The 72,089-nt window shown below is 35.4% G+C and overlaps 3 protein-coding genes across 3 annotated transcripts; all 3 read left to right on the top strand.

Annotated features, from left to right (window-relative positions):
* Window positions 1–21,043: 21,043 nt before the first annotated feature.
* On the top strand, window positions 21,044–32,398 carry LOC140857985 (putative glucan endo-1,3-beta-glucosidase GVI). The gene is made up of 2 exons (XM_073257387.1): window positions 21,044–21,140; window positions 31,959–32,398. The coding sequence occupies exons 1-2, from the start codon at window positions 21,044–21,046 to the stop codon at window positions 32,396–32,398; spliced, it is 537 nt and encodes a 178-aa protein (XP_073113488.1).
* Window positions 32,399–35,068: 2,670 nt separating this feature from the next.
* LOC105045342 (putative glucan endo-1,3-beta-glucosidase GVI) lies at window positions 35,069–35,584 on the top strand. The gene has a single exon (XM_010923586.1). It carries the CDS (start codon window positions 35,069–35,071, stop codon window positions 35,582–35,584), a length of 516 nt encoding a protein of 171 aa, XP_010921888.1.
* A 24,431-nt stretch (window positions 35,585–60,015) lies between these two features.
* Window positions 60,016–60,444, top strand: LOC105045340 (glucan endo-1,3-beta-glucosidase-like). The gene has a single exon (XM_019850569.2). It carries the CDS (start codon window positions 60,016–60,018, stop codon window positions 60,442–60,444), a length of 429 nt encoding a protein of 142 aa, XP_019706128.2.
* The last annotated feature ends 11,645 nt before the right edge of the window (window positions 60,445–72,089 follow it).

Here is a 72,089-nt window from a genome sequence, read left to right as displayed (position 1 = left end):
ATCATATATAAATAATTAATTTTAAGCTTTTATTTTGTTGCAGCTGATATTGTCATTAGGCAGACTCGTGGAGCCACCAGAAATGAGATGCTTGAGTGGAGGAGGCCACATCTCGAGGAGAGGATCAGGGTTGTCATCCCATTAGAATATATCATGCTAGTTCAGTGCCACATTAAAGACCCCTACCTATGCAAGGTTGGCATCATTGTCTGAGAGTACGCTCCCCTAACAATATTCAATTGACGGAGGGTTTCGAGGTTGCAAAAGCAGATCCTCCTCGATCAGTTTTTTGGTAACTAAATATAAATTATGTTGTATTTTTTAAATATAGATCATTCTATTTATTTTATATTTAATCTGATATGTACTTAACTTTTATTTTTTTAAATCTAGATGTTATATATTATTTCTGCAGCATGACTTTGATATCGAGGAGATTGATACCCCGCACGTGCGGGAGGCTATCCTTAGGCATATAGTAAGATTGCTTAAGGGATTCAGATATGAGCTCTATAGCCATTGGAAGGAGGTCTTCGGTGCATGTGGGTCAGGAGGGGCATGTGAGGCATCTCATAGGAATGTTTCACGACCCGATTGGGATCTCCTCTGCGACAAGTATAAGGACCCTACATACTGGGTATAACTATTATATATAATAAAAATATGAATTATCGAATTGATGTGGTATAATAAAAATAATATGTTCACTAATATCTTGAATACATTTCTTATTAGGCCTTTTATGATAGGAATGCACAGAACTGATTTAGGGTCATGGTGATGCATTGTGGCGGATCGAAGTCATTTGCACAGCATCAGTATGAGCTGGTAAGTACACATACATATATCTCTAATGATTTTTTAGAATATGTGTGTCTATGTACTTGTATTCATAAATTTTAGAGGGGCATCAAGACTAGACAACTGTCCAGATAGATTGACATCTACTAGAAGATCCATTGTCGGAGGACAGAGGAGTGGCTTCCTAGGACTAGGGAGTGGCATTAAGTATTAATTGATTAAGTTCTATGTTTCAATTTTATTATGAAGTTTAAATTTTTTATTATATTTATTTTTTTCTTTAATTAGGACTGGATGATGGAGATATGATCCTAGCCCACCGCTGAGGGTTCCACCCTACCCACAAATGACGATATCTATGATGAGGTGCTTGGTAGGAGACCTAGTTATATCACGGGGTTAGGATAGGTAGTTGCGGCTCCCAACTCCTCTAGAGCATCATATGTTTCTTATGATGCTCATCTCTGTGAGGCAGAGAGGAGACATTAGGAAGAAATGCATCGATCGGAGGAGGACCACTGTAGATCCTAAGAGGACAGCAGCCCTACAGCATGACAATGTTGAGCTTAGGTCCCAGCTTGCAGTATTTGGGGCAAAGCTCGATGAGTTAGTTCGTCGCATGCCTCCCCCATCGGCTCCCGACATCCCTACTGATGCTTATAATAATGACTCCATCGATGATGATGATGATGGGTTTCCTCCTGTGATCGATATTATTTTATATTATTTTTAATCTATATATTTTCATCATTTAGTAAATAATTAGTTTGCTAACTTAATTTTTTAATCTATTGTAGGTCCGTGATATGGCTTGGCATACACAGTTTTATTTTATATGGATGTATATATTTTTATATGACATTTTATATGCTTGTATATATTTATTTTGCTACATGTGTGGTTGTAAAAATGAACATAATATTTTGATATATATATATATATATATATATATATATATATATATATATATATATATATATATATATATATATATATATATATATATATATATATATTGTGTTGTTGTTAAAGTAAAATGAATTTGATTCTGGCACATGTGTGAATGAAGAAGGTAGTGTACATATTGTGTATATATTATGTATGTTTGTTTATCTACAGATTTACAGAAAAAAATTATAAAACTTACCATCAAAGTAATTATTTTTTTTGTTAAAAGGATAATTTGTGATGCAAAATAAGCATAGATAAAATCATTTAGTGACTCTAATTAGCATCGATAAATAAAATGTAGCATCGCTAAAGGACATGCCGAGGTGATGCGTGTGCCACCATTAGTGATGTTAAAGGTTTTTTCCTATGCTTGTTTTCCATCACTAAATAATTAGTGATGCAAAATAAGCATAGGCAAAATCCTTTAGCGATGCTAATTAGCATCGACAAATCATATATAGCATCACCAAAGGACGTGCTGAAATGTCGGGCATTTCATCATTAGCGATGTTAAAGGATTTTACCTATGCTTATTTTGCATCACTAAAACAAATTAGTGATGCAAAATAAGCATAGGCAAAACTTATTTTTGGTGATACAAATTAGCGTCGCTAATTATTTATTCCGATGAAACTTTAGCATCAGAAAAAATTAATTTTTGCAACATTCATTTTAGTATGGATAAACATTTATGCCGCTAAATTTTTTTACCGAAGCTTTTTAAGCGTAGGTAAATTGACTTTTTTCGATACTAATTTTGCATTGCTAAAAAGTTTTTTTGACACTTATTTTAAGCATAAGTAAATAATCAACGATGCTAAAAAAAGCATCAGTAAAAGTTAATATTTGTCGATGGAAAATTTTTCCATCAACAAAAAGAATCAACGACCCTCCTTTTGCCGATGCATATTTGCTGACGTATTTTATGTTGGTAGTTTTATTTAGCTATACTTTTTTTGCATAGCTAATTATCTTATTTCTTGTAGTGAGTTATTGAATATATTCGATTGATTTTGATGATTTATCTCTGTTTATAATGATCATACTCATGACTTGAATGCTTGAATGTTTTGATAAATATATTTTGTTAATTCTATAGGTCATTTTTAATTTTCATGAGCATAAGTGTTATTTCAAATTCAGTAAGTTATCTTAGTTGTCTATATCATACCTTGATAAATTTCAATTAAATAAAATAAGCTTGATTGTATATGAAACTATTTGTATGCAAATCATGTGAATTAAAATTTTAACATCCTCGTAAGATATCTAATCATTAAAATTTCTTAAAATTGCATGAACTAAGAACTTTGAGAATGAGTCACCAATTCATAAAAGATTGTGTGCTTAATGTCTTGCATTTTGATTTTTGTGATGCTTGTCATCATTGTGGACATCCTATTGTAAGCATTCTTTGAAATCAATGAATATAAAATTCTTATCTTCAGCACCAACTTGTTTTTGTCTTCAATTAGTTTGGTCATTTGTTGCTTTTACTTATATACATATCATGTTCATTTTGAAATGTGCTTTGTTGATAACTTATAAAGAAATTTCAAAATAACTTAATTTATGGCACCAACTATAAAAGATAGGGGGAGAAAACAAAAATTATGACCCTAAAAGGTAGATTAAAGGATGACATGACTTATAAAACTAAGGGGAAGAAAGATACAAAGCTTATTTTTTTAAAATTGATTGAATATGCATAACTTGAAAGAAAAAGGGGGAGAATTAAGACAATTTATTGATAAATTTTTGTCCCTTGCATGTCTTGATCTAGCCATATGAATTTGTTTGAGCATTCTTGTTATTATGTTCATTTAATTAATTTTGGAGAAATGATTTTTGAACTTAATAAGAAAAATCACTTTGCTTGTTATGATTATGTCATATGGATTTATTTGAGCATTCATATGGTTTTGATTATGTGTTTCATCTTAAGCAACTATTTATACTTCGCATGTCACTCCTTTAATAATAAATTGGTATTAAGAAATTATTTTTGATCTTAGAAGTAAATTTATTGATGTACGTTCATATTTTGTTCTGATTGATTGTTTTCGAAAGGCTGAATTTGAAAAGTATTCTTCTTGAACCTTTTAAAATTAATATCCAACAACTTATTATTGTCTTAAACTCTATTGTTTCATCTTTAGCAAGAGAAATAAATATTTATCTCAAATATATTTTGCATTGATATATTCTTGACATGATATCATTTGAGATAAATTCAAAGTTTTTATATCTCTTTCTGAACTCAAATGGATTGATAACTCTTAAAGAAAGAAAGAAAGAAATGATTTCTACAAATTTAAATGTGTTGGATCTTTAAAGCTAAAAATAATCTTGTAACTAAATTTGAGAATTCATTTAATGCAAAAAGAGAGAGATGCATTCTAAATCTACACTATTCAGGGGAGGAAAAGTACTTTTGAATCTATATTATTCAAAAATAAGGAAAGAAATTCAATCTGAATTTGTTGCAAAAAGGAGGTAAAGAATTTATGAAATGTTGAATTCAAGTTAAAATTTGAAGCTTAAGTATAATTTTGTTCAAATACAAAAAAAAAAGGAAGAGACATGAATTTGATAAATTTTGACCAAACAAAAATTAAATTCAAGTTAATCTAGCAAAGAGAGAATTATTTTTGAGCATATTTTAAATCAAGAGGCATGTTTTAGAAAGGAGATATGCCATAAAATTTGGATTTAATACATCTCTCAATTTGATACCCTCTTTGAACTCTACTTAATTGATTTTGATGATTATTTTTTAAATCCTTCCCTTGTGCTTTTTGTTGCTGTCAAAAAGGGAGAGTTGTGATGAAATATATGCTTAAAATGATTAAGACATTCTTAAATTGATTAATATGCTCATGTACTTACTTGAAATCATATAAATCCAGCATTTTGACATCAAATGTGTACTTCGAATGAAGCATTCATGAAGTCTATACTCATATATGTTTATTCTATTACTTCATGTTTATATTAGCAAATTAATTAAAATATATTATATTTATGTTTATGTATATACTCAAAATTTTACCATCATAAAAAAGGGAGAGATTGTTGATCCCATGATTGATTTTGATGATTGCCAAACTTTGCATAATTATGATTCTAATCATATATTTCAAGATTGGATGTAGGATTTTTTAAGCATTCAAAATGAAGAATTTATCTTAAAGATAAATCCTCTCAAGATACCATGCTAAAGCACTTAAAAGAAAAAATTTATATAAGTTTGGATGGCTTGGTATGAAGAAAGTAAGATTGGAAGAAGAAAAAATAAAATTGAAGGAAGCAAATATATTTAGATAAGATCGGGGTCAAAAAATTTAAGTTTGAAAGGTCAAAAATTGAAGAAAAATAATATTAGAAGATTTTGAGTAGACTTTAGAAGGTTTTGAGTTGACTCCGGCATGTTGGCATACTTAGCACACGAGCTGAGTCGATCTAGTGGAAGTCTGAGTCAACCCAATCTCAGAAGATAGCAAAAGATAGAAGGATGAATTTTCTGACAATAGTAATTGAGTTGATCTAGAGAAAAGTTGAGTCAACCCAGTGATGGTAGGGAATAGTAACTGACCCGACTCAGAGAAAAGTTGAGTCAACCTAGTGACTGTAACGACTAATTTTTCAGAACTGCAGCTTTTTACCCTCCAATTACTCAATAGCTAGTTTTTATCCCTAACAGCTATTTTAAAGACTCCAATGGTCAAAACTCATTCTCCAACCTCTTTCAAGATTATAAATAGCTAGAAAATCATTTGGGAAGGAAGATAAAGTAGATTTAAAGAGAGAATCATTTACTTTTGTGAGGAACATTGAATATCCAAAAAAAAAAAGAGAGAAATTTAAGCACAAGTTTCAGTAGGCTTTTAAGAGTATTCATCTTCATCATTTCTACATCCTCTCAAACTTCAAAGAAGAGAAGATCAAGCTTCAAAAGATCAATCATTCAGTTCCTTCTCCACATTTCAAAAGAGTAACCTTTTAGTTTTTCTTTTGTGTTGAAATTTTCATCTTGCATTTTGATTTCTTTACAAATTTCTTTGGAGGAAAGAAATTTGGGGATTAAGCTCATCCAAGCCTAAAATTGGATATTATAGATTTTGATTGATGAGTCTGAAAAATTAATTGGATTGATAGTGAGTCCGAAAAACTATCGATGTAAGATTTTGGTTGGTGATTTTAAAAAACTAACTAGGTTTGTTTGTGAGTCTAAAAAAATAAACACACTATAATCAAGAGGATTATAGTGGAATTTTCAAGGAGATCTTGGTGTTGGATGTATGCCCTAGAAACCATCTTGGCTGACACATATCATATTTTTAGGACATAATTTTATACTTAATAGGTATTTATATTATCATTAATATTTTATGTGTCCATGAATCATCCAAAGGATTAACAAGATGATGACACATATTCTCAAAGAGTTGAGAATTTGAGACATGTGTCATTGATGGTTAATTCCTAAATTGCTCCTGATCATAGGATCATCATGGAGATGATGATTGATCCGAATAGATCAGTGCACGGATCACTTTTTTCAGACAGATGAGTCTCGACTCTGCGGTGTAGTGACACTGGAGTGAGAGTGCAGGTGGTTGTTAGAGTGAGCATGACCAATATGAGAAGTCACATGGATGTCTGCTCACTCATTAGTGACTTTTTCGATGCTACAGTTATATGATTGGTCCTTTAACTTGTGATGCTACAGCTGCTAGCAATGAAGCTGCTGGAGTTTGACTATACATAAACATGAGTCTCAATGAGCCCTTATAGTGAATATTGACAACAGTTAGTCTACTGTAGGAGTAGGGTGTATACCTAGATGGGTTCTATGGACTCTAATAGAAGGAAGTAGTCCCATGAGATTTATGAAGCAAGTCTTTAAGTCTATGGCCATAGTAGTATGATTAATAGACAAGAGTTTTCATGAGAATCACATATGGACTCGAGCTGATTGAATCTATCATATGACGATAGAGGGACTATATCAGACGTTAACTGTACCTAAAGGTTCATCATTTTTTATTTTGCTGGATTGCCACTATATACTGCTAGGTGTCATTGGTGGATTGTGAGACCCACGAGTATCATCTTGATGATCGATGATCCTTAGTGGGCAGAGTTGGAACGGTTCCAACTCATTGAAAAGAGTTTCAATGATATTGTTATAGGGATCATAGTATATCTTACTATCAAATAGAATAGAACCTATGAGGTCACGTATAAAGAGACTTTTGACTGATCAGATGGTTGAATTATGATTATGAATCGTGACAGGATTTGATTATTAATTTGATTGATGATTGATCTAATGTAAAAGTTGCATTGACTTGCTAAAGAGTTAGTGAGTTATAGGAGAATGAATTAGTAATTGGATTGCTAATTGGCTCAATTTAATTGAGCTATGGTGCTTGCATCAAGTCTAACTAAACTTGATTTAATTTGACTTGATACGGGTTTGATTTTATCAAACCTAATTGGATTATGAGATAACCAAATTGTATGGGAGAATGATTTCTATTTGAATTAGAATTTAGATTTGACTCAATTTCTAATTAGACTAAGATACAAATAAGAATGTTTGAATTTTTATTTGAACTAAAAATTTTTACTTTCATGGGTGCATCAAATTTTAATTGGATTAGGATTAAATTGAGTTTGACTCAAGCACCAAGAGAAAGTCCAAAAGAACTAGGACTCCTTCTCTAATTAGCTGACACCTAATCTAAATAGTTTGAGCTCCAAATTAGATTTAGATTTTTATCTATTTAGATCTAATCAATTGCTACTATGATTAAGATTGGTTAGGATTTAAATTGGTTTAAATCAGCCACCTAAAGCGGAGTCCCATGTGCATTAAACTTCTTCCTTTCCATGCACCAACAAGGTCCCATGTTAAACCAGATTTATGGATGCCACATCCCTTTATTTTTGCATGATTTTTCCACATGTAAGAAGCTTTCAAAAACTCCTCCTTTCGTGTGATATCTGGGCGCAAACAAAAGAAGGGTGGGTGGCATGAATCATAGTAGAGTCCTAAGAGGTTTGGACTCCTATTTCCTATCCAAAAATCTTATCCCTTCACCTATTTAAACCATGGACCATATGAGGCATTATATAGCTGATAGAGATCAGATTTTAGATGCCCAAACCAGAGGAGATGTGCATGGAGAAAAGCAAGGGCGTGCATGGGTTATGGCGTGAGGTTTGTGGGTCCATATCCCTTCTTTCTTACAACAACCAAAGGTTGCTTGTTAGGAACTCTCCTCTCTCTTTTTTGTCCATGTTTAGACATGAGTTTCTCTTCTTCTCTTTGTCCAAAAGTTAGATAAAATTTTTACATCTCTAGTATAAAGATTTGGTGCATGGGATTTAGGAAGAAAAGAGAAGAAAGGATTCTTCTTATGATCTCTAGCATAGAGATCAACATCCTCCTATGTTCTTCTTCTTCTTTAAGATTGTCATGAGAGAAAAGAAGATTTTCAACCATCAAGATGCGATCTCTGTAAGAGAGCTAGCACCTCAGTGAGATCAAAAAGCTTCTGATCAGATCAGAGTCTCATATAGATACCCATAGAGGTCGGATGCTTGTGCAGCTATAAGGGATCTTCAGAAGATATCCATGATCATCAGTTTGTGGTGAAGATTGATCCATGCCAAAGTATGTTCTCTATTTATTTTTTTCTATTTAATTTTTGTATCTGAATCCTATCTTATATATGATGATCCTGTTTATGATTTTATGATTTTATGATTTGATCTTATGCATGCTTAGATTAAATTAAATTTAATCTAAAATTTTAAATTCTGCTGCATACTTATTTTGAAAAACTTTTTTGCATACATGAAATCATGAAACTTCAATAGTGGTATCAGAGCCACATCATATGTATGAGATTAGGATTTAGATCTAAAATCTATAGAGAAAAATTTTATATCTAAAAATTTTTTATATCGTCCTGACATAAGGTTGCCTTGGCATAACTTATTATGCCGAATGGTTGTCCTAAAATGATGTTAAAATTTTTATTTAAATAAAATTTTGGATTTGATTTTTATAGCATATATATGATATATATTTTGTTGATTAGATCTGAAAAAAGTTTTGAGATCTATTTTGATTCATATATATGATATATGAAAGTATATTTAGGGCTGAAATTTATTTCTATGACCTAAACTTTTTTTATGCATATGATATATGTATGTATGCATGTATGATCTGAAATTATTTTGAGATCAAAACTTATTTTTCATGCAAAGAATTTAGATTTAAAAATTTAATTTTAAGATCTGATATTAGTGTTTGTGCATGAGGGATTGGTCACGGGTAGATCAAATTAGGTCATGTAATTGGATTACATCTAGGGTTTCTGATTTGATCATATTGGGTCTAAATCGATTTAGCAATTTGATCAAATCGAGTTAAGTGTTGATTAGGGTGACGTCAATAGAGCTTAAGATCATACAATTATTATTGATCGAATCGATTGACACCCATACGTAGAATCAATTAACCTAAGAACCTAATTTGGCTCTATGGCTCAAATCTGATTCACCTAAGCTAATCTATTTAAACCAATTAACCAATTGGTATCTAAGGCAAGTAATTGAAAGGTAGTTATTTAGTTGATTTCATTCGCTGATCTGGCCAATTTATTAGGATCTAAGGAAAGCAACAGGGGGACCCCCATCAATCTCCACTTATCTGATCAATTTGGAAGATTAAGTCTCAAATAGAATTGCTTAGTGGTTTGATTTAGCCCATGCCAATTACATCAGTCGTGTGATGACTAATTAGATGAGATCTAAATCCAAATTTCTCCATAAATATTAAGTCCAATGGTCTTCCACCATTATAGATGTGCGAGCATGCTACCAACGTTGATTGTTCTCGACTGGTCACAGTGGTTCAGTTACATTGGGAACATGCAACTACTCTATTAACAAAAAGTTGCTTCAGGGTAAAGATGGAGTTGGGCCCAATAACTATTAGGTGAAGGATCCAATGATGGCTTTGCACCTGCTTACGAATGGTGGATCTGACTTAACTAAGGAGTGCAGGCAATAACTGTTAAGTGAGCCCACATGACTTAGAGATCAAGTAGCTGCAATATGCTTAGAAAAGTATCTGGACAAAGAGTTGTCTACGCATCAGTATTCATTTCTGTTATCAATAACTATTAGGTGAGATGCACAGAATCGATGGAACCGCAACACCCACTAGAAACTCAGTTGTCGTATTAGGATTTTCATTTCTCCACCCGCAGAGTGTGAGAGATCTGATAAAATAGTGAGACTTCTTTTTGCATCTAAAAGTCTTTAGAGCAAATTATGAAATAAGTATAAACATTCAATTAAAATCTTTACTCTCTGCTATTTATTGTATCATCTTCCAATCTTCTAGCTTAAATCTTAGATATCAACCGATTAACTGAAACCAATTATATAAACTGGCTCACAAATCTAAGAATTATTTTTAAATTTTAAAAAATTAAGCAATATTCTCTACCAAGTTATTCTGATGTTAACAACCTATCCAACCTAAAGACAACGAGTTGTACTAGATGAGTGGATCGACAATGACAATAAAGATAGGTGTTATATGTTGAAGTCCATATTAGATAAACTCCAATATTTACATGAGCACATTTTCACTGCCAACGACACATTGATTCATCTACAAGTGCTGTGAGATGATCAAAGTTATACAGTGCATGTGATGCATGATGGGTAGTTAGTCTATGATCATTATCTGATAATGATCAGAGATATTAAGAAACTTAAAAGGCTCAACATGACCATGCATAAGGAATTGCTTGTGGATTTGATCCTACGATCTTCGATTAGTTTATATGGATAGTTTATGATAAACTACCATATGAATGACCATCATGACATGTTATTTGAATTGGTCAAAGTGTTGGTAACAAAAGAACCTTGAAAGACTTCAGAGGTAAATACCTGGAGAACCTAAAAAAATAAAGACATGCCTAGAGTAGGCATGTCAAAATTGCTCAATACAATCCTTACGATTTCTTCTTCTCCCAGCTGAGCTGTAGACTCTAGAGATTTTTTATAGAATCAATGGGAAGGTAGAGGGCTGAGGAAGTAATCCTTAAATTGGCAATAGGGTAAGAGTTACTGCTATGGCCATAGGTATCTATCCTTTATGATTATCATTTAGATTTAGTTCTTAGAGATAGACTCTATCATTTGCATGGTGATACATCTGTGAACTTAATTGAGTAAGTAGTGAATGCCATTAGATCTGAGAGATCCAGAGTTGAGATAAACCTTAAGTATATATAGAAAATTAGGCTAAATCATATTGAAGAAGAAATGATTAACAAACTGAAGGAATATGGGCCTTTGGACTCATTAACTATCGAGTCATATCTAGTTTGTGCATCATCTCTTTGAGGAAATATGACCAAGCTACTCTTGTGGGATAAGAGAAAATGGACCACTGAGATACTTATCCTTGTACACATTTGATGTGTATAGCCCATATAATGAAATCGATCAATAATATCACAATTTGATAAATTGGTCCAGATTGGCTTACTAATAGGATGCCCCAATATGGTACAAAATTTAGCTTTAGACAATGATCCAATAAGAGGAATAACAGGGACTCTTGTATCGAATTTTTTAATAACAGTATCTATTAGAAATGAATTCTCTAGCATTTGATTCCTTACCGCCGAAGGATTTATTAGTACACTTGAAAGATAACCTAAAAAATAGAAAAAATAGTTTGATAATTGGATAAGTATCGGGGTTGTCTCTACTTGTTAATAGGAGTTGTCTCTACTTGTTACCTTTATCGATGATCAGTCATGGTATGGATAAGTATATGAGATACAAATTTGAAATTTTTGAAAAGTTCAAAGAATTTAGATGTAAAGTAGAAAAGCAAATCGATAAATTTTTAAAGATACTTTGATTGAATCGAGGATGCAACACCCATGAAAAAAATTTTTTGATTATCTCATAAAATGGTATTATTTCATATTGAACCACTCTTAGTATATCTCCACTCAACGAGATAATTAAGAAGAGTTATGGGACTATATGTGATATGGTCTGGTCCATGATAGAATTCACTGAATTATTTTGTTTCTTTAAGGACATACTTTAATACTATGGAATTGGGTTCTCTTTAAACCTGTTCCTATGACACCGTATAAGATATGACATGGTGAGAACTGAATCTTGATTATTTTGAGATCCAAAGATGTCCAGCCTGTGTTAAGGATAGGAACCAGATGTATTAGAGGATAGGTCTATAAAGCTCATCCTAAAAGAGTTTGAGATACTACTTTCTAATAGGATCACAATGTGATTGTGACCCGATATGCTATCTTCTTAAAAAAATATTTAACCAAGATAAAGTAGTGGGAGAAAAGTTAAGCTCAAAGAGAGTATCTCTGAAGAGCAATGAGCCATAAGACCAAAAGAACCTATTCTTGATAAGCTAGTAAACGTATATTCCTCCACCTCGTACACATAGTAGGATTTTTTATCCTCTCAAAAGATGCTTGGGTATGCTTAACAGAGGATGTAGAGAAAATTATTTCTCATAGGAGATAGGGAACATAGAGATGATCCCAAAACCTACTACGAGATGATGTTTGATATTGACTTCAAGAAAAGATATGAATTAGCTTTTCTGATTGGATATCTTTTGAAGATTTCTATATGGAGTAGCTTATGGATTTTATTTTTCGTGATAGGAGATCACAAAGTCTGAAATAACCTTAGAGTTGGAACATTCATTTTGATGATATGATCAAATTGTTTGATTGAAAATGAGGAATTATGTATTTTCAAAAGGATCAATGGGAGTACTGACATCGATTAAAATCTAGTTGAATATAGAATTCTCTATGAAAAATATAAGCCAAGCATCCTAAAGATCTATAGAGATAGATGCAATTGGATGCTTGTGTTTTCATATATAAAGTACAGAGATTAGATGCTAAAAGAGTTCAGCATAGAAATCTCGAAGAAGGGTCTGCTATCCTCTTGGGCATATATGTATGTCATATAATATAATTAAAATGATATAGTTAATACTGTAAATATCACGAATAGATATTAGTTATATCTAGGCTGAGAGTGCTGAATTGCTATGAAAACATCCTTAAGCTCTTGAAAAGAACTAAGGATTTGTTCTTATTTTGGAGAAGGATCAAAGCTAAGAGTGGGAGGATACACCAATTCAAATTTTATGTCTAATGTTGATGGTAAAATATCTACATTAGGGGTGTGTTCCTATGTCGATATCTTGAAAGAATTCCAAGCAATCGATCGATGGAAGCTGAGTACACTGTAGATGTGTAGATGCATTCTGATACCAATATTAGTTGTAGAACTGGATGTTATGCCATCAGATATAATGACACTATACTACAAAGATAATGGCACCATAGCTCTTGCCAAGGAGCCTAGGTCTCATCAGATATTCAAGCACATAGAGCAGCAAAACACGTGACTACCTCAAGTAGAAATACATAGAGGTGCAGAGAGCAAACTCCATATGTGATGTGATTAACCCACTGGTAAGTCACTTAGCTAGCCTAAGACTAAAGCTTGTTTTATGAAGATGAGGCTTGGTGCGTGACAGATTAACTTTAGTGCAAGTAAGAGATTGTTGGATATATGCCCTAGAAGCCAATCTTGACTGATGCATATCATATTTCTAAGATATAATTTTATACTTAATGGGTATTTATATTATCATTCATATTTTATGTGTCCATGAATCATCCAAGAGATTAACAAGATGATGACACATATTTTTAAAAAGTTGAGAATTTGAGACATGTGTCATTGATGGTTAATTCCTAAATTGTTCCTAATCATAGGATTATCATGGCGATGATGATTGATCCGGATAGACCAGTGCACAGATCGCTTCCTTCGAACAAACGAGTCTCAAGTTTGCAGTGTAGTGATACTGGAGCGAGAGTGCAGGTGGTTATTAGAGAACAACTAAAACTGAGCGTAACCAATAAGAGAAGTCACATGGATGTCTGCTCACTCATAAGTGATTTTCTCGATGCTGCAGTTGTATGACTGATCCTTTGACCTGTGGTACTACAGCTACTCGCAATGAGACTGCTGGAGTTTGACTGCACATAAACATGGATCTCAATGAGCCCTTGTAGTAGATGTTGGCGACAGTTGGTCTATTGTAGGAGTAGGATGTACACTTAGATGGGATCTATCGACCCTAGCAGAAGGGAGTAGTCCTATGGAATTTATGAAGCTAAGTCTTTAAGTCTATGGCCATAGTAGTGTGATTAATGAAAAAAAGTTTTCATAAAAATCATATATGAACTTGAGTTGATTGAATCTATCATATGATCGATGATGAGATTTGATGATTCATCCATAACCTGCCATCTAGTTGAGACTCACGATAGAGGGACTATATCATACGTTAACCGCACCTAGAGGTTCATCACTTTTTATTCTACTGAATTGCCACTACATACTGTTAGGTGTCACTAGTGGATTGTGAGACCCACGAGCATCATCTTGATGATCGATGATCCTTGATGGATAGAGTTAGAACGGTTCCAACTCATTGAAAAGAGTTTTTATGATATTATGATAGGAATCATAATATATCTCACTACTAGACAGAATAGAACCTATGGGGTCATACACAAAGAGACTTTCAACTGATCAGATGGTTGAATTATGATTATGAATCATGACAGGATTTGATTATCAACTTGATTGATGATTGATCCAATGCAAAAGTTGCATTAAGTAACTCACTAAAGAGTTACTGAGTTATAGGAGGATGAATTAGCAATTGGATTGCTAATTGGCTCAATTTGATTGAGCTACGGGGCTTGCATCAAGTCTAATTAAATTGAATTTAATTTGACTTAACATGGGTTTGATTTGATCAAACCTAATTAGGTTATGAGATAATCAAATTGCATGAGAGAATGATTCCTATTTAAATTAGGATTTAGGTTTGACTCAATTTCTAATTAGTCTAGGATACAAATAAGAATGTTTGAATTTTTATTTGGACTAAGAATTCTCATTTTCATGGATGCACCAAATCTTAATTGGATTAGGATTAAATTGAGTTTGACTCAAGCACCAAGAGAGAGTCCAAAAAGACTAGGACTCCTCTAATTAGGTGACACCTAATCTAAATAGTTTAGGCTCTAAATTAGATTTAAATTTTTATCTATTTAGGTCTAATCAATTACTAATATGATTAGGATCGGTTAGGATTTAAATTGATTTAAATCAGCCACCTAAAGAGGAGTCCCATGTGCATTAAACTTCTTCCTTTCCATGCGCCAATAAGGTCCCACATTAAACCAGATTTATGGATGCCACATCCCTTTATTTTTGCATGAGTTTTTAGTGTGTAAGAAGCTTTCAAAAACTCCTTCTTCCATGTGATATCTGGGCGCAAACAAAAGAAGTGTGGGCGGCATGAATTATGGTAGAGTCCTAAGAGGTTTGGACTCTTATTTCCTATCCAAAAACCTTATCTCTTCACCTATTTAAACTATGGACCATATGAGGTGTTATATAGCTGATAGAGATCAGATTTTAGATGCCTAAACCAGAGGAGATATGCATGGAGAAAAAGAAGGGGAGAGGGCGCGGCATGCATGGGTTATGGTGTGAGGTTTGTGTGTCCATATCCCTTCTTTCTTACAACAACCAAAGGTTGGTTGTTAGGGACTCTCTTCTCTCTCTTTTGTCCATATTTAGGCATGGGTTTCTCCTCTTCTCTTTATCCAAAAGTTAGATAAATTTTTACATCTCTAGTGTAGAGATTTGGTAAATGGGTTTTAGAAAGAAAAGAGAAGAAATGGTTCTTCTCAAGATATCTAGCATAGAGATCAACATCCTCCTATATTCTTCTTCTCTAAAATTATCTTGAGAGAAAAGAAGATTTTCAACCGTCAAGATACAATCTCTGTAAGGAAGCTAGCACCTCGGTGAGATTAAAATGCTTCTGATCAGATCAAAGTCTCATATGGATATCCGTAGAGGCCGGATGCTTGTGCGGCTACAAAGGACCTTCGGAAGACATCCATGATCATCAGTTCGTGGTGAAAATTGATCCGTGCTCAGGTATATTCTCTATTTATTTTTTTCTATTTGATATCTGTATCTGAATCCTATCTCACATATGATGATCTTATTTATGATTTTAAGATTTGATCTTATGCATGCTTAGATTAAATTAGATTAAATCTGAAATTTTAAATTTCACTGTATACTTATTTTGAAAAAATTTTTTGCATGCATGAAATCATGAAACTCCAACACTTGGGGAGTGGATGTAGATGCGGGATTGCACTGAACCACTATAAAATTTTGTGTTTGTATTGTGCCTCTTGTTCTATCTCTTTATATCCCTTGCATGCTTTTAATTCTTGCTTAACTTTATTTTATTTCTTGCTTGGTAACTTATATGTTTTAATTCTGCTGCTCCAAATTGTTTTCACTTCATTATCACTCAAGTTAGGTCAAATTGAAATACATATTTGTTTAGAGCTTAAGTTTGGCTAAAATATTTATAAGACCCAATTCACCCTCCCCCCCTCTTAGGTTGCTACCTCTGGGCAACAACCTCTATTAGGGTTAGTCATCTTGCTTATGACTTGGCTCATGAGAGAAGCTTAACCAAGATGGAGAGAAAGAATCGGCTCAAGCTTGAACCTTATAACTTTCAGAATATTTGTACCCAGTCAGATTAGCCTTTTTAAGGAGATCTTGAAATTCATGGATTTGGACACTAATGGGTTAGGATTCTACCATAGCATATTATGGAACTTGGAGACTAGTATCATCCATTCTATATTCTACCTCAGGGGCATCCTAACATTCCTTAGGGGATTTGATAGATAGGTACACACCATACCAAGAATCAAAAAGCGCACCAAGGATCCTATGGCGATAATAGAAATCATTTTCTTTAGGAGTTTTGATCTAGAAGTTAGTAGATCCAAATTCTTGACTAGCAGAAGAGGATGGGAAGTTGATGTGGAAGCTAGTTTGAGATCAAAGAGGATGATTGAATCCCAATAGGATGTATGAATTTTAGAAGTTTAATGCATTTGAAAAAGCTATCAAGTGCCCAATCACAATCATGTGGTATTAGGTATATCTTATCATTTTCTAATCTTACTCCAACTTGCATGATGATTGACTTGATTTTAATAGCATTCTAATACAAAGTCAAGGTCCACATGTTATTTTAGTGATTAACAGATGCATTATAAAAATTATTATAATTAACATTTTTATTGATGGTATTATTATTTTGTCATTAATATGTATGATTTTAGTCATAACATAACAATTGATAGTAAAGACATAGATTTTTAATGACCATGCTATAATTTCATCATTAATAATATATACATATGGTGATTATTTTAAAATATCATTACAAAAGATATATACTTTAGTGATTAATCATAAAATCATCATTAATATATTGATCAATATTCATTTTAATGGCCATTTTGTTAGTTCTTCATTGAAAGATATATACATATAGTGACCTTTATAAAATATCACCACTAAAAAACATACATTTTCATGATGGATTATAAAATTATCACTAGTGATTTGAACAATGCCGATGTTGACATCAAAATTATGATAATATAATATATTGTACTAAAAATATAGAATTTCAATGACTACTCTATAAGTTTTGTTATTACAGATATATATCTACAGTGGCCATTTTAAAAACTAAAGAGTTAAGTTTTAGTGATAAATTATAAAATTATCACTAGTGAATTGACTAAAATTAATTTTGGTGCTAAAATTATTTTTCTACCATAAATAGCTTTATTTAATGATGAGTTTTTTATGACAAATTGAAAAATAATCACAAAAGATATACATCTTGTGATGAAATCTTTTTTTGTTATTAAAGATATTAATCAAAATGATTTATTGTGATCAATTCTTCTTATATATTATTACTAAATATGAGACTTTGGTGACTAGACTTATATTTTGTCACTAAAAATTCATTAGTAAAATTTTAAATTTTTGTAATGACTTCTTAGGTTTAGTGATACTATGATTATCAATCAAAGCTATATTATGAAGTTTTGGTTAGTTGGTTTTAATACAAGTTTCAAGAGGTTTAGTCATGTATATTCAAATGATTAATTAATAGCTTCCAATAATATAATGTTAGATTTAAAAATTTAAACAATTTAAGTCAATGCACTAAATTAAAGAATAATAATAATAGCAAAATTAAATAATTTACACTAAGAAATGAGAGAAATAAATAATTTTTAATTTCTACATGGTCATCAGAGAAAAGAAATGATCTATTTTAGTATTAATTTGCTATTTTAAAAATTTTGGCACAATTTTTAAAGCAAAAAAAGAATCTTTGTAATAATTTCTATAGATTTTAAAGCTGCAAATATAATTCTATTTTGCATAGTTTTCATAGCAATATAATTTTCCTTTGAAGACTTTTTTCTAAAAAAATTGTACCATTTTGTAAAAATGAGAAAATTCTCTAATTGCTATGTATGCAAGCTAGACAAATATCAAGTGCTATTTAAATATGCAACTAGTAGCAATTTCTAGATTGACTAATGAATTACATCCTTAGTATGTTCGTAGTATGGCACCTAGAAATTACTATATTGTAATTTTATATTTTGAAAAAATTATGTCCTTGATATGTTGGCAGAATGGCACCCAAAATTGATATGTTGCAATTTTATATTTTCAAAAAACTATTATAAAATGAATAGTTGCAAAAGAAAAGAAATCAGAAGATTGAAAATCTTGTGTGGAACGAGGTGTGTGGAGAACAATGCCTTAAGATTGTAATTCCACCCCTCATGCATGTCTATGATAATAACATCTCCAAGACATTACAATCTAACTTAATCCAATCCTCCCTAATGAGCATGATCGCTTAGGGGGCTACATCTGATTAGCTCCTTCAACCGCCCACATGAAAGATTGCAGAAAAATAATTGTGAATAAATGGAAAAGAATGGGAAGAGCTCGGAGATTCGAGATGGGTTGGATGTCATGTGCTGTATTGTGATTATCCAAGACCTTGGTTGTGTATGCATCTCACAAGGCACGGCTGGCTTAGCAGAGCATGAGCACTTGTGGCCACCGGCCTGGTCATCTTGAAAATTTAGGCTTGAGAGGACATCCATAAAAGCAAGTAACTTGCTTTTACACGGAACTAAAAGGAAGAGGAACGTTTTAATATTTTTTTTGGTAATACTAATGTTTTAATTCATTTGAAATATCTAAAAAAAGGAAGGAGATAAGGTTCCATGTAAAAGAAATCTCATAGCAGGAATCTAGAATTTGGAATAGAGTCGACTCCTTCTTTAACCGGACAATGCCAAAAAGAGCATGGAGGCCAGGTTTGGCCTCCGCATCGCTGGCCAGGTGGAAGGGAGCCAAGCAAATCTCGGCCCCCTTAATTAATCAAGCAAAAAAATCATAGAAATAGAGGAAAAAAAAGAAAGAAAGAAAGCAGAGCAAAACAGGTGATTCTTTCCATGTATTGACACCTAGATATTGAAGTTGTCAATGGAAGAATAATGGGTTCAGAATAAAATAATATTATATTTTTTGAAGGTACTCAGAGGCTCAAAATGCTCATTATTGCATTACAAAATGACCCCATGGGTATTTATAGCCACTAGGAGAACTTACTAGACACAATACATTACTAAATAAGCATTTATAACCCTTTTTCCCAAGGGTCACATCCATATGTTGAGATTAACACATAATTACTCATACATCTTCTAGATAATGGGAGTTTCTATATGACTCTTAGACTCCCAAAACTCTTAGACTTCCAACACTAATAATAGTATAATTAAGTTTATTTACTAACACCCCCCATAAACTTAACTGTATTCCATCCTTCATGCCAAGTAAGTTCTTGAGCTTGTGAAAATGATTTGCTGCCGATGACTTGGTGAAAATATTAGCAACTTGATCATAAGTCTTTGCATAAGTTAACTCCACATTCTTCTCTGTTATATGCTCCTTTATGAAATGAAAATAGATGTTGATATGCTTACTCCTTTCATGATAGATCGGATTCTTTGCTAATGCTATTGCTGACTTACTATCCAGATATATCTTAGTAGCATCAAGTTGAAAGAAATAGATATCTTGTAACAATCTTCTAAGCTATAGGGCATGGCAAATACATGAAGATGCCGCAACATATTCCAGTTCATAAGTAGAAAGAGTCACAATAGCTTGCTTCTTAGAAAGCCAAGTGAATGCTGTATCACCCATGTAGAAAGCAAATTTCATTTTCATTGCAAATAATTTTTTGGAAAATGGGGGTAATTTTTTTTGGTGGAAATTATTAGCGATGAAAATTATTTTTCCATCGCTAATATTGTTATTAGTGATGATAATTTTTTTCATCGTAAATAATTTTTTTTATGGCAAATTTTTTTATCGGAGAAATTATTTTGGTGGGAAAGGAATTTTTTTAGCGAGAAAATGGGAGAAATTTTTTTTTGGCAGGAATTATTAGCAACAAAAATTATTTTTTCATTGCTAATAAGGTTATTAGCGATGAAAAATTGTATTTCATCATAAATAATTTTTTTTGTGGTAAAATTTTTTTATCAAAGATTTTTTTTGAATTATTAGCGATAAAAATTAGTTTCCATTGCTAATAATATTATTAGCAATGAAAAATTACGTCGCTAATACTCCTGCTTTCAATCAACATCAAATCGATGTCTCTTTGCGCAAAACTGCACGAAACCCTTATTTCCCCCCACCCCCCCTCTCTCCTTTCCCTAATCTCTCCCAATCCCTGAGCTCTCCTCTCTCTGTGCTCTCCCCTCCGTCTCTTCCCACCGGCGAGCCCCTCTCCACCGTCACCATCCACTGTCTGATCGAGTTCGCCGACCGCACCGCCCGCCGTCTGTCAGAGGTAAGGTTATCAACCTTTTTTTTTTGTATTGATCGGGCCACCAGGGGGTGAAGCCATCCATAGGGGGGGTGCCATGGGCCGTCGGTGGTGACATGGGGTCGGGGAGGGGTCGGCCGACGGGGAGTGGGCGGGATCCAAGCAGGGGCGGGGTGGGGCGCAATGGGGCTGGAGGGGGGGATGGGGCCAAAAAAGGGGCGGCCGACGGTGACGAAGATAGGGCTGGGAAGGGGGTCGGTCGGTGGGGAGGTTGTCGGTAGGTAGGGAGGGGGTCTAGGGCATAGGCACATGGGATGGGGTGGGGGGCGGGATGGGGCCGGGGGGGATGGGGTCGGGGAGGAGGCAGCCGGCAATGACGGAGATGAGGCCGGGGAGGCTGTTGCCGGTAAAGATGGGGTCGGGGAGGGGGCGACGGCAGGGAGGGGTTTGCATGATGGGGAGGGAGGAAGGGAAGAGAGAAAGGAGGGGGAAAAAGAAAAAAAAGAAAAAAATTAAAAAAATAGAAAAAGAATAAAAAATTAAAAAAATTAAAAATTAAAAAATTAATCAAATATTTTATTATTTGATTAATAAAAATAAAATTTGAATCACAATCTAAAGTGGATCAAGGTCAGGATCTGGGTTGAGATCTCGATTTGAATTAGGATTCAGATCGAGATCTGATCCAGGTGGCGTAGGGTCTATGACAGTGCCAGCACCATGGGAGCGGGGGTCGTGGGAGGCCAAGTCCGGGCGGCACGAGGTGTGTGACAGCATTGGCACTGGCTCAGTGGGAGCGGAGGTCACGGGGGTCGAGTCCGGGTGGTACGGGGTGTGTGACGGCACCGGCATCATAGGAGTAGGGGCCATGGGAGGCCGAGTCCGAAGCTCGTTCTGAAAAAAAAATATTTAAAAAAAATATTTTTAGATAAAAAATATTTTAGAAAAAAATAAAAAATTATGAAATAAAATTTAGGTTAAAAATATTTTAGAAAAAAATAAAAAACCATCGAGTCCTCGGGATTAGGTTTCGTATTATTATTTTGCATTAATATTATTTTGCATGCTCCACTGCTAATAGTTTATTTTATATTTGTTGCATAAATTTATTTTATATTTATTGCATGCTCAACTACTTATAGTTTTCGTTATTATTATTTAATATTATATTCATTTATATATCAAGAATCGCAGGTATGGTACCAAGAGACAGACAATGACGTTCGTATTCACTGTTTACCTTGGAGGCTAAGGTGCCTTCACCAATTTCTACTGCCACACCAGTTCCATCATCAGAAGGTCCTACACTGGCAGGTCCCAGTGAGATGGGTTCGAGTGAGGCAGATTCGAGTGGTATTATTATTTTTTTTATATAATAAAATTTGATTTTTTTAATTTAAATAGCTATCATATTAATGATTTATTTATTGTTGTTTCAGGTCAGTCTCCATCGGTAGTAAGGTGAGGGTGAGGTCCATTGAAGAACCTTGCTTCAGAGCATTGGAGACATCCAAACTTTTTTTTTGAGTTTAATTATTGAATCATTTATTCTTAAATTAAATTTATTATCTACTAATTTAACTAGTAACTATATAGAGAAGATGTGGCCAGAACATCGTGAATCAGGCGAGACAATAATGGTGGAGTAGATGCGTCGACAACTATCAGTGCTTCCAAATCCAGATGATGGAGTGGATGGTGCAGATGGAGTAGATGATACAGCTGAGAGGCAGCAGCAGGCCGATCTGAGCTCCGTCGAATGCTCTCCATCCCCAGCTCATTCTCCAGATGTCGATATTTGATGGCTTATTGATGTATTTTTTTAATTTCAAATATCTTATAATTTTAATTCAATATAATAAAATAATAAAATCTATTTATCAAATTATTATGTAAATTTTTTTATTTTAATTTTTTTAATTTATAAAAAATATTATACTTATAAATTTAAAATATATATTCATAAAATTTTTTAAAAAATATGACTAAATTATTAGCGATGGAATTATTCTTGACAAAATATTCATCATCAAGCATCATAAAATATTTTTCTTAGTCCATCCTGAAACAATATTTTATCGTCAAATCTTTATCTTATCAATAATAGTCAACTTCTCAACTAAAAGTAATATCATAGTATTATTCTCACATCGAATTTGAACTTACGATTCACTTGAATAACCAATGATCAATTAATAACCACAATGCACAATAAAATTTTATGTCAATCCTTTTATGATTACTTTCAATCAAGATCTAACTAATCATATCATGATCTATAGATCATCCATCATATTTCAAATTCTATATGTTATAATCTCTTACAATCCTTTTATACATAATCTCAATGTTTAATCAAAATTTTTTAAATATTTCTCCCACTACAATCATCAAAGATCTACACTATAATATCCCTGGTGTCTATCCACTTACACCCATTCTATATTTGATTCTATATTTCATAATTCATCCACTTATGCTCTGATACCACTTTAATTGTCACACCCCCGACCCGAGATTGTGAATCGAGGGTCATGGCAACCGCCACATACTCATAGAAAACTCTTCCCATAAGCATGCAAGGCATCTTATCATGCTATCCTAAAATAATAGTGGAATAATTAGTCAATAATTTAAATCTAAAATACAACGATCTAAATTTCTTCTTTAACATCTCAATAAATTCAACAACAATTCAAAGGCTTTACATCAAATTCAATAAGCCTTTCAACCTAAAATAAAAGTATGAAGATTCTGCTTCTGGTCACTCTTCCATTCATATCTTGTATCATCTTAATTCCTCAACATCTGTAAAAATAGTAAAATAGGAGGTAATGAGCTAGACAGCCCAGTAAGCAATGATCACTTCTCAATAAATTTCATCAGGCATTTAAGTAAATAATCATTTATAGAAAATAAATATATATAGTTCATCAATTCGAAATCTATTTCAATTATGCAACATGATTCATGCCAAATTCATTTCTTTTTTTTTCGAAAATTCAAGTTTCTTTTCTAATTTTAATTTCTTTCGTTCTTAAATTCTTTTCGTCAACCATGAGCTATGACCATATTTTTCCTGTGGCAGGGTCATAATACCGCGTATCTACTCGCAATAGGCTGCGAATCATCTGGCAACCATGTCCTTTGGAACCGTTGGTCTCTCTGGCGGTTTGTCGCTGGTCTCTCTGGCGACATGTCGCTGGTCTCGCTGGCGACATAAACCCTCAGGACAATCAATTGCCAACGTATATGCCCCCATTGGCGGGTCCTTTACATAGTCAGGTTGTCAATTCATAATGTTTCTTATATCATAATTCTTCATAAATCGTATTTCATATTCTAATTTCGATAATAAAACATATAATCATGTAGTATCGAAATCAATCAATATAATACATCATGAAATCAATATGTTCAATCATGCTTCATCATAACATTTCAAATAAGATATTTTCATAACAAAATACCATTCATCCAATTCATGCATCGTTTCATAAATCATGTCAGAAAAATACATTATAATTTATCGATAAATCTAGAAAAAGTGAAACATTACTTACCTCGAATGTATTCCAACAAATCTACATAATTCTATAAATTTTCTTTCAAAAATTTTGTTCGTAGATCGTATCGTGATATCCCATAGTCAAACATCCACAATCCTATACAGAATCAATTTCAATAATTAGAAAAAAAATATGAATACCATATTTCAACGATTTAGATTGGGTCCGATCATCTAATTTCATCTAATCAAAATCTAATTAGGACCTAAACGATCCAAAGATTGACTATCAGATCAAATCGGATTCGAAGTGATAGGATCGAGGTTTCTTCATCGATTTCATAAAATCAAGTGGAGAGAGAAAATCAGAGGAGAGAGAGAATTCATGAGGTATAATTCAAATTGATCAGGTGACACAATCCAACATTACGATGGGTCCAATATCTCGATTGGTGAAATCAACATGATCAAATCAAGTCATGGCTAGATCAGAATCATGAATGATCAAATCTAAAGATTCATGGTCGGATTAAGGTGGGTGCCAGTACGCTGTCTGACAATCATGGATCAGGATTCTTCATTAGATCAAAAATATTAAAAGAAATTTTTTCATTCACTAACCTTTTTAGAGAGAGAATCAATCAAGAGAGAGAATATTTTAGAGAGAGAAAATTCTAGAGAGAGAAAACTCATCTTGAATTTTTTCAGACAATATGATTCAATAAATTCTGATCGATCAGATCAAATCATGTTGAAATTATCATGCGGATAATTCAATAAAATCATGAGAAATAAAATCTAAAAATACCTTATCTGATCAAAGTGGATGTCGGTGTACCGTCCGACGATCACGGATCAAAAATCCATCGTGAAGATCATTTAAATTCATCATCATTCTTCTTAAAATTTTAAAAATCTTAAGAGAGAGAAAAATAATCTAGAGAGAGGATTTTAGAGAGAGAAAGTAGAGAGAGAAAGTCCAATTCTAGAGAGAGAAAATACTAGTTCAGGCTGAAGGGAGAGAGGAAAGAGAGAGAAACTCTCTTTCTCATATTTTATTATTTATATATTTATTTATTTATTTATTTATTTTATTTTTCTTTCTTCTTTTCTTTCTTTCTTTCTCTCTTTTTCTTTTTTTTTCTTCACGGAAAAGAGAAGAGAGAAAATCCTATTTATTATTATTATATTATTATTATTTTATTTTTCTTCTTTCTTTTTTTTTTCCTTTTCCTTTTCCTTTTTCTTTTCTTTTTTCTTCTTTTTCTTTTCTTTTTCTTTTCTTTTCCTTCTTCTTTTCTTTTTCTTTTTTTCTTTTCCTTCTTCTTCTTCTTCTTCTTTTCTTCTTTCCCGTGGGTTTCTTTTGGGCTGAAACAGGGGACCTTGAGGTCCCCTCGTTGGTTGGCTGGCTGGCGGCGCAGCCGGCATGGGACGACCGTCGGCAGGAGGGGAGATGATCCGACGGCAAGAGGAGGCCAAACCGGTGGTCGGCGGTGACCACCGGCGACGAAAAAATGGCAAAAAAGGAAGGTTCTTCCGCAACAAAATCTGGCGACTTCGGTCGCCGACGAGTGTGCACATCGGCATGGGAAGAAAGGGGAGGAGGCTTACCTCCGTCGCCGGCGAAGCTTTTCCGGCAAGAAATTGGATGACACAGGGACGGTCTTCCATGGAATTTTTTAGGCGATTGCCGCCGATTGAGCTTAAAATTTTCGGTGGAAAGGAGAGAGGAGGGATCTCCTCCTTAAATAGGGCCGGAGGGAACTTGTTTCCGACTCCGATTAAGAGCCGATGAACGGAGGAAGAAGACTCCCTTCGGGAGTTCTTCTCCTCTATTTTCCTTCCTTCTTTTTTTTTTTTGTTTTGTTTTGGGCTTTGGTGGGCTGAGATTTTCTCACTCGGGTTGGGCCATCACATTCTTCCCCTCTAAAAGAAATTTCATCCTCGAAATTTTTCTTGCTGGAGTCTTCATAGTTTCTTACTTGAATCTCATCCACAAATATTCTAATTCTTGATATAAATTCATTCTTAAATCATTTCATAAGAAAAAGTCGGTACATCAAATATCTATCTGAAATGGAACCATTCATTTTCTTATTTATCAAGATCAACATCTCAAAGATTTTCAATATTTTAATATTTCAAAATTATGATCTCATTTTCTATAAAATAATATTCAATATCTCATGACTCAAATCAAATCTATCTCTTGTAAATAGAAAATCAATGTTTCTATTCTTGCATAAGAACTTCATTCATTTTTTTATTTATTTATTTTAAAATATGAACCACTCTTAATTTCAACCCATCATAAGATAGGAAAACATACTTCTATGAATCATATGATGACATCCCAATCAATCAAAATTTAAAAATATTTTTTCTTATTCGTACTTTCAAAGGTTGAAGATTTATCATTTCAATCTCATTCTCGAACTTTTGATATTTAATTCTCGATGCAACTTCATCATTAAGTCATTTCATAAAGATCAATATCACCATTGTTGATTGAATCAATATCACTATTTCTACTCATCGAAATTTTCTTACTTAAACCCTCAAACACTTAAATATTCTAATTCTTGAAGCAAATTTTATCATTAAGTCATTCCATAATAAAAATCAATAACTCAAAAATTGATCTAAATCAAAACTATATTTTTCTTATAATCAAAATCAATGTCTCTATTCTAAGTAAGTATATCAATTTTCTTTATCTAAACATTAACAACTCTTAATTAATTGATTCATTATCAAATTAAATAACTCCAATCCATCTTTTGTAGAACAATCGTCCATATCAATAGATAACCTCAATCTTTTTCATTTCGTCAGAGAAATAATAATGATCAAAAGAGTTTTTAACTTCAAAATTTATTATATCCTGGAGATAAATATTTGAGTATAATAATCTAAGATCGAAATCATTATTCGATAAACAATCTTAAATTCTTTCTAATAAATAAAGGATTATAAAATTAAATTTTAGGATAGAAAAAATTTATCTCTAAATATTCTAAATCTAAAATCAAAAATCAAGGGTCCACTCATCCTAAAATCAGGATGCTAAATATTTTTGTAGCATAGTAGGTGGAAGCTCTACTTTTGAAAATCACATTAGGGATATCCAAAAATAATTCAAAATTTTAAAATATTATTCTTTCTAATATCAATAAATTTTTTATATCAAACCATATCATCTATCATAATTTTTTAACTCAAAGGGTCAACATTCCTGACTTACTCAAAGTAATCCAGATTACCATGCTTCCGCTGCGCACTCTGATCTAACAATCAAAATTTCTTAGGTTCACCAAAAGAAGTTTGATCAAATTATTTCTTTATCCTAAAATTTCAAATTTCAATTGAAATCAAAGATTAACTTTCGATTCTCATTCATACCTTTACTGGTGTACAATAATCTTGATTAACCCTTGAGTCCAATATCATATTTAAACCATCATATAGATTTACTCTAATCAATATGAATCAAATCTTAATTTTCATATCAATTCAATTCGATAATTTTCAAATCAAAAATCCTTATAAGTCAAATTAACGAGAAAATTCTTCGATGCTCCACCAAATTTGGACATAATCAGAATATATAAGAATTTCAAATCATTATTTTTATTTTTTTTTTCTAAAATTTCTATCATCAGGATCTTCAATATCTATCAAATATCCTTTCATAACATTCATACAAGCTTCAAAAATCAAATCTCCATTTAATAGCAGATTCAATTAGGGACCTCGTTAACAAAAGCAAAGGAAATTCCATATCAATTCTTAAATCCAAAATTTCTAAATTATAAATTCACATGGATCTCTTAATCTGAATTAAATATAAATCAGATCTTTTATCTTAATCTAAAGATATCAATTTTTCATTAACAACTTCAACCATAATATCAGAAAATCTCTTGATCAACTTAGATATGAAATCTTTAAATTAAAATTTCATACACATCATGTAGTCTCCAAGGGACATAATAAGATCTATTATCTAGATCTAAGGATGATGATTAAAGATTCCAGTATGATGAATATTCTACAACCTCATAATCGATTTCATCAATAAGAAATAGATTTCTTTGCAATATCTTCAAATATGCATTCATCCTAATATGCCACTTTATATATAATCCACATACCAAATTCAATTTCGATAAATATTCCAATCAAGTATCATAAAAGATTTTTCTTAGTCCATCCTGAAACAATATTTTATCGTCAAATCTTTATCTTATCAATAATAGTCAACTTCTCAACTAAAAGTAATATCATAGTATTATTCTCACATCAAATTTGAACTTACGATTCACTTGAATAACCAATGATCAATTAATAACCACAATGCACAATAAAATTTTATGTCAATCCTTTTGTGATTACTTTCGATCAAGATCTAACTAATAATATCATGATCTATAGATCATCCATCATATTTCAAATTCTATATGTTATAATCTCTTGCGATCCTTTTATACATAATCTCAATATTTAATCAAAATTTTTTAAATATTTCTCCCACTACAATCATCAAAGATCTACACTATAATATCCCTGGTGTCTATCCACTTACACCCATTCTATATCTGATTCTATATTTCATAATTCATCCACTTATGCTTTGATACCACTTTAATTGTCACGCCCCCGACCCGAGATTGTGAATCGAGGGTCATGGCAACCGCCGCATACTCATAGAAAACTCTTCCCATAAGCATGCAAGGCATCTTATCATGCTATTCTAAAATAATAGCGGAATAATTAGTCAATAATTTAAATCCAAAATATAACGATCTAAATTTCTTCTTTAACATCCCAATAAATTCAACAACAATTCAAAGGCTTTACATCAAATTCAATAAGCCTTTCAACCTAAAATAAAAGTATGAAGATTCTGCTTCTGGTCACTCTTCCATTCATATCTTGTATCATCTTAATTCCTCAACATCTGTAAAAACAGTAAAATAGGAGGTAATGAGCTAGACAGCCCAGTAAGCAATGATCACTTCTCAACAGATTTCATCAGGCATTTAAGTAAATAATTATTTATAGAAAATAAGCATATATAGTTCATCAATTCGAAATCTATTTCAATTATGCAACATGATTCATGCCAAATTCATTTCTTTTTTTTTCAAAAATTCAAGTTTCTTTTCTAATTTCAATTTCTTTCGTTCTTAAATTCTTTTCGTCAACCATGAGCTATGACCACATTTTTCCTGTGGCAGGGTCATAATACCGTGTATCTGCTTGCGGTAGGCTGCGAATCATCTGGTAGCCATGTCCTTTGGAACCGCTGGTCTCTTTGGTGGTTTGTCGCTGGTCTCTCTGGTGACATGTCGCTGGTCTCGCTGGCGACATAAACCCTCAGGACAATCAATTGCCAACGTATATGCCCCCATTGGCGAGGTCCTTTACATAGTCAGGTTGCCAATTCATAATGTTTCTTATATCATAATTCTTCAAAAATCATATTTCATATTCTAATTTCGATAATAAAATATATAATCATGTAGTATCAAAATCAATCAATATAATGCATCATGAAATCAATATGTTCAATCATGCTTCATCATAATATTTCAAATAAGATATTTTCATAACAAAATACCATTCATCCAATTCATGCATCGTTTCATAAATCATGTCAGAAAAATACATTATAATTTATCGATAAATCTAGAAAAAGTGAAACATTACTTACCTCGAACGCATTCCAACAAATCCACATAATTCTATAAATTTTCTTCCAAAAATTTTGTTCGTAGATCGTATCGTGATATCTCATAGTCAAACATCCACAATTCTATACAGAATCAATTTCAATAATTAGAAAAAAAATATAAATATCATATTTCAACGATTTAGATTGGGTCCGATCATCTAATTTCATCTAATCAAAATCTAATTAGGACCTAAACGATCCAAAGTTTGACTATCAGATCAAATCAGATTCAAAGTGATAGGATCAAGGTTACTTCATCGATTAAATAAAATCAAGTGGAGAGAGAAAATCAGAGGAGAGAGAAAATCAGAGGAGAGAGAGAATTCATGAGGTACAATTCAAATTGATCAGGTGACACAATCCAACATTACGATGGGTCCAATATCTCGATTGATGAAATCAACGTGATCAAATCAAGTCATGGCTAGATCGGAATCATGGATGATCAAATCTAAAGATTCATGGTCTGATTAAGGTGGGTGCCAGTACGCTGTCTGACAATCATGGATCAGGATTCTTCATTAGATCAAAAATATTAAAAGAAATTTTTTCATTCACTAACCTTTTTAGAGAGAGAATCAATCAAGAGAGAGAATATTTTAGAGAGAAAAAATTTTAGAGAGAGAAAATTCTAGAGGGAGAAAACTCATCTTGAATTTTTTTCAGACAATATGATTCAACAAATTCTGATCGATCGGATCAAATAATGCTGAAATTATCATGTGGACAATTCAATAAAATCATGAGAAATAAAATCTAAAAATACCTGATCTGATCAAAGTGGATGTCGGTGTACCGTCCGACGATCACGGATCAAAAATCCATCACGAGGATCATTTAAATTCATCATCATTCTTCTCAAAATTCTAAAAATCTTAGGAGAGAGAAATAATCTAGAGAGAGGATTTTAGAGAGAGAAAGTAGAGAGAGAAAGTCCAATTCTAGAGAGAGAAAATACTAGTTCAGGCTGAAGGGAGAGAGGAAAGAGAGAGAAACTCTCTTTCTCATATTTTATTATTTATATATTTATTTATTAATTTATTTATTTTATTTTTCTTTCTTCTTTTCTTTCTTTCTTTCTTTCTCTTTTTCTTTTTTTTCTTCACGGAAGAGAGAAGAGAGAAAATCCTATTTATTATTATTATATTATTATTATTTTATTTTTCTTCTTTCTTTTTTTTCCCTTTTCCTTTTCTTTTTTCTTTTCTTTTTTCTTCTTTTTCTTTTCTTTTTCTTTTCTTTTTCTTCTTCTTCTTTTCTTTTTCTTTTTTTTCTTTTCCTTCTTCTTCTTCTTTTCTTCTTTCCCGTGGGTTTCTTTTGGGCTGAAACAGGGGACCTTGAGGTCCCCTCGTTGGCTGGCCAGCCGGCGGTGCAGCCGGCGTGGGACGACCATCGGCAGGAGGGGAGACGATCCGACGGCAAGAGGAGGCCAAACCGGTGGTCGACGGTGACCACCGGCGACGAAAAAATGGCAAAAAAGGAAAGTTCTTCCGCAACAAAATCTGGCGACTTCGGTCGCCGGCGAGCGTGCACATCGGCATGGGAAGGAAGTGGGAGAAGAGAGGAAGGGGAGGAGGCTTACCTCCGTCGCCGGCGAAGCTTTTCCGACGAGAAATTGGACGGCACAAGGATGGTCTTCCGCGAAATTTTTCCGACGATTGCTGCCGATTGAGCTTAAAATTTTCGGTGGAAAAGAGAGAGGAGGGATCTCCTCCTTAAATAGGGCCGGAGGAAACTTGTTTCCGACTCCGATTATGAGCCGGTGAACGGAGGAAGAAGACTCCCTTCGGGAGTTCTTCTCCTCTGTTTTCCTTCCTTTTTTTTTTTTTTTTGTTTTGTTTTGGGCTTTGGTGGGCTGAGATTTTCTCACTCGGGTTGGGCCATCACAGGCACCCTTAACAATGACCTCAAGAGACTCACCAACGACCCAACCTTCACCAACACCTGGGTCCAAAATAATGCAATTCCCCATGTCTAAGCCAGCACCAGCTTCCACTATATCATTGTTGGCAATGAGGTCATTCCTGGCAACCTCGCCAGTTGTGCCCTTTCTACCATGCAAAACCTCAACACCGCTCTCATTGCTACCAAGCTCAACATCCCCATCTCCACCGCCATTGCCACCAATGTCTTCGACATGCCATTCCCACCTTCCCAAGGTGCATTCTCCGAAGCATCATCCGCCGACATGACCGGCATTGCAGGATTCTTGGCATCCAAAAAGACACCACTCCTTGTCAACGTGTACCCATACTTTGCATATGCCAACCAGCCGAAGGACATGCAGCTCAACTATGCGCTCTTCACAGCAAAAGGCATGGTGGTCGTTGATGGTTCGTTGAACTATGCAAATCGTTTTGATGCGATGTACTCTGCATTGGAGAAGGCCAGACATACGGATGTCAGCATGGTGGTGTAGGAGATTGGGTGGCCGTCTGCCAACGGTGCGATCAGGGTGACGGTGGAGAATGCTATGGCGTATAATAACAATGCGGTGGCAATTTTTAGATTGACCAATGAATTACATCCTTAGTATGTTCATAGTATGGCATCTAGAAATTGCTATGTTGCAATTTTATATTTTGAAAAAAAATTATGTCCTTGATATGTTGGCAGAATGGCACCTAGAAATTGATATCATTTTATATTTTTTAAAAAAACTATTATAAAATGAAAAGTTGCAAAAGAAAAGAAATCAGAAGATTGAAAATCTTGTGTGGAACGATGTGTGTGGAGACCAACGCTTTAAGATTGTAATTCCACCCCTCATGCATGGCTATGATAATAACATCCCCAAGATATTGCAATCTAATTTGGTCTGATCCTCCTCTGAGAGGACTTCTATAAAAGCAAGTAACTTGCTTTTACACGGAACTAAAAGGAAAAGGAATGTTTTAATATATATATATATATATATATACATATATATATGTATATATGTATACATATATATATGTATATATGTATACATATATATATATATGTATATATGTATACATATATATATGTATATATGTATACATATATATATATGTATACATATATATATATATATATATGTATATATGTATACATATATATATATATGTATATATGTATACATATATATATATATGTATATATGTATACATATATATATATATGTATATATGTATACATATATATATATATATATATATGTATATATGTATACATATATATATATATATATATATATATATATATATATATATATATATATGTATATATGTATACATATATATATATATATATATATATATGTATATATGTATACATATATATATATGTACATATATATATATATACACACACACACACACACACACACATATATATATATATATATATATATATATATATATATATATATATATATATATATATATATATAAGGAATGTAGAATTTCGAATAGAGCCGGCTACAGGCCTCCTTTCTTAACCGGGCAATGCCAAAAAGACCAGGTTTGGCCTCCGCACCGCTGGCCAGGAGGAAGGGAGCCGAACGAATCCCGGCCCCCTTAATTAATCAAGCAAAAAAATCGTGGAAATAGAGGAAAAAAAAGAAAGAAACCAGAGCAAAACAGGTGATTCTTTCCATGCATTGACACCTAGATATCGCCATCATAAAAACAGTATGATATTGAAGAAATAAAGGAAAATAAAAAGGAAAGGAATCAGAGGCTTTCGCGTATCACATGCGTCACCGAATGCGTTGTTACCATCTATGAACACTCGCTGAAACGGGGCCATGGTTCCTCTTCCAAACAATCCACGAAGGAAGCTTCCTACACAGTTCTCTTGGTCTCTTTTAGACTCTCTTAAGGCTTTGGTAACCTTAAATATTTATGTTCCCAACGTCCCTCCTCCCTTGTTCTTCTCCTCTATGTTTATGATGTTACACCGGTTTCTTTATCTCTACCTGCCACGATCTCATATTTTTAATTTTCTCTTAGTTGCGTGATTGTTTGATGCTCCAAATTGACTGGAGAGTTATGGACAGGAGTTAGCATAAATGCATGGAGCGTGCAAAATTCCTTTTCGTTGGTGCTTTCAACCTTCTCATATCAAGCTTTGGTATGTATTTTTTCTTTCTTATTCACACATCAAGCTTTGGTATTCATACTGGTATTTAACTAAACTTTACCAACTTTGCTATATGACTAACTAAGTAGTTAAATAGTATGATCGTCCGTACAATGTTACCTAAAACTGCAATATCATATTATATATTTATGTATGATGTTTAGCTTTTGAGGTGAGTTTGCATAAAAGGTTGGTGAATGGTGCAGGAACCGAAGGTATTGGCATAAACTACGGCTTGTGGGGCAACAACCTCCCATCATCAGAGAAGGTGCTGGCTCTGTTGCGATCCCGTAAAATCACCACGATCCACCTCTTCAACCCTAAACATGCTGTCCTTGCTGCCCTCAACAATTCTGGCATCACGATCGCACTCGGCACCCCCAACAACGATCTCTCGATGCAAGCTTCCAACCCAACCTTCACCAGCACCTAGGTCCGAACCAATGTAATTCTTTACCTTTAATTTCTAGTATGCAGTATTATTAATATATTAATGTGATAAAAAGACTTCTAAATCTATATTATCATTTCAAAGGCTTAGTATATCTTGCTAGCATATCAACATCCCAATAATTCTTTTTTCCTATTCGATTTGTACCTTCTTTTTTATCAATTAGGAAGCTGGATAATAGAGAATCGGCATGACGCTCAAGGAAGAGAAAGCAAAGAATTAATCAAAACATTCTCATGAATGATTTTTTGCTTTCTCTTCCTGGAGCGTCGTGCTGATTCTCTATTGGCCAGCTTCCTAATTGATCGAAAATAATGTACTGATCGAATTGGAAAAAAAAAAAGAATATATTGGAGATGTTAATATGCTAGCAAGATATATTTAACCTTTTATATGATATTACAGGCTTAAGAGCTTTTTTATTATATTAATATATTAATAGTGTTTTATACTAGAAATTGAATGTAAAGCATAAAATGCTTATAAAGTATCAATATATTAACAGTCTTTTATACTAGAAATTAAAGGTTAAGAATGTCATGGGCAATAGCTGGCAATGAGGTCATTCCCAGCAACCTCACCTCTTACATACTTTCTGCCATGCAAAACCTCGATGTCGCTCTCACCGCCACCAACCTCAAGATCAACATCTCCACCGCCATCGCCATAGGAGTCCTTGGCGTGTCATTCCTAGCTTGCCAAGTTGCATTCTCTGACACATCGTCCGCAGACATCGTCGGCACTGCAAGATTCTTGGTGTGGAAGAGGACACCACTCCTCCTTTTCGATGCGATGGTTGATGCGCAGGTCGGTCATCCAGATGTCAGTGTGGTGGTGTTAGAGATTGGGTGGCCATCCACAGGTGGTGCAGTCGGGGTGATGGGGGAAAATGCGATGATGTATCACAACAAGGTGGTGGCGCATGTGACCAGCAGCACAGGGACACCTAAGAGACCGGGGATGGCAATCGAGACTTATTTATTTGCCTTGTTTAATGAGAACTTGAAGCCTGCTATAGTCGATCAAAACTATATTGGTTGTATTACCTGAATATGACTGAAGTATACCATGTGAACTTGTAGTGGATAATGGGTTTGTAAACAAATAATAAAAATGGGCTATGATAATTTCATCTTAATTTTCATCTTGCATACACTTCTTTTATATATATATATATATATTGAAATGATACCATTCTTAAAGGAGAGAAATGAGTGGAGTACACAAATCAGAGACAACTCAAAAATTTTAGCGGTTGATTGGAAACGTGAATCATTTCTTCCTCTTGGATTAGTCTGATACCTTGAGCATGAGGAATGCAACTAGAATGCATGGACAGGCAATCGATTGATCTTTTAACGACAGGCATGTAGAATACATATGAATCCACTATTGGATCATCCACAAGTCACTTTGAGATATGTACAGGCAGATGAATGAAACACAGGCAAATGAATGATGCAATTTGCAATGCTTTGAGATATGAGTAGTTGGTGATCCAAGTGTGTGCATTCATGAAGGTAGGTGGACCTTCTTTCTTACAAAAGATATGAACGTGACCCTTCGAGTTCATGCATGGATGAACCTAGGAGTTTTAAGCTAATACAAGAGCACTAGCGTGGTACTCACAAAACCTTCAGGCATTTTTATTCATCAAGCACTCATATCCAAAGCAATAATTGAACCAAATTTTAGAATCAACAATTGACAGGCTGAACAATCTCTAGAACATCAAGGCAACACCCCAGTTCATGATGAACCACTACAACAAATTGGAGGATCAGCATGACACTTTTGCTAATAGATATTACAAACCAGCACTATAAGACACTTTAGGCAATATTTATATAAAAGCACCGGCTTAGTGTCCTGGTTTGTATTGCATTGCCTACCACATGAGAACAAGGCAAGTAAAGAAAAGGAGAAGAATAATGCTTCCAAGTCGCCCAACATCACTTCTTTATGCAAAGAAAAAAGAAAAAAAGAAAGATAGTAGTTCTATATTAGTACCATGGAGGGAACTTTCCACCTCGCTTGAGGAGAAGTTGTAGGAGACATGAGTGGTAGTAGGAGAGGATGAGATAGAGTGAGAGGGGGTGAAAGGCATCTACGGAGAAGAAGCAAAATAAATAAAGAGGGAGGAGGGTGAGGTACTGGAAGGTGATAGGTGAGATACTACACTCGTGTAGAATGTAGGAATTAGAAGATACAGAGGGAGAGACAGAAAAATAGTGGGATAAACATGAGGGAAGGAGGCATGTGTGAACAGGATCACGCTAGAGAGTCAGGAGAAATAGGGGTTCATTCGTTGCTTGTCTGCTTCAATAAGAATGGGTAATGCCCTTCGTAGACGAGTCGAAGTCAAGCCTAGACTATGGGCATATACATAGAGAAAGAGACAGAGAGGGAGAGAGAGCAATAACCTCTACATGAAAGGTACGAAACATTCATCCCTCCGATTATACTATTAGATTCTTTTTCATTCTCACACCACCAAAATCTCTCTCATTTAAGCACTAAACGATCTGGCTGGAGCCAACTCTAGTAAGTTTTCTAATCCATTGCTATTTTAGGAATGAATGGAGGCAATCCACATCAGTGATATTAAGATTTACAACAATAGATTGGCACCTTCTATGAGAACATGGACAAAAGGTCACGCTGCCTTAGAAAAGGAACCACTCTGATAATCCCATGATTCCCAAAGGGAAGACACCCCAAGTCAATCCAACTTCCTCTAGTTGTGGCTATTAACACCATCACCACCATCATCCCAAGTGTCGATGACTGTAGAGCAATTCAACTAGCTTGAGCAACATATCCCAATCCCAACCAACTTGGTTAGGAGCCCGATCCTAGAGAGGAGGGACCAACCAGCTGAGCAATCTCAACATCAATTGGATTGGCAACTATGGTCCGATCAGAGTGACAAGTGAACTCATTTGTACTAATCCCTAGAAAGGAGTAAAGGGATTAGAGCTCCAACTTAGAGAACAGATTAAAGGATTTTGAAGAAAGCTCCGGCGCTGAGCAAGATCAGCAATCCTAGGAGGAGCCTAGGGCTGACCAAATCCAAGTGCTTGATGAGATGAAAGAGCATCTTGGCCAAGTTATGGATCAGAGGTAAGGGAGAAGAGAGTCAGCACTTCAAACAAACTCCTAAGAAATATGCTGATTTTCATCAAGCAAATCATGGCAGAGCGATCTCCCTCGAGGTTCGAAATGCTTCAAATAGAACAATATGATGGCACCACAGATCTAGATGATCATCTAGATTCCTTCAAAGTACTATTGCACAGGATATCTATCACCATTACGTACCACACTTTTGTGGCCACCCAGAAGAAAGCTGCTTGAGTGTGGCTTTCCAATCTTCAGCTATACTCAATTAGGTCATCTGATCAGTCAAGTAGGAGATTTGTGGGGCAATGTATCCATAGACAAAGTCATAGGAAGATGTCGACTAGCCTGATGAATATTGAGCAAAGGAGAGATGACACTCTCCTTCTTCACTACCTCAAGCTCAAAGAAGGTCTCACAAGCTATAGGCCCACATTGTCCATATAGTCTCGAAGGGTGATTATTGTATAAGTAGAGGAAGAGTGAGCCAATTAGACTTTAAAAACTTAAATATAAAATAAGTGAAGAAAGTTGAACTTCGTCGATATGGCAACATGAGTGGAAAATGTGCCAAGTGTAAGGCCTATATACCCCCCAACTTGGCTTGCTCAGGGAGGGGAAAACTAGCTTTAATGATGATGTTCACCACCAAGGCAATTGACAAGCCCAGCATTTTGACCAGATATTCATCGACTGAGTTTTCGTGCTCTCATTAGCTTGAGCTTAGGGCCTTAAGCTCAGCTCCTAATTACACACCTAAGATCCCAAGCCCTACTTTTGACGAGCTCTGAGCTTAGAGACCTTCCTTTCGGGGCCTCTTGATTCATTGCCTTCACCATGGTTGAATCTCCTACTACACCTACTGAGGTAGGACTTCCTAGTGTAGTCATCATGGCTCAACCCAGGACTTCAATGCTATAGCTGTGGTCTTCTAATAGAGTGCTCACTAGAGCCGACCTCTTCCTCCTTGCTTCTCGAGCAACATTTACCAAACCCTCCCATTGAGGCAACAACTTTGGATATGCAAAAGAGCACAGCTTAGTAAGATGCAATAATTGAGGTAAAAAATAAAAGAATATAAAATAAAATAATAAATGATAATAATATGGTTTACCTAGAGACTCAAGCTCTTCAAATTGGACTGGGCCGAGTGCTAAAATCCAAAGGTCTTCATGTAATAAACTCTATTATAGGGATTAAAATATAATTTTATAAGGATCTATATATAATAAGTACTTTATGAGAGGCGTAATTGCAAAACATCCCTAAACTTGATTAAACTAGGTCAACTTGGTCTAATTCAGTCAATTATTAAAAGGGATAATAGATTGGTGCTTAATGGATCTGGGTTTAAGCGTGGAAACCCAAACACTTTTCTTCTTCCTCCTCCTTCCTCTCACTGATAATAAGAGAGGACAAAGCACCATGGCCGGCGATCCCTCCCTTGATCAACCTCCATTGGTGGGTCACCGATCGACCCCAAACTCTAGTAGCCATCTCCCAACTACCGACATGCTGACGACTGGCCGATCATGTGGGAGATCAGATATGGGAAGGAGGCTGTCCAAAATCGACGCTCCTCTCCACCGGTACATCCCAACTAGCGGCCACCAAAAATACTCAATCGGCATACCACAGCCCTCTCACCAAGAGCCACTACCCTTTTTCACGATGATTGAGAGGGTCAGGTTGTTAGACCAGACCCTAGCCCCATCGTTGGATGTGACACCCCACACCACCTTCACTAAGGAAAACAAGCCATCGGCTGACATACCTCATTTTCCCCTCTAGCGTAGCCCACCATCGGCTACAAGCATGGATCTAGGGAGGAAATCGATCGATTTTCTGGCACAAAGATGCTTCCTATCACTACTACAGAAAGGATCAATGACAGCGTTTACTACTGCAATGCTTCAAAGGCAAATGAGACATACTTTAATTGGAGGAAAAAAGTATATTCTTTGACTTGCCATATTGAGAGACAAACTAATTATGCCATTGCTCAGATATCATGTATATTGAAAAGAACATATGTGAACTCCTATTGGCAATGATCTTGAACATTAAGGATAAGACCAAGGATGACTTAAATTTTTGGTTTGACTTAAAAAAATGAGATATTAGAAAATCACTCCATCCGGATTCTATAGGGGGAGAACAATGGAGGCTCCCTCATGCATGCTATGTTATGAATGCCTCTGAACGGTCCATATTTCTTCATGTGCTGGAGAACATAAAGGTCCCAGATGGGTACTTAAGCAATATATGAAAGCATGTGAACAGTAAAAATGTGAGACTTGGTGGATTGAAGATTGATAATTACTATGTGTTGATGCAGGAGTTAATCCCAATAGCTGTTCGCCTTGTGTTGCCAAAAAATATGAGAATGGTTGTTATTCGTCTTTACAACTTTTGTAGAAATATTTATGCAAAGAGGTTACCTAAGAAAGATGTGAAGAAAATGAAGGCAAGGGTGGTGATTATATTATATGACCTGAAAAAGATATTTCAACCATCATTTTTTACAATTATGATGCAACTCACTGTATATCTTGTGGAAGGAGTTGCACTTGGAGGTCTAGTGTTCTGCCAATGGATGTATCCCATCGAGAGAAATATTCAAAAGCTGAAATTTTATGTAAGAAATATGAATCATCCGAAGAGATCCATAGCAGAAAGTTATTTGGATTAAAAATGTATGGATTTTTGTACTATATACTTAAACAAGCTCGAGACACGTCGTAACCGACTAATGAGGAATCAGGATAATCAGTATGAGCCAATTGAGCTTGCATTTGAGTCCATTCCACAATCAGGTGGACTTCCTACTTCATGCCACCTCATTGATTTGAGCCTTGAGAAAAGGGATAAGGCACATCGCTACGTGTTATTCAATTGTGATGTCATTGAGCCATACATAAGGTAAGTCACTTATCTTTATTTATTTCTCATTACTTAGAAAAAATATCCCATTACACTATTAACTCTAAATTTGTTTCTTATGTAGCAAACACAAAGAGGTCATAAGAGTAAATATGGTGCTCTAAGCATGTGAAAAAAAGGAAAAAATGCATAGTAAAGCATTCCTTGATTGGTTCAAAGATTATGTAAGTGAGTACATATTCCTACCTTGTATACCCTATTTGAATATGTTTACTAATTAGGTATCATATTCTTTGGTGTGGAGATTCCCACTTGATGATGTGAGCCATGAAGTACATGCTCTGTCAATGGAACCTAATAGTACCGTGTGTGAATACAAATAGCTTGTCGTCAATGGCTATAGATTCAATATTCACAGCGAGCCCAAAACATGGCAACACAAAATAATGGCATGATGTTGAGTGCCACCACTGGGTGTTATACTAGCTTGAGAGATTCACAACCTCATACGGAGGATCTAAACTATTATGAAATTATAGAGAAAATAGTCATCTTGGACTATTATTCTAAAAGGAGGGTTGTGTTGATGAAATGTGATTGGTTTGACACCTTGTTTTAGTCAGGGATGAAGACTGATAGTGCAATTTTACTCTTGTCAACATGCAACGCTATCTCCACACTGAAGAACAATATATACTTGCCTCTCAAGCTAGTCAAGTCTTCTACGTTAGTGATCCCTTAGAGCCTGAATGAGATGTTGTTGTGAGAATGGTGCCGAGACATATCTTTGATAATACCGAGGTTGATGATGATATTGGACCATGCATACAAAGTTTTTCTTTAGGATAAAACTTATCTGATGTTGTCGAGATCCCAGATATATTTGTCAGGAGTGATGGAGATGTCTACATTGTAGATGCCAGTAGGTGATAAGTTCAACATCCTGGTATAAATATTAGAGTTTATTTATTGATTCTCTACTAATATTATTGTTCAATAACATATTATATTTGTTAATATTCATTAATATTGCAGATCATGATAGCACCGAAATTCCATCTAGCTTTTACCCCTGTCCCTCGACTTGCTATGCGGAGCTCGCATCTGAGCCACTACTAGAGCATACTCCATCCACCATCGCATCTGCTTCGGCTTCGCAGGCACATACTCCTCCCACCGGCATATTTGAACCTCCATCGTTAGTCACGTCTCTAGCACATACTCCACCCACCAATGAGGCTCTACCAGTATCCACGTCACACGATCCTAGTGAGAGAAGATTTTTATTATGTCAAGTATTTATTTATTTATTTTTATATAGTTATTGCACACTCTTACATATTTGTAATATATTTTCATTGCACATGCATCATCTAGTAGGATATTTGGTGGTCTCACATACATACCTCATGTGTGGATCTGGTAGCATCAGGTCATGGTGGAGTACGATTAGGAGGGGAGGCTAGTAGGGGAGACCGCACGAGAGATGCATTCTTTTTTTTGGAGTGCTTGTGAGGTGATCCGACATCATTCCCGTATTGTCCGTAGACTGACGATTAATAGACCCTTGGGTTAAGGAACAGATGTGGGAGAAGATTTGGGTAATTGTATCTTAATTATATATTTACATGTGATATATTTATACTATGTTTGATTAGAATAATTTCATAACTGACTTTTGATAATTTTATGCAGAGGAGGTATGATTCCTTAGATTATGAAATACTCGAAATATTTGACTGCAAAAAATTGGAGAGTTGTACCGAAAGTACAAGGTCAAACTCTACAAAGAGTGGCTAGAGCACCGTAGAGACACTGAGGAGGAGCTTGTTCTTTGGATCCAGGACTGTCCCTTGAGTCAGTGAGAGGGGATGGTTAGGTATTGGAGGAGCCAGTACTTTCAGATTTAATTTGTAACTTATGAGTTTTTCATTACACTGACAGTGGTATTTGATTTTAACTTATGTGATTTAAATACCTTTTAGACCGCATCCCATCAAAATTGAGAGAATCAGGCTGCTCTGGAGTGCATGCACACTCTCAATCGTGAGTCTATGGCCAGTCATGTACATAGAGAGATAATGAATTCTGACCCTTTAGTTTATAAGTTATTGAATTATTATTTCTTACACATTTCTAATAAGCTGATTGATTGTTATAGCTGATGAGAGAAGAGATGATGCCCAACCATAGTGCCATCTTTCGATCGAGTCATACGGACAAGAAGGACAGGCCGATGAACACTACGATCAAGAGGATTTTTGTAAATAATAACTAGAGTATGATTAGCATGATTAGTATTATGGCATTTCTTATGAGATTTTATTGGAATTTGCAATTACAAGAGCAGTTAGATGTGCTTACGAGCGAGGGTCCAAACACCTCTAACCCCCATGATAATTTGTCTTAGGTCTTGGGACCTGAGCACTCTGAAAGGATTCATTGAAGGCTCGGACATACGTCGATGAGCTACTAGTCTGAGGCAAGCATCTCCTCATACACTTTCGGGGTCATCAGTCGAGAGCAGCTTGACGAGGCCTTGGCGCAAATAGCTCAAGCTCAGGAGCACGCATCTCAGGCTGAGGAGCGTGCATCTCAGCTATAGAGCGTCATATCCGCCATGGTGACATAGCTCTCCACTCATCTTGGAGCTGATTTTTCGAGTATTCAAAATATGTTAGCTAGTGTTTCAGCTCTAATCCCTCCAGCTCCTGCCCCTGTCCCTCTAGCTCCTGCTACAGCCCCTCCCAATCCAGCTTCAACCCCTTCTGGTGATGACGAGATGCTTGGAGAGGAGGATTTTGATTTTGGAGATTTTTGATGTATTTTATTTTTATTTAAAAAGTATTATAATATAATTTGGTCATTAATATAATTTGAATATTTGAGATATATTCCTGCATTATTATTAAGTTTTATGTGAAATTTTTGGTTCTTGCAAGTTTTAGTTTGAGTAATTAAATATTGAACTATATTTCTTAGATAAAAAATAACAAATTTAAGTAGATGAAAAGTTACTAACTATAAAAAAGGGCTACGACAGCGGTTGTACAAAAAAATTGATGTCATAGTCTACGGCAGTGGTTGCACAATCGCTGCTATATCTGTACCAATCGCTATCGTGGTTCCGTGCCAACCACTGCCATAGATCTATGACAGCGATTGACAAACCACTTTCAAAGATCTATAGCAACAGTTGCATAATCACTGTCGTAGTCTATGATAGCGGTTTCTTAACCACTGCTATATAATTTAAAACAATGGTTGCCAAATCGTTGCTATAGAAGCTATAGCAACGGTTGAATTACCACTCCTATGATGCTATAGCAGAGGTTATTTAACTGCTAGATAGCCTCTATGGCAGGGGTTGGAAAATTGCTGCTATATTATAAGCTATAGCAGCTACTGAGAACCACTGCTATACCTAGAATATGGAAGCGGTTATATCAACCGCTGCAATAACCGCTACCATAGACCTATGGTGATGGTGATAGTGGCAGCAATTGAGGAACCACTATCATAGGCTATGACAGCAATTTTTTTGGCTACGGTAGCAGTTCACGACCGCTGTCATAGCCCTTTCCTTTAGTAGTGTATGGTGGCAGAAGTGGTGGCTTACCTCATGGTGCTGTCGAAAGCAGGCTAGAGGTCTGGCCATCCTCATTCGAGGGAAGGGAACAATGGCATATGCTAGGATGACCATCGGATGTGGGCTGGAGGAATGACCCAACTAACTTCAATAGAGAGAGGGAGGATGGCTGTGGGAGAACCTCTGTTCATCCTCTCCCTCATCTTCTTTTATATTTGTTTATTTATTTTATTTAGTAATTATTTAAGATCCTTAACTACAAGAAAAATAATTATTAGCGATGGCATTTAGCCATTGCTAATAAAGAATATTCTTGTAGTGCTTTCAAAAATAAATAAATAATAAAATGTCACAAATCCTCTATGAAAATCAGGAATGGGTCCAGATCATGACAACTCCAGTCACTAGAAACTAGTTAGGGTGGCCAATTAGATCTACATCCATGAAATCTTTATATGGACACAAAGGCTAAAATATTCAAGCCAAATAATCGATATAGCTCTGATATCATAATAATAAAACATTATGAGATATGGAGGAGCTATCAATGCCATCTAGGATCTCTTGAATTAGCTATCTACAACCATGAGAAAACATGCTAGGTGTGCTTCTCGGTTTTTACAAACAGCACCCTAGTTTTTCAATTCCAACTCTGAATATTCTCGATCGAAGGACCTCACAAGCTTTTGGGTGAGTTGGGGACTCAGTCTATAAGAGGTATCATTTTATAATGTGCCTCATCAATACTAAATCAGTCATAAAAATTAGAAGATGGACATTATCCACATTGGTTGGGTAGAGTTCAACTTTTTGACAATAACCATCAAATATATCCTTGTCACTTTATCAGAGGTTTATCATTATTGATTTAAAACATATAAAATAAATTCTGATGCACATTAGTGTGGGCCACATCTGGGTAGGATTAATTGGATAAATTTCAACAATTATAACATAGCTCCACTTTCCATGCATATAGTCATGTGATGTACTCTTTTCATATCAAACCAATCATGCCAATGGTGTAATAGTCAGTAGACGGATATTAAGTAGTTAAACAAATTGGCAATACCTTTAGGTGTCATACACTTGTCAGCTGAGAGCTATACTTGGAATTCTTTATACTCTTTATGAAGATGAAGCCATGCACCCAGTATTTGCTGATAGGTAGAAAGGAAGCCTTCCATGAAGATCTGTTCACATTGCACTTGCAAATGTAAACATGATGCGGTATGCCCAATCATCATATATATCAGAAACGTCATCTCTTATTTGAGATGGATAATGCATGACATGTTTACCAAAACAGAGAGATGATGCATCAAGATAGGATTGAGCAATTCTGATTAGGTCTCTGATACATTCTCACCAAAAATGAACATTTACCATATATTGAATCCTGGATATCTTATAAAAACGGGGACATGGTCTCTCTTCTAAACAAACCATCAAGTTAATTTCTTCCAGAGTTCTCTCGATCTCTTTACTGGACCTTCTTAGTTATTTGGTTTACGTAGGATTTGGTAAGCTTAGTTATCTCTCTCTTTCTCTGTTTGTCCCTCTCTCCTTCCCTCCTCTGTTTTTATTGTATTACATATATAGGTTCTATTTTTCTGGTATTACACATGTTTCATCACTTCCTCACACGAGCTTATGTTTTTGATTTTCTCTTAGTTTCATGTATGTTCCATGCCTCAAATTGACTAGAGAGTTACGGGAAGGAGTTAGTCATGTAATGTTTCTAATTTGTTGATAGGTAGAATTGGTGACCGATAACTAACAAAACAGCTCAAGGGTGATAGCGGAACATGGGAGAGATGGAAACAATGTTGAATCTGTTCGTTGCTACTTTCAGTCTTCTCATCTCAAGTGTTGGTATTTTTGCCGATATTTTACTGAACTTTACGGACATTGGTATATGGCTGGCAAGGTAGATTAATAATATTATATGATCCCGATATACCCCTCTGTTTGCAGCTTATAGGTTATCTATAAAATGCTATTTGTCACCATTGTAGTATATATACCTATAAACTACGCTATAAAATTTTTGAGATTAGTTCATGTGAAAGATTGATGATCAATGGTGCAGGAGCTCAAGGCATTGGCATAAACTACGGCTTGCTAGGCAATAACCTTCCCTCATTGAACAAAGTGGTAGGTCTCTTAAACTCTCGGAACATCAAATTGGTCCACCTCTTCGACCCAACCCTGTTGTCCTTACCACCCTCCACAAATTTGGCATTGAGGTCGTACTCGGCACCATCAACAATGACCTCGAGAGACTCATCAACGACCCAACATTCGCCAGCACCTAGGTCCAAAACAATGTAATTCCCCACATCCAGGCCGGCACGAGTTTTCGCTATATCACCGCTAGCAATGAGGTCATTCCTGGCGAGCTCGTTAGTTGTGTCCTCCCTGCCATGCAAAATCTCGACACTGCTCTCACCGATTCCAAGCTCAACATCCCCATCTCCACCGTCATTGCTACCGATGTCCTCGGCGTGTTATTCCCACCTTCCCAAGGCGTATTCTCTGAAGCATTATCCACTGACATGACTGGCATTGCAGGATTCTTGGTGTCCAAGAAGACACCACTCTTTGTCAACGTGTACCCATACTTTGCATATGCCAACCAACCAAAGGACATGCAGCTCAACTATGCACTCTTCATAGCAAACGGCATGGTGGTCATTGACAGTTCATTGAACTAAGCAAACTTTTTCGATGCGATAGTCGCTGCGATGTACTCTACATTGGAGAAGGCCAGTCATCCAAATGTCATCGTGGTGGTGTCGAAGATGTTGGGTGGATATCTGGTCAGGACACCACCTCCCAAGACCTTTTCGATACTGCGCGATGCAGCAGGAAGAAAGAAGAAATAAAACAAAAAATAATCAAAATACGTAGATCAGCCAAAAAGAGCTTGCCACCATGGGGCATGCAAACTTCACTATGAAAAAGAAATATCACAAGAGGAGATCTCACCCTCAACCCTCGTACATCCAATTTTTTCCTCACAGAAAGTTCTTCCTTACAAAAGCTCTCTCTTTAGGAAGACTCCCTGAACTCCTGAAGCGACCGCTGTCCACTGTCCAGGAGTCCTGCTCCTTCTCTCAGCGTCGCATGCTCTTTCTCTTCCTGGATTCATGGCTTTCCACGTGAAACCATCCGCATCCTCGTCCTGCATCCACAGGTTACCAAGCATGGGTCCTCTCTCATGAAAAACCAAGCCACACACTCTCTGTTGGTATACAGGCCTTTTATAGGCCTAAACACGTCTTAGATTAGGATTAGGAATCCTAATCAATCCCAAACAAAGCCCAGAAACCTTTCCAAGCCATTGGATCAAGACCGCAACATCCCAAAGCCGTGCGATCATGATCGGTCCATGCAATAGTGCTGTAGACCACACAAAATATGTGGGAAACGCCCGCGCAGTCCATGCGCCCGGTCGTGGACCACCTAATCACCGTGGACTGGGAAAAATGGGCTGCGGAGCCCGTGCCCGCGCTCATGGGCCTGGGCCGACTTGTGCCCGCATGCCTAGGCTTGGGCCGCGCTCGCGCGTCCCGTGCGCTTGGGCCTGGGCCGGGCCCGTCGGCTGGGCTGCGCCCTGCGCGCACCTAGCCCGCGCGCTGTCACATGCTGGGCCGTGCTCCACCGCACATGGCCGCACCGTCGCCACTCTGCCGGCTTGCCGGCATTGCATATAATAACAACGCGGTGGCAATTTATAGATTTACTAATGAATTACATCCTTGGTATGTTCATAGTATGGCATCTAGAAATTGTTATGTTGCAATTTTATATTTTGAAAAAAAAATTATGTCCTTGATATGTTGGCAGAATGGCACCTAGAAATTGATATGATTTTATATTTTTTAAAAAAACTAATATAAAATGAAAAGTTGCAAAAGAAAAGAAATCAGAAGATTGAAAATCTTGTGTGGAACGAGGTGTGTGGAGAACAATGCTTTAAGATTGAAATTCCACCCGTCATGCATGTCTATGATAATAACATCCCCAAGATATTGCAATCTAATTTAGTCCTATCCTCCTCTAATGAGCATGATCGCTTAGGGGGCTACATCAGATTAACTCCTTCAACTTTCCAGATGAAAGATTGCAGAAAAATAATGGCGAAGAAATGGAAAAGAATGGGAAGAGCTCGGAGATTCAATGGGTTGGATGTTATGTGATTATCCAAGACCTTGGTTGTGTATGCATCTCGCATGGCACATACGGCTGGCTGGGCAGAGCACGAGCACTTGCGGCCACCAGCCTGGTCATCTTGAAAATTTAGGCTTGAGAGGACTTCCATAAAAGCAAGTAACTTGCTTTTACACGGAACTAAAAGGAAAAGGAATGTTTTAATATATATATATATATATATATATATATATATATATAGGTAATACAAATGTTTGAATACATTTGAAACATCTAAAAAGGAAGGAGATAAGGTACCATGTAAAAGAAATCTCATAGAATAGAGCCGGCTACAGGCCTCCTTCCTTAACCGGACAATGCCAAAAAGAGCATGGAGGCCAGGTTTGGCCTCCGCACCGCTGGCCAGGAGGAAGGGAGCCGGGCATGAATCCCGGCCCCCTTAATTAATCAAGCAAAAAAATCGTAGAAACAGTGGAAAAAAAAGAAAGCAGGGCGAAACAGGTGACTCTTTCCATGTATTGACACCAAGATATCGTCATCATAAATCCAGTATGATACTGAAGAAATAAAGGAAAATAAAAAGGAATCAGAGGCTTTCGTGTATCACATTCGTCACCGAATGCGTTGTTACCATCTATGAACACTCGCTGAGATATATTATTGAAACGGGGCCATGGTTCCTCTTCTAAACAATCCACGAAGGAAGCTTCCTACACAGTGCTATTGGCCTCTTTTATACTCTTAATTATCTCTTTTTCAAAAGGCTTTGGTAACCTTAGATATTTATGTTCCAACGTCCCGCCTCCCTTGTTTTTCTCTTCCATGTCTATGATGTTACACTGGTTTCTTTATCTCTACCTGCCACAATCTCATATTTTTAATTTTCTCTTAGTTGCGTGTTTGTTTGATGCTCCAATTTGACTGGAGAGTTATGGGCCGGAGTTAGTATAATGTTTCTGATTTGTTGGTGGGCAGTACCTGAGGGCCAATAACTAACCAAAGAGAAAGATAAAAAGCGATAGAAGCACGTGGTATGCATCGAGCGTGCAAAATTCCTTTTCGTTGGTGCTTTCAGCCTTCTCATATCAAGCTTTGGTATGTATTTTTTCTTTCTTATTCACACATCAAGCTTTGGTATTCATACTGGTATTTTACTGAACTTTATCAACTGCTATACGACTAACTAAGTAGTTAAATAGTATGATCATCCGCACAATGTTACCTAGAACTGCAATATCATATTATATATTTATGTATGATGTTTAGATTTTGAGGTCAGTTTGCATAAAAGGTTGGCGAATGGTTCAGGAGCCGAAGGTACAGGCATAAACTACGGCTTGTGGGGCAGCAACCTCCTGTCATCAGAGAAGGTGGTGGCTCTATTGCGATCCCGTAAAATCACCATGATCTGCCTCTTCGACCCTAAACATGCTGTCCTTGCTGCCCTCAACAACTCTGGCATTACGGTTGCACTCAGCACCCTTAACAACGACCTCTCGACGCAAGCTTCCGACCCAACCTTCACCAGCACTTGGGTCCGAACCAATATAATTCTTTACCTTTAGTTTCTAGTATACAATACTATTAATATATTAATGGGATAAAAAGACTTCTAAATCTATATTATCATTTCAAAGGCTTAGTATATCTTGCTAGCATATCAACATCCCAATAATTCTTTTTTCCTATTCGATTTGTACCTTCTTTTTTATCAATTAGGAAGCTGGATAATAGAGAATCGGCATGACGCTCAAGGAAGAGAAAGCAAAGAATTAATCAAAACATTCTCAAGAATGATTTTTTGCTTTCTCTTCCTGGAGCGTCGTGCTGATTCTATATTGGCCAGCTTCCTAATTGATCGAAAATAATGTACTGATCAAATTGGAAAAAAAAAGAATATATTGGAGATGTTAATATGCTAGCAAGATATATTTAACCTTTTATATGATATTACAGGCTTAAGAGCTTTTTTATTATATTAATATATTAACTGTGTTTTATACTAGAAATTGAAGGTAAAGCATGACATGCTTATAAAGTATCAATATATTAACAGTATTTTATACTAGAAATTAAAGGTTAAGAATGTCATGGGCAATAGCTGGCAATGAGGTAATTCCCAGCAACCTCACCTGTTACATACTCCCTACCATGCAAAACCTCGATGCCACTCTCACTACTACCAACCTCAAGATCCATGTCTCCACCGCCATCCTCATCGGCATCCTCAACGTGTCATTCCCAGCTTCTCAAGGTGTATTCTCTGACACATCGTCGACATTGCAAGATTCTTGGCGTCGAAGTGGACACCACTCCTCCTTTTCGATGCGATGGTTGATGTGCAGGTTGGTCATCCGGATGTTAGCGTGGTGGTGTCGGAGACTGGGTGGCCATCCATCGGTGGTGCAGTCGGGGCGACGGGGGAGAATGCGATGATGTATCACAACAACGTGGTGGCACATGTGACCAGTAGCACAGGAACACCTAAGAGGCCGGGGATCACAATCAAGACTTATTTGTTTGCCATGTTTAATGAGAACTTGAAGCCTGCTGGAGTCGAACAAAACTATATAGGTTTTATTACTCGAATATGACTGAAGTATACCATGTGAACTTGTAGTGGATAATGGGTTTGTAAACAAATAATAAAAATGGGCTATGATAATTTCATCTAAATTTTCATCTTACATACACTTTTTGTTTTTTTTATATGTTGAAATGATACCATTCTTAAAGGAGAGAAACGAGTGGAGTACACAAATTAGAGACAACTGAAAAATTTTAGCAGTTGATTAGAAACGTGAATCATTTCTTCCTCTTGGATCAGTCTGATACCTTGAGCATGAGGAATGCAACTAGAATGCATGGACTGGCAATCGGTTGATCTTTTAGCAATAGGCATGTAGAATACATATGAATCCACTATTGGATCATTCACAAGTCACTTTGAGATATGCACAGGCAGATGAATGATGCAATTTGCGGTGCTTTGAGATCTGAGTAGTTGGTGATCCAAGTGTGTGCATTCATGAAGGTAGGTGGACCTTCTTTCTTACAAAAGATATGAACATGACCCTGCGAGTTCATGCATGGATGAATATAGGAGTTTTAAGCAAATACAAGAGCACTAGCATGGTACTCGCAAAACCTTTAGGCATTTTTATTCATCAAGTGGTCATATCCAAAGCAATATTTGAACCAAATTTTAGAATCAACAATTGATAGGCTGAACAATCTCTAGAGCATCAAGGAAACACCCCAGTTCATGATGAACCACTACAACAAATTGGAGGATCAGCATGACACTTTTGCTAATAGATATTAAAAGCCAGCACTATAAGACACTTTAGGCAATATTTATATAAAAGCACCGGCTTAGTGTCCTGGTTTGTAATGCATTGCCTACCACATGAGAACAAGGCAAGTAAAGAAAAGGAGAAGAATAATGCTTCCAAGTCGCCCAACATCACTTCTTTATGCAAAGAAAAAAGAAAAAAAGAGAGATAGCAGTTCTATAAAAGTACCATGGAGGGAACTTTCCACCTCGCTCAAGGAGAAAGTTGTAAGAGACTTGAGTGGTAGTAGGAGAGGATAAGGAACTCCAATTGGTTGGACTCGAGGAGGAGGTGGCATGGATGAGAGAACAAAATGGAGTGAGAGGGGGTGAAAGGCATCTACGGAGAAGCAAAATAAATAAAGAGGGAGGAGGGTGAGGTGCTAGAAGGTGATAGGTGAGATGCTGCACTCATGTAGAATGTAGGAATTAGAAGATACAGAGGGAGAGGGAGAAAAATAGTGGGATAAATATGAGGGAAGGAGGCATGTGTGAACAGGATCACCCTAAAGAGTCAGGAGAAATAGGGGTTCATTCGTTGCTTTTCTGCTTCAATAAGAATGGGTAATGCCCTTCGTAGGTGAGCCGAAGTCAAGCCTAGACTATGGGCATATATATATACATAGAGAGAGAAAGAGTGAAAGAGAGAGAGGGAGAGAGAGCAATAACCTCTGCATGAAAGGTACGAAACTTTCATCCCTCCGATTCTACTACTAGATTCTTTTTCATTTTCCTACCACCAAAATCTCTCTCATTTAAGCACAGGAGGACCTGGCTGGAGCCAACTCTAGTGAGTTCTCTAATCCATTGCTATTTTAGGAAAGAATGGAGGCAATCCACATCAGTGATCTGAAGATTTACAATAATAGATTGGCACCTTCTGTGGGAACATAGACAAAAGGTCATGCCGCCTTAGAAAAGGAACCACTCTGATAATCCCATGATTCCCAAAGGGAAGACACCCTGAGTCAATCCAACTTCTTCTAGTTGTGGCTATTAACACCACCATCACCGCCATCATCCCAAGTATCGATGACTGTAGAGCAATTCAACTAGCTTGAGTAGCATATCCCAATCCCAACTAACTTGGTTAGGAGCTCGAACTTAGGGGGGAGGGACCAACTAACTGAGCAATCTTGAGATCAATTGGATTGGCAACCATGGCCCGACTAGAGTGACGAGTGAACTCACCTGTACCAATCCCTAGAAAAGAGTAAAGGAATCAGAGCTCCAACTTAGAGAACAGATTAAAGGATTTCGAAGAAAGCTCCAGCACTAAGCAAGATTAGCAGTCCTAAGAGGAGCATAGGGCTGACCTAATCCGAGGGCCTGATGAGATGAAAGAGCATCTCGGCCAAGTTATGGATCGAAGGTGAGGGAGAAGAGAGTTAGCACTTCATCAAGCAAATCATGGTAGAGCAATCTCTCCTAAGGTTCAAAATGCTTCAAATAGAACCATGTGATGGCACCACAGATCTAGTTGATCATCTAGATTCCTTTAAAGCACTATTGCACAGGATATCTGTCGTCATTACGTGCCACACTTTTGTGGCCACCTTGAAGAATGCTACTTGAGTGTGATTTTTTGATCTTCAACTGTACTAAATTAGGTCATCTGATCAGCCAAGTAGGATATTTGTGGGGCAATGTATCCATGGACAAAGTCCTTGGAAGATGTCAACTAGCCTGATGAGTATCGAGCAAAGGAGAGATGACACTCTCCTTCTTCACTACCTCAAACTCAAAGAAGGTCTCACAAGCTGTAGGCCCACATTGTCCATGTAGTCTCGAAGGGTGATTATTGTATAAGTAGAGGAAGAGTGAGCCAATTAGACTTTAAAAACTTAAATAGAAAATGAGTGAAGAAAGTTGAACTTATCGATATAGCTACATGAGTAGAAAATGTGCCAAGCATAAGGCCTACATACACCCCAACTTGGCTTGGTCAGGGAGGGGAAAACTGGCTTTAATGATGATGTTCACCACCAAGGCAATTGACAAGCCCAACTTCTCGACCAGATATTCATCCATTGAGTTTTCATGCTCTCATTAGCTTGAGCCTAGAGCCTTGAGCTCAGCTCCTGATTACACACCTGAGATCGCAAGCCTTACTTTTGATGAGCTCTGAGCTTAGAGACCTTCCTTTCGTGGCCTCTTGATTTGTTGCCTCCACCATGGTTGAATCTCCTACCACACCTGCTGAGGCTGGACTTCCTAGTGTGGTCATCATGGCTCAAACTAGGACTTTGATGCTATAGCTATGGTCTTCTGGTAGAGTGCTCATTTGAGCCGACCTCTTCCTCCTTACTTCTCGAGCAGCATTTACCAAACCCTCCAATTGAGGCGACATCTCTAGATATGCAAAAGAGCACAGCTTAGTAACATGCAAGAACTGAGGTAAAAAATAAAAGAATATAAAATAAAATAATAAATGATAATAATATGGTTTTCCTAGAGACTCAAGCTCTTCGAATTGGACTTGGGTCGAGTGCTGAAATCCAGAGGTCTTCATGTAATAAACTCTATTATAGGGAATAAAATGCAATTGTATAAAGATCTATATATAATAAGTACTTTATGAGAGGCTTAATTGCAAAACATCCCTAAACCTGATTAAACTAGCTCAACTTGGTCTGATTCAGTCAATTATTAAAAGGGATAATAGAATGGTGCTTAAAGGATCCAGGTTTATGGGTGGAAACCCAAATGCTTTTCTTCTTCTTCCTCCTTCCTCTCGCTAATAATAAGAGAAGACAAAGCACCATGGCCAGCGATCCCTCCCTTGATCAACCTCCATTAGTGGATCACCGACCAACCCCAAACTCTGATAGCCATCTGCCAACTACCGGCATGATGGCAACTGGCCGATCATGGGAGATCAGATATGGGAAGGAGGCTGTCCAAAATTGATGCTCCTCTCCACCAGTACACCCCAACTAGTGGCCGCCAAAAACACTCAATCGACAGACCATCGCCCTCTCACCAAGAGCCACTACCCTTTTTCATAGTGATTGAGAGGGTCAGGTTTCTTGATAAGACTCTAGCCCCATCACTGATGTGACACCCTGCACCACCTTCACTGAGGAAAACAAGCCATCGGCTGACATCCCTCATTTTCCCCTCTAATGTAGCCCACCATCGGCTACAAGCATGGATCTAGGAAGGAAATTGATTGATTTTCCAACACGAAGATACTCCCTATCACTACTATAGAAAGGGCAACGACAGCGTTTACTGCTGCAGTGGTTCAAAGGTAGATGACACACACTTTAATTGGAGGAAAAGAAGTATATTCTTTGACTTGCCATATTGGGAGACAAACTTATTGCGCCACTGTTTAGATATCATGCACATTGAAAATAATGTGTGTGAGCTCCTATTGGCAATGATCTTGAACATTAAGGATAAGACCAAGGATGACTCGAATTTTCGATTTAACTTAAAAGAATGAGATACTAGAAAATCACTCCATTTGAAGCCCATAGGGAGAGAATAGTGGAAGCTTCCTCATGCACGCTATGTTATGAATACCTCCGAACAGCCCACATTTCTTTATGTTTTGGAGAACACAAAGATCTCAGATGGGTACTTAAGCAATATATCAAAGCGTGTGAACAGTAAGGATCTGAGACTTGATGGATTGAAGACTAATGATAACCATTTATTGATGCAGGAGTTAATCTCAATAGCTGTTTGCCATGTGTTGCCAAAAAATATGAGAATGGTTGTTATTCGTCTTTACAACTTTTATAGAATTATTTGTGCGAGAGGTTACTTAAGAAAGATGTAAAAAAAATGAAGGCAAGGGTGGTGATTATATTATGTGATCTGGAGAAGATATTTCCACCATCATTTTTTATAATTATGATGCATCTCACTATATACCTTGCGGAGGGAGTTGCACTTGGAGGTCTAATGTTCTGCCAATGGATGTATCCCACTGAGAGGAATATTCAAAAACTGAAATCTTATATAAGGAATATGAATCATCCGGAGGGATCCATAGTAGAAGGTTATTTGGGTCAAGAGTGTATGGATTTTTATACTATGTACTTAAACAAGCTCGAGACACATCGTAACCGGCTAATGAGAAATTAGGATGATCAGTATCAGCCAATTGAGTCTGCATTTAAGTCCATTCTATAGCCAAATAGACTTCTCACTTCATACCACCTTACTGATTTGAGCCTTGAGGAAAGGGATAAGGCGCACTGCTATGTATTGTTCAATTATGATGTTATTGAGCCATATATAAGATGAGTCACTCAGGCTTATTTATTTCTCATTACTTAAAAAAAATATTTCATTGCACTATTAACTCTAAATTACTTCCTTATGTAGCAAACACAAGGAGGTCATAAGAGTAAAATATGGTGCTCTAAGAATGCAAAAAAAAGAGAAAATACGTAGCAAAGAGTTTCTTGATTGGTTCAAAGATCATGTAAGCAAATACATATTCCTACATTGTACACCCTATTTGAACATGTTTACTAATTAGGTATCATATTCTTAAGTGTGGAGATTACCGCTCGATGATGTGAGCCATGAAGTATGTGCTCTATCAATGGAACCTAATCAAATCGTGCATGAGTGCAAATAGCTCATTGTCAATGGCTACAGGTTCAATATTCACAACCGAGCCCAAAACATGGCAACACAAAATAATGGCATGATGTTGAGCATCACCACTGGGTGTTATGGTAGCTTGAAAGATTTACAACCTCATACAGAGGACCTAAACTATTATGGGATTATAAAGAAGATAGTCATCTTAGACTACTATTCTAAAGGAAGGGTTGTGTTGATGAAATACGATTAGTTTGACACTTTATCGTAGTCAGGGATGAAAACTGATGAGTGCGATTTTACTCTTATCAACATGCAACCCCATCTCTGCACTAAAAAACCATATATACTTGCCTCCCAAGCTAGTCAAGTCTTCTACGTTAGTGATCCTTTGGAGCCTCAATAGGGTGTTGTTGTGAGAATGGTGCCTAAGCATATCTTTGATGATATCGAGGTTGATGATGATATTGGATCATGAATACAAAGTATTTCTTTAGGATAAAATGTATCTGGTGTTGTCGAGATCTCAGATACATTTGTCGGGAGCGATAATGATGTCCATATTGTAGATGCCAATAGACGATGAGTTCAACATTTTGGTATAAATATTAATATTTATTTAATGATGCGCTACTAATATTATTATTCAACAACATGTTATATTTATTAATATTCATTAACATTGCAGGTCATGATAGCACCGAAACATCATCTAGCATTTACCCCTGCCCCTCAGTGGGCTTTGCGGAGCTCCACATCTGAGCCGCTATCAGAGCATACTCCATCCACCTCCGTATCAGCTTCGGCTTCGCAAGTGCATACTCCTCCCACCAGCACATCTAAGCCTTCACTGATGTCATGTCTCTAGCACATACTCCACCCATCGATGAGGCTCCACCGGCATCCACATCACATGATTCCAATGAGAAAATATTTTTATTATGTCAATTATTTATTTATTTATTTTTTGTAAAGTTATTGCACACTCTTATATTTCGTAATATATTTTTATTATAGGTGTATCATCTAGTAGGATATTTCATGGTCTGACATGCATGCCGCATGTGTGGAACTGCCAGCATCAAATAATGATGGAGTACAATCAGGAGGGGAGGCCAGTAGGAGAGACCATGCGAGAGATGCATTCCTTTTTTAGAGTGCTTGTAAGGCAATCTGACATCATTCCCGTACTATCCATAGACTGACGATTGATGGACCCTTGGGTTAAGAAATAGATGTGGAAGGAGATTTGGGTAAGTGTATCTTAATTATATATTTGCATATGATATATTTACACTATGTTTGATTAGAATAATTTTGTAACTCACTTCTGATAATTTTGTACAGAGGAGGTATGACTTCTCAGATCATGAAATGGCTCGAGATGTCCGACTACAGAAGATTGGAGAGTGGTACTGAAAATACAAGGTCAAACTCTACAAAAAGTGGCTAGAGCACTATAGGGACACTGAGGAGGAGCTTGTTCCTTGGATCCAGGACTGTCCTCTGAGTCAGTGGGAGGGGATGGTTAGGTATTGAAGGAGCTAGTACTTTCAAGTTTAATTTGTAACTTATGAGTTTTTCATTACATTAACAATGGTATTTGATTTTTAACTTATGTGATTTAAATACTTCTTAGGCTGCATCTCATCAAAATTGGAAGAACCGGGCTACTCAGGAGTGCACGCACACTCTCAACCGTGAGTCTATGGCCAATCATGTGCATAGGGAGATAATGACTTCTGACCCTTTATTTTATAAGTTATTGAATTATTATTTTTGCATATTTTTAATAAGCTATTGATTGTTATAGCTGACGAGAGAGAGGGTGATGCCCAACCGTAGCACCATCTTTCGATCAAGTCATATGGATAAGAAGGGCAGGCCGATGAACGCCACGATTGGGAGGATTTTTGTAAATAATAACTGGAGTATGATTAGCATGATTGGTATTATAGTATTTCTTATGAGATTTTATTTGAATTTACAATTACAAGAGCAGTTAGATGCGCTTGCGAGCGAGGGCCCGGATACCTCTGACTTTCATGATCATTTATCTTGTGTCTTGAGTCCTAAGCACTCTAGGAGGATTCGTTGCAAGCCCGAACATATGCTGATGAGCTACTGATCTAAGGCGAGCATCTCCTCACACACTTTTGAGATCATCAGTCAGGAGTAGCTTGATAAGCCCTTGGCACAAGCAGCTCTAGCTCAGGAGCATGCATCTTAGACTGAGGAGCACGCATCTTAGCTATAGAGCATCATGTTCACTATAGTGACACAGCTTTCTGCTCATCTTGAAGCTGATTTTTCAAGCATTCAGAATATGTTGGCTAACATTTCAGCTCCAACCCCTCCAGCTCCTACTCCCATCCCTCTAGCTCCTACTACAACCCCCTTCGGTCCTGCTTCAAACCCTCCTGGTGATGATGAGATGCTTGGAGAGGAGGATTTTGATTGAAAAAATTTTTGATATATTTTATTTTTATTTAAAAAATATTATAATATAATTTGATCAGTAATATAATTTGAATATTTGAGATATATTTCTGCATTATTATTGGGTTTTATGTGAAATTTTTAGTTCTTACAAGTTTTAGTTTGAGTAATTAAATATTGAATTATGTCTATCAAGTAAAAAATGATAAATTTATGTGGTTGGAAAGTTACTAACCATAAAAAAGGGCTACAGTAGTGGTTATGCAAAAAAACTGCTGTCATAGCATGCGACAGTAGTTGCACAATCACTGCTGTATCCACACCAACTATTGTAGTGTTTTCATGCCAATCGCTGCCATAGATCTATGACAGTGGTTGACAAACCGCTTTCATAGATCTATAGCAACAATTGCACAACCACTGCCGTAGTCTATAGCAGTGGTTTCTTAGCCGCTGCTATATAATCTAAAATAGTGGTTGCCCAATCGTTGCTATAGAAGCTATAGCAGTGGTTGAATAACCACTGCTATAGATGCTATAGTAGCGGTTATCTAACCACTACGATAGCCTCTATAGCAGTGGTTGAAAAATTGCTACTATATTATAAGCTATAGCAGCGGTTGAATAACTACTGCTATACCTAGAATATGACAGTGGTTATATCAACCGCTGCAACAATTGCTACCATAGACCTACGGCGATGGTAATAGTGGCAGCGATTGAGGAACCACTATTGTAGGCTATGACAGTAATTTTTTAGCTATGGTGAACTGCTGTCGTAGTCCTTTTTTGTAGTAGTGTATGGTGGTAGAAGCGGTGGCTTACCTCGTGTTGCTGTCGAAAGCAGGCCAGAGGTTTGGCCATCCTCGTTCAAGGGAAGGGAACAATGGCATATGCCAGGATGACCATCGGATGAGAGCTGGAGAAATGACCCAATCAACTTCAATAGAGAGAGGGAGGATGGCTGTGGGAGAACCTCTGTTCATCCTCTCCCATCTTCTTTTATATTTATTTATTTATTTTATTTAGTAATTATTTAAGATCCTTAACTACAAGAAAATTAATTATTAGCGATGGCATTTAGCCATCACTAATAAAGAATATTCTTGTAGTTCTTTCAAAAATAAATAAACAATAAAATGTCACAAATCCTCTATGGAAATCGGGAATGGGTCCAAATCATGACAACTCCAATCACTAGCAATCGGTCAAAGGACGTGCGGCTCGACTACGTGCTCTTAACTACAAGAAAATTAATTATTAGCGATGGCATTTAGCCATCGCTAATAAAGAATATTCTTGTAGCTCTTTCAAAAATAAATAAATAATAAAATGTCACAAATCCTCTATGAAAATCGGGAATGGGTCCAAATCATGACAACTCCAATCACTAGCAATCGATCAAAGGACGTGCGGCTCGACTACGTGCTCTTCACAGCAAATGGCATGGTGGTCGTTGATGGTCCATTGAACTACATGAACCTTTTTGATGCGATAATCGATGCAATGTACTCTGTGTTAAAGAAGGTCGGTCATTCGGATGTCAGCATGGTAGCGTCAGAGATTGGGTGGCTGTCCATCAATGGTGCGATCGGGGCGACAATGGAGAATGCCATGACGTATAATAACAACGTGGTGGCGCATGTGACCAGCAGTGTGGGGATGCCTAAGAGGCTGGGGAATGCAATAGAGACTAATATTTTTGCCATGTTTAATGAGGACTTGAAGCCCATTGGAGTAGAGCGAAACTTTGGGTTGTATCACTCGAATATGACTGAAGTGTACCATGTCAACTTTCCATGATAGTGGATAGGATAGGGGACTAGTGAATGTACATATAGTAAAATGGGGTGATGGTTAGATTTAGTTATTAGGAATAAACTAATAGGATTATTATTTTTATTTGATTTAGTTGTTATAAAAAATGCTTTTTATTAATTCAATCTTAATCACGATCCTACAAAGAAAAAAAAATGTGATCAGATCCGGAGAAGCATGATCCCTAGCTTGATACCTCACAGCGGGAAGGGATAAGGCCGCGGGAAGGGCTGGATTAGACGTCACGGGCTGATGTGAAACAGCCATCGACTATTGAGATGGGTTGCAACCAACGAATGGCCGGTCTTATCTGCTATTAAGCCGAGTTAATACCATCCAAATCTTCTAGATATAAACTCTTTTTCCCTCTGTGATCAAGCCACCACCTAAGCCCTCTTCCCACTATCTCTCCCTTACTTCCTTGTCTCCAGTGGCCGTCGTGCCACTATAATCGAGTTTCATGGCCCAAAGCCCTCTTTCTCTCCTATATGTTCTATTCTTGCCCTTGATCCATGCTTTGTTGCCCTTTTGCTGCTAGAATCATTCACCACTAGCCATGACCCACTACTGCCACCACCTCCGATAAGCCCTCCACCCTCCTTGTTTCTTTTTTGGCTTTGGGTGTCGCCACCATGGCAACAAGGTGCAATGCCCCTTTTTCTTCTCTCTCGACTCCCCTGTGCATGGCTAGACCGCTACCTATAGCCGCCACTAGCTATGCCACCACCCCCGAGACACCTTGGTTGCACCACCATCAAACCCCACCTCTTTTCTTCTTCCCTCTGTCCTCCCTTAAAGAGTCATAGGAAGGCTTTGTTTTGACATGGGATAGAGAGAGGGAGAGAAAGAGAAAAAGAAAGAGAGGGACAGAGAGAGAGAGAGATAAATAGAGAGAGAGAGAGAACCTAACTAAGACCCATTTCGATTAGGTCTAAATTGATCTCTCGATGACCAATTTAGACCGCCTCGATCGAGGCCCTTGATTGGACCTAAATCAAGTGGATCTAGTCTAAAAATTCAATTGTTCTAGACCAAATATCTCTCTCCTTCTCATGTTGGTCAAGTTAGATTAAATAAATTAGATTTTAATTACTCTTTTCTTTGTACTTCTATTAATTGATCAAACTAAGCTTGACCAGTCTAATTTTTCTTTGATTAATGAAATAGATCTGATCTTGAAATTTGATCTAGATTGAAAGAAGCATGGATCTAAGGATCGGGCCATGAGTCAAAGGCTATGACTTTTGATCTAAGATAATAAGTTCCATTTATCATTGAGATTTTATTTAATGTGTTTCATGTATTTTCAAAATAGAAATTATGCAAAAATTATAGTATTTAAAAAATTAAAATTTTTAAAAATTATGTATCATATGCATAAAATAAAAATCAAAATTATGGATCAAGTATGGTGTTACCCTGACATGATTTTTAAATGAGATGATTCTTCTATACTACATGGTATTATGCTTGCATGAACTTTTGACTGAAAATTATTTTATTATTGAAGTAAAATATAAATATATATGTTGAAAATATGATGAAAATAAGTATATTGGTTATTATAAAATTTATGAGAAAACTCTATGGTTAGACTATAATCTGGATCTAGTCAATGGGACTGATCATTGGCCATACAATTAGAAAATAGCTTTTCAAGACCAGCCAGTCGAGGCTGATCACTCGAAGAGTAATTAGTCCTTTTGGGCCTAGTTAGTCAAGACTGATAGCTGGCACACGCTGATGCATTATGTATTTAATTTTGAAGATTAATCTCTTTTTCCTATCACTGGGTTAATCATGGTCATATAAATCAAAACTAATTCCCTTTTGAGCCTAGCTAGTAGGGCTAATCACTAGTACATACTGATGGATCGCACATTTTGTACTCAGGGGCTTGTCTCTTCTATGCCTTATCATAGGGTCGAACATAGCCTCGCCATCGAAGACTGAGAGAGGATTTTATGTTTTACTATTATGCATGATATGTTTTTGAAAATTAAAGTATATTGATATATATATATATCTGTAATGGTTGATTACTATGTTTAGAAAAAGAATTTAATTATTCTTGATCTATCAAAGATGTTGAAAACTTACTGAACCCGTAAAGCTCATTCCTATTTTTCTTTTTTTTTATCCAGAAAAGCATATGGGGACTGAGACCAAGTAGTGAGGAGCATAAGATCTTAAAGGATATTTATTTAATTTTATTTTTGAATAAATATTTTGGATTCTCAGAAGATATTTGTTTAATTTTATTTTTGAATAAATGTTTTGGATTTTCTAGTAATCATCCTTATCAGTCATCGGTAAACTATTTTTTCTATTAAATCAATAAATTAAAATTTTACTTTTATTACTACTACATGAGTTGGGATTGATATGATTTTATTTGAATGTGAAGGTAGTCCTTCAATGTCTTTAAAGGTTAAATCATAAGGATGTGCGGCTGTCTTTGATGTGACCGGCTTAACCCACGGTTCGAGGCATAACAGTTAATGTCAATATATATGGAAACACCACGATCTCACACAAATACTAATAAATGAAAATAGAACTCAAGAATTATTATATACAGAACAGAAACTGCCAAGCATTTCCAGTCAGTAATATTCCTACTTATCACTCGTAATGCTTATTAGCCACTTATACCATCAGGAAATATTGATGGCAGGTGTAAGAAAATCAAAACTTTCAACATTATCAACAAAAAATGTTAAAAATAACCAACAAGACACTGCATATCTCATCTGAGCATCACTAATTTTGAAGACTCCAACACGCACATAACCATTTATTATGCCGATGCCAACTGCAGGCTACTAATTGTTTCCTGATTCCATATGGGCATTGGCAACCTTGTACAACTCCAGAGCTTGTAATGCTTATTCTCTAGAAAGCATGCAATCCCCGCCTATAGAGCGTAAGGCCAAACCGTACTACTTGGAATGCATCATTACTCGTGGATCTCCATGCCAATAATCCTTCGGACCACCCTAAGGCAGGCTTGATGCTTTCAATCCTCCATTAGAATCTTCTATTGAAGTTGGAGAATGAGCATGAAATGACATTCCTTCTTGTACACCAGCCCCAGAGTCACCAGGGCCAAATTCATATGATGACGGTCGATGCTCAGAAGAGTTTGTGGTGAGTGTGCCCAGCAGTGGAGTAGAAGGCAGGTTCAAGGTTCTCATCGACACTCTTCATAGGCCTCCTCAGTCTTCCCGGCCTCTGCTGCATGAGCTGACCCTCCTGGCATTCACTTGGGCTTGGTTCATCCATCTCCATTAGCAGATCTGCATGCTTGGCAGTTTTCTGAGGACTATTGCTTTGGAGGAGTTTTCTTTCGAGAATCTGATTTCTTCTGAGAAAAAGTTACAAAAGGTTCACTAAGCCAAACACTTGCAAGAAGATTTAAAACTTAGGATATGATCATTATTTTGTTCTTTGTTAGCATTCTAAGTAATTACAAAGATATTAGCTTCACCCATAAAAAAGAATCGAGCATAGTTAGTCCAAACTGGATCGAGGCATTGATTCTTAATCAACAATTTCACGAAAGATTGATGGGTGAAAAGCATGATCACCATCTAGATGCAAGAATGCCCACCTATGGAGATGTGACGGACCCACATATGAACAGCAGAATTTAAAATTGTCTGCATGGCCCCTACTCATATAGGGTCGGCACATCTTAAAAATAAAATTAAAAAAAAAAGGAAGAATCATAAGGGGTTCTGACGTGGTGGTTTTTTAGTCCTAATCTGTGTGGAGCAAAGAGACCGTCGGAAAAGAAAAATGAGATGGAGGCATAAAGGCGATGGGGAAGAAGAAAGAAAAGGGGAAAAAAAAGAAAATAGTATCAGAGTCGATCAAGCCCATAGCTTGCATTGACTAGGGGATATTATAGCATGGGTTCGTTGGACGGACCATGGGCCTATCACGGTATTTATGAATGAATGTATGGATTTGGAGCCTTAGCTTGATAAGGATGCCCGGGCTTAAAAATGGAGGGAGTATGTGAGGACCTATACAAGTGTGTATTTGGTCCCATATTGATTATTCATTAGAAAGATCTTGGGTACTTATATAGAGCCAAAGAATTCAAATTATATCTTCTGACTAGCCATTTTGGATGAGGTCCTCGGTCACTACTATTAGAATTTCAAGGGGTAATAGAACTTACATGAAGAAGAAGCCATCAATGCTGTCCAGAATCTCTCAAATTTACTGCTTGTAACCACAAGAGAATGGAGCTGGATGTGCTTTTTAATTTCCAAGAGCAGCACCTTGATTTTTCAATCCCAATCCAAATATTTCTGATGGGAAGAACCTCACAAGCTCTCGAATGAGTTAGAAACCAAGTCCGTAAGGGGTATCTTTTATAATATGCCTCATCCATTAAAGGTAGTGTCTGAATTAGTCACAAAGACTGAAAAATGAACGTTGTCTGTGATGGTTGTGTAGAGTTCAACTATATCACAATAACCATCAAATATATCCTTATCACTTCATTAGATATTTATCTTTAATCAAAGTCCAAATCGATCTAAAATATATAAAACAAATCCCAATGCATATTTGTAAGGGCCCAATCTAGATAGGGTTAATCGAATAAATTCTAATATTCTCCCATTTGGCCCAACATGACACAAGCATCTTCATTTTAATTATTTAAAGTATTTAAAAAATCTTTAATAAAATTTTATCTAGATCTAATACTTAAAAACTAATGTGGTCACATTTAAAACTTAGTTCCTCCATAGGATATACACTATATACTTGATTATAAAATAATCATCGGCATAAATCATGGTGGCAAATATATTACTAATCAAGATACAACCTTTCATGCATCACAACACTAATGACACCTCATAACTAAGTTTTTTATATGAAATTTGACTTATGATTAGATGGAACTTTATGCCTATTTCTTGATCATTTTTATATCACATGGTAAATAGCCAATCAATATAAAATAAACTAAACTATATTATAAAATTTAATGTGATCACTTTATACATAGTGTCTAATATATATCAATCATAAAATGAGCTAATAACACTTTTGTGATTCACATAATTTTTGAAAATTCTGGGAGTGAGTCCTTTAGTCAGTGGATTTGCAATCATCAACTCCATACCAATATGTTCCACAAATACTTTACTTTTCTTTATTTTTTTATGAAGAGAAAAATATTGGATACCCATATGCTTGCAAGCACTTGTACTCTTCATATTGTATAAGAATCATACTAAAAAATTATCATAGCATATCTTTATCGGTCTATAACTTTAAGTTCTTTGATAAATTCTGCAACCATATAGCTTGTGAGGAAGTCTTATAACAGGCTACATACTCTACTTCTATATTGGATGTAGTGAATAAAATCTTATTTTACACTCATCAATGATATAGTACGTCATATAACTAGAAAGATATATCTAATAATGGACTTTCTACTGTCGATACATTCAGCAAAGTCTAAATCTTAATAGTCTATTACTTCCTAATGATCAAACCGATTGTATGTGAGTATGTAACTTTTATACCTTTTCAGTAATACTTGACTTTCTTTGCGGCTTCTAATGCTCCATTCCTAGATCATGTTGATAATGTCCAACCATTGATATATATAGCAAACAAAACATCTGGATGCATCCAAACATGGACATAAATTACTCCCAACAACTGATGCATAGGGTATGAACCTTATTTCCTCTCTCTTTAACTCATTTCTTGGACATTGAAGTTTATTAAATTTATCATGCTTTACAATAGGAGCAATCCTAAGAAAATATTTTTTCATCCAAATTTCACCAATACTCTAGAGATGCAAGTCCTTTAAGATACTCCAAGTAATCTTAAGGATCTATCTTTGTAAATCTCAATGTCGATAACATAAGCAGCTTCACTGATGCATAGGGCATGAACCTTATTTCCTCTCTCTCTATCTCATTTCTTGGACATTAAAGTTTATTAAGTTTATCAAGCTTTACAATAGGAGCAATCCTAAGAAAATATTTTTTATCTAAATTTCATCAATACTCTAGAGATGCACATCCTTTAAGATACTCCAAGTAATCCTAAGGATCTATCTCTGTGAATCTCAATGCTGATAACATAAGCTGCTCACTCAATGTTGATAACATTAAGATCCATCAAATAAATATTTTTATATCTTTTTTCTATGAATTTGATATTATTATCAGTGGAATTAGTTTACAATACAATACGATGATTTAAATAAAATGTCAAATCTTTTATCACATAATTTACTTATACTAAGTAATTTATGCATTAAATGATTAACATGAAAAATATTTTCAATGAAAGTGGTAGGAGTGATCTTTTTATTACCAAGGTCGATCATCTTTTATTTATCATCGTCTCCAAATGTAATAACTCCTCCATCTTTGACTTTAAGAAAAATAAATTAAGATTTATCTTTCGTCATATATCTTGAGCATCTACTGTCTAGGTATCATTTTCTTTTCATCTTAAAAGATGCCAAGCACACCTATAAAGGAAGTATCAAGTCTTTTTAAATATCAAAGCTTTCTTGAGTCCTTTGATGTTAGTAACAATGGTTCCTTTTAGAGTTCAAATTTGCTTCAAATTAATATTTCTAAATATAATCATAGTGAAATCAATAGATTTATGTCCTACTTTGTTATATTTAAAACATGTGATAGCATGGTTTTCAAATATGGATTTTACAAATATATTTTTCAAAAAAAAAATTTGGTTGAGATATTAAAACCTAATCCAGTCTTATCAAAAATATTTTTTTATTTTTCTAGAAGCAGTTGTAAGTTTTGAGAACTTAAAGTAAATTTATCAACAATAGACTTTAATTTATTATTTTTTTATGAATATTTTTATTCTTTTCAATCAAATAATTTTTCTTTTTCAAAAGACTATCCTTTTTCTTGAAAGTTTCTTTTTTTTTTAATCAAAGAATGATGTAGCTTTTTAAGTTTCTTATTTTTAAGAGATAATATTTTAAAATCATTAGTAACTCATAAATGGCATCATGCAAACTTTCAAAGGAAAAATCATTAGAATTATCAATATTTATCTCATCCTTATGGAACATGAGATAAAAGTTTACTTTTTCTTGTTTCGATTCTTCTTCTTCTTTGGAGCTAGAGTCTTCATCATCACACCATATAGCCATCATAGCCTTCTTCCAGAATTTTCCTGAACTCTTTTTGAGAAGAGGACAATCGACTCTAAAATGTTTAGGTCTCCTATATTAACATATTGCTGGTTGCTTCTTTTCTTTTTCTTTCTCATTTTTTTCGCTTTCTTCTCCTCTAGCATATCCCTTCTTCTTGGGGCCAAATCTTTTCCTTCTTATAAATCATTTAAATCTTCTAGTAATCATGGCTATTTCATTGTCGTTGTAGGATTCCTCCAACGTATCACATTCATCATCTTCAACAGCCGCAGATTTTAAGATAATTGTTCTTCTTTTCTTCACCTCTTCTTCCATATTCTGATTCGTGCTTAACTCATGGGTTATGAGTGAGTCGATAAGCTTTCTAAAGATAATTTATTGAGATCTTTAGCTTCTTAAATTGTAGTTCCTTTGGCTTCCAAATTTTTTACCAATGATCTGATAATTTTGAGAACAAGCTTGCTATTAGTATAGTTCTTACCAAAATTTTTTAAACCATTTATAATATCAATAAATTAAGTGAATATATCAATGATACTTTCACTAGATTTTATTTTAAATAATTCATAGTTATGTACAAGCATGTTAATTTTTTATTTTTTTAATTGATTAGTATCCTCATGGGTAACTTCTAATCTATCTCGAATATCTTTTACTAGCATATGTGTAGAAATTCTATTAAACTCATTAACATTCAAAGCACAAAACAACATTCATTGCTTTTGCATTTAATTGGGCTTATCTTTTATCCAGCTCATCCCAATCCTTTTCAGGTTTGGAAGAAGGCATATCATCAATCATAATTGTGGGTGTGAGAGGACCATTTATTATGATATTTCATATATCATAATCTTATGCTTGAACAAAAATTTTTATTCATACCTATCGGTAAGTATAATTTGTTCTATTAAAAAGTGAAGGTCTATTGGTTGATTGGCCTTCAACCAAGGATATGCCAATTGGAGTTGCTATTGATCTTCAACCAAGGATTTCCATGAGCAACATCTTGGTTTTCCAATCTCAACTCCAAATATTTCTAATAGGAAAGACCTCACAAGCTCTCAGAGAGGTAGAGATCAAGTTTGTAAGGGTGTCCTTTTATAATCTGCCTCATCCATCAGAGACGGTGTCTAAATCAATCTCAAAGACTAGAAGATGGATGTTTTCCATGATGGTTGCATAGAGTTTAATTTTATCACAATAACCATTAAATATATCCTTTATCTGAGATATATGTTTAATTAGAGTCTAGATCGATCTAAATATATAAAATAAGTTCTGATGCATATTAGTGTAGGCCATACCTAGATAGGATTAATCGAACAAATTCTAACATTCTCCCATTTGATCCAACATAATACAAGCATCATCATTTTAATTATTTAAAGCATTTTAAAAATTTTTAATAAAATTTTATCTAAATTTGATAATTGAAAACTAATGTGGCTACATTTAAAACATAATTCCTCCATAGGATATACACCATATATTTGATTAAAAAATAATCATCAGTATGAATCAAGATAATCATTATCAATCAATACACGACCTTCTATACATTACAACATGAATGACACCTTATAATCAAGTACTTTACGTAGAATTTGACTTTACGAATAGATGAAATTTTATGCCTATTCCTTAATTATTTTTATATCACATAGTAAATAGCTGAGCAGCATAAAATAAACTAAACTTTATTATAAAATCTAATATTATAATTTTATACATAATGTCCAATATATATCAATCTTGAAATACCCATATAATCCACATGATGTCTGAAAATTCTAGAAGTAAGTCCTTTAGTTAGTGGATCTGCAACTATCAGCTCCATACCAATATGTTCCACAAACATTATATTTTTTCTTTATTCTTTCATGAAGAGCAAAGTATTTGATACCCATAGGCTTGCAAGCACCTATGCTCTTCATATTGTAGAAGAAATTTATTATAGAATTATCATAGTATATTTTTATTAGTCTATTAATGGAGTCAACAACTCTAAATCTTATGATAAATTCCGCAAGCATATAGCTTGTAAGTAAGTCTTATAATAAGCTATGTACTCTACTTCAATATTAGATGTAGTGAATAAGATTTTATTTTACACTCATTCATGATATAGTATCACCTAGAAAGATATATCCAATAATAGACTTTCTACTATCGATGCATCCAACAAAGTCTAAATCTGAATAGCTTATTAATTCATGATGATCAAACTGATTGTATGTGAGTATGTAAACTTTTATACCTTATAGGTAATACTTGACCTTCTTTGCAGCTTCCAATGCTCCATTCCTAGATCATGTTGATAATGTCCAAATATTGATACAGCAAAGGTAATGTCTGGATACATACAATTATGGGCGTAAATTAAACTCCCAACAATGATGCATAGGGTATAAACATTATTTCCTCTTTCTCTATCTCATTTCTTGGATATTGAAGTTTATTAAGTTTATTACACTTTACAGTGAGAGGAATCCTAAGAAAATATTTTTCCATCCAAATTTTTTTAACATTCTAGAGATGTAATCCTTTAAGATAGTCTAAGTAATCTTAAGGATCAATCTTTGTGAATCCCAATATCGATAATATAAGAAGCTTTACTCATATCTTTCATCTCAAAATTTTAAGATAGAAACTATTTGATTTTCTTAAATGGACTAAAATTACGATTGGCAAGTAGCACGTCATCCATATAATATCAAAATCATGAACTTACTTCTACCAACCTTCAGGTTTATATATGGATCAATAGTATTTTTTTCAAATCTAAAGAAAGTAATTATCTCATTAAATTTAGGATATTACTACTTGAAAGTCTGTTTAAGTCTATAAATAGATTTCTTTAACCTACAAAGAATATACTCTTGTCCACTGATAACAAAATCCTTAGACTATTCTATATAGACCTTTTCCTCTAAATCATCATTAAGGAAGGCCGTTCTTATATCTATTTGATGTAGTTCTAAGTCAAAATATTCTATTAAAGCTATGATAATCCTAAAAGAGTCCTTTGAAGAAACAGAAGAATATGTCTCTTTAAGGTTAATGCCCTCCTTTTGTGTAAACCCTTTTACCACAAATCTGGCTTTATATCATTCAACCTTATCAATGAGATTTTTTTGGTCTGGTAGATCTATTTGCAAGCTATTGATTGCACCCTTTTAGGTAGGTAACTAATTCCCATATATGATTTTTATCTATAGAGCTCAGCTTTTCTTTCATGGCATTCAACCATTATAGGAGTTCTTATCATTTATGGCTTGTAAGAATGTCTCAGGATCATAATCTTTTTTATCAATATCAGTTAAATATATCATATAATCATGAGGTATAGCAAATTTTTTTATTCTTATATATCTCCAGAGAATTGTCCCTTGATTGACTTGTGGTGATGGTTGGATGGTTGCTTCTTCAACAATAAGAACCTAATGGGGTAAAACTTCGTGAAGTGGTGGACCTTCCTGAATGTTGTTTCAAAGAATAACTATGAAAATCATCACTTTAGTCTACTTTTTAAGGACATGATTTATTTTCTATGTTTTCTTAAAGATAATGTCTTAAGGTTCTTTACTCCTACTAAATATGTCATCTACTAAAAATCAAGCTTTATTAGTTTCGACTATTTATAGTGTACGAGATGGACAATAGAATCTATATCCTTTTGACCTCTCCAAATAATTAATGAAAAAATTACCGATCATTCTAAGTTGTCTATCAGTCCATAACTCATAAGTAGTTCAAACTTATCAGTCCATAACACATAAGTAGCTTTTTGAACTACTTTAGTTGGAATCTTATTTAAGATATGTATAGTTGTCTTTGCAGTTTTACCCCATAAGTAAATAGATAGAGTAGAATAACTTATTATTGTTTGAACTATTTTGTTAAGTATTCGATTCCTTCTTTCAGCTGCACTTTGATATTGTATACCAAACATTGTATATTAAGATACAATCCTTTATTTCTTTAAAAATTTTACTAATGGTCCTGGCTTCTATTCTATCTCAGTATATTTGTCATAGTACTCATCATCTTTGTCAAATCTGACTGCTTTAATCATTTTTTTTAATTTATTTTCTACCTCTATTTTAAATTTTTTAAAGGTCTTAAAGATACCAATCTTATCAAATGGAAGGTATAGATACATATATTGTAAATAGTCATCAATGAATATGAGAAAATGCTTCTTACTAGTTAGATATGGGAAAAAAGATCTACATACATTAGTGTGAATAATTTCTAAAGTTTCTTCACTCTTTCTGACATCCTTTTTAGATGTGCATGTTTATTTTATATTTATGTAGTCAATAAAGGTCTCAAAATCAGTAAAGTTTAATGATCTTAAGATTCTATCCTTCACTAACCATTTGACCCTCTTTTCAAAGATATGCCCCAATCTCCAATGCCATAACATAGAGGAGTTTCA

The sequence above is a fragment of the Elaeis guineensis genome, chromosome 5 (genome assembly GCF_000442705.2).
Source record: "Elaeis guineensis isolate ETL-2024a chromosome 5, EG11, whole genome shotgun sequence".
NCBI lineage: Eukaryota > Viridiplantae > Streptophyta > Magnoliopsida > Arecales > Arecaceae > Elaeis > Elaeis guineensis.
This window is presented reverse-complemented; position numbering and strand designations above follow the sequence as displayed.

Bases quoted from the DNA above. Each gene is read 5' to 3' on its own strand.
- LOC140857985 (XM_073257387.1), top strand. From the start codon at position 21,044: ATGGGATGGGGTGGGGGGCGGGATGGGGCCGGGGGGGATGGGGTCGGG. The intron at 21,141-31,958 runs GTAAAGATGGGG...CCCATGTCTAAG, and splicing joins GGCCGGGGAGGCTGTTGCCG to CCAGCACCAGCTTCCACTAT.
- LOC105045342 (XM_010923586.1), top strand. From the start codon at position 35,069: ATGTCATGGGCAATAGCTGGCAATGAGGTCATTCCCAGCAACCTCACC.
- LOC105045340 (XM_019850569.2), top strand. From the start codon at position 60,016: ATGACAACTCCAATCACTAGCAATCGATCAAAGGACGTGCGGCTCGAC.